The sequence below is a fragment of the Schistocerca serialis genome, chromosome 11, assembly GCF_023864345.2.
Source record: "Schistocerca serialis cubense isolate TAMUIC-IGC-003099 chromosome 11, iqSchSeri2.2, whole genome shotgun sequence".
Classification (NCBI taxonomy): Eukaryota; Metazoa; Arthropoda; class Insecta; order Orthoptera; family Acrididae; genus Schistocerca; species Schistocerca serialis.
In genome coordinates this window covers 83,252,937-83,325,025 of record NC_064648.1, presented here as the reverse complement: position 1 = coordinate 83,325,025, position 72,089 = coordinate 83,252,937, and the positions used below count along the sequence as shown (strand labels likewise).

Genomic DNA, 72,089 nt, shown 5'->3' with positions numbered 1-72,089 from the left:
TAGCAAAGGGTGGTAACATGAAGAGTGCAGTGGGAATTTCACCGTCAAAAAAGGAGGAGGAAGTGGATATATGGAAAGCATACATTGAAGGCCTCCATGAGGAGGGAAGATTTGTCTGATGTGATAGAAGAAGAAAGAAGAGTCGATTTAGAAGAGATAGGAGTCCAGTAATAGAATCAGAATTTAAAAGAGCTTTGGAGGACTTAATATCAAATAAGGCAGAAGGGATAGATAATTTTCCATCAGGATGTCTAAAATCATTGGGGGGAACTGGCGACAAAGCGACTATTCACGTTGGTGTGTAAAATGTATGAGTCCGCCGACATATCATCTAGTTTTCGGAAATATATCATCCACACAATTTCTAAGACTGCAAGAGCTGACAAGTGCGACAATTATCGAACAGCCTGCTTAACGAAATTGGAGAATACATCCAGCAAATAATTGAGGACATAGGTCACAATTGCTGCACTGAGATGAAGAGGTTGGCATAGGAGAGGAATTCGTGGTGGACCACATCAAAAGAATCAGAAGACTGATGACTCAAAAAAAAAAAAAGAAAAAAAAAAGCAACGAAAGGTCTCTACAAGCTGAACTGTTTGTCCGGATCCCTGCCACAGTCGGGCTGTGATGTCATCAGACGGCTGCTTAAGAGCGCAGAGTCACGAGTGCGTGTGTTGTCGAGCTTCTGCCGGGGAACACTTGGCGCTGGTTTCTGTATTCAGCACTGAGGCCAGCAACTAGTCTAATTTCTCTCATCCTTCTTTCTGTTAAAGTTGTTGTATTCCTGAATTTCCCTGAACATTTTTGAACTTCCCTCTTTCATCATGGGTAATAATATTTTAATTGAAATGGTTTCTTCGCAGTTGCTTTCTTTGTACCTATGGTTTTCTTTCCAACTTTTGTTATTGTCATTTTCAGAGAGATCCATTCCTCTTCAAGTGGACTGCCTACTGGGATATTCCTTGTTGCTGTATCCATAGCCTTGCAGATCTTCAAGATTATTTCGTCATTCCTTAGTACTTCTGTAACTGACACATTTGCGTATAGATTCTTTCTGAGTTATCTCTTAAACTGCAGCGTACTGTTTATCATTACTACATTGTGATATGAGTCTATACCAGCTCCTGCGTATGCCTTAAATCCACTATATCCTTTCGGAAGCTCTGTCGGACCATGATGTAATCTAACTGTAGTTCCCCATATCACCCAGCCTTTTCCAATTATACATCCTCCTCTTGCGATTAAGAGTATTCGCTATTACTAGCCGAAATTTATATCAGGCCTGAGTTAGTCTTTCTTCTCTCTCATTCCCTATCCCAACCCCATATTCTCCAGTAACCATTTCTTCCACGTTTTCCCCTACAACTGCATTCCAGTCTCCCACGAGTAATGGAGTTTCATCTCCCTTTACGTCCTGTATTACTCTTTCAATACCTTCATATACTTTTTCTGTCTCTTCATCTTAAGCTTCCGACGTCGGCATGTACTATCTGAACTATCGTTGTCGGATTTTTGTCGATTGTGATAAGCGTAACTGTATCACTGAACTTCAGTGTAACACACTCTCTGCTCTACCTTCCTAAAGAATCCTACTCCCGCTATACTGTTTTCTGCTACTGTTGATATTACCATAATAGCAGCCCAAAATACGACAGTCCCGCCCCACAGCCGAACCCATGGATAGAGACCTGCACCGGTGCCTGGTCGCCTACACAGCCTTGTACGACGATCCCCAGTCGACATTCGAAACCTGTACTCGCCGGTGAACACAAGCCCACTCCACTGATCCAGGTTCCGTTTCACGTGTCCCCTTAGCCAATTTCTTCGCACTCCAAGGTCCCAGGTAGTTTTTTATTGTTGTTCGTAGTGGTCGCCTAGTGACCAAATTCATCGTGTGAAACTGGCTACTTACTGACTGTGTCGACGAGCCTCCGAGTTGACACCAAACAGAGGGAGTACTTTTACAGATAGAGACTCCAGCAAAACACAAGCGGAACTGAGCCCACAGAGTTCTACCTCCATGATACAGAGGCACACAGGCAGTCATATGTGCCCCTGGATAGGACCAAAATTTCCTGCAGCTACTTCCTTAATTACCTTGGTGTCTCCCTCTTCCTGTCACTGTCGTTTATGCAGCACTGCGCGGACCTGTGAAAGTCGTTTGGTTCTATTCTAAATCAACTGCACTACATTCCTGCAAAAAACTGGGGAGCAAATGTAGACAAACAAAACAACGCTGCATTTCTCTTGGTTATTGAGCTGTCGCATATTGTGCTAAAGCATGGGAAAATGGCACTCATACAGTTAAGACGTAAGGAGCCATGTTGACTATTTATGACATTGCTACAACAGCTCCCACTTAGGGGTTGTATGTTCTGTCAAATTTTGTCCCCAAGGATGCCAAGGTACTAGTTCCTAAGACAGAGTGCAATAAGTATTTAGTCCCATTGAGTAAGGTAGCGCAGTATGGTCTTTCTTGTCACGAAAGATCAAAATTCAACCTCATCCAAACGGCACAAGAGAGACATGGCAACGTCTTGAAAACGTGGTATTATAGTGGAGGTGCTGCTCGTGACTATGGCGCCAAGGAGCAGACGGTGAGCCATGTTGTGGGGCAGCGCCCACTCCACGCCTTTGAAGGCGGTCTGCTGTGCTTGTCCAATCTGAGTTCTGGCTGCATGTTTGTATGTGAATTCTTGCATTTCATCAGAAACGATCAGTTCGCCAGAATATGTTAGCAGACTCGCATACCAGCCGTAATGTACGCCATAATTCCTGACACCTTGATTCGTCTCTAATGGGCTGGCGACCTCTATCAATGGGAAACGTGAAAGCGGGAGAAGTGCAAGTTGAGTTTAGTTTTCACTATTCTATTCTACAAAATACAGTCAAGTTTCATAATATCATCTGTCACATAAGCTGACTCCATTTTATTTTGAAAGGTTGAACAACATGGAATGGAACGTGACAACGCTGCAAACAAATGATCTGAGGCATCATATCCTGTCCCAGTCAGCGTATGCTGTTCGACGCATCACAAAAGCCATGGCCAGCAGAGTGAATTGTGAGTGGTGGCGTCATGTTCAGTTTGAGTGGAGGGATAAACCTGGTGAGTATATTATTTGGAAGTTCGTTATTGTTAAATAAAGCGTAATGTGCTCATTTAGGTTTTCTATAAAAACTCTCGTCGAAGTTAATCAACACATCGTGATGGAGTTGCACCACATTTGAAAATTCTGTCCTAATTAAAGTGCACAGAAATAAAAACATAAGCACTAAATAATAATCACACTGAAGAAAAGAAACAGTTATCTAATCACAACCGATTGCATCTAACAAGAGAAGATCATCAACCTGGTCTGATATACAAAACGCACACCCGCAAGGTGTGAGCCCCAGCTGTCTATGTCGCGCGGAGATTTGCGCCACGATTGTGACTGTACGCAGTTAAAACCTTCTGAAGACATAGCTTTTCAACGCTCGTGTACCACTTGTTTCTGACACGCTCCGCTGCGTTCGCCCACTGTCGGAGCTCGAACTACTGTACGGTACGGTGAGTAAGAGGTTCGCGTTTATAGTGCCGGTCAACCGACAAGCTATAGTGTGGCACCTCCAGGAGCAGTATACAGTGACGGTCAAATTGCCATGTTTAAACGTCAAAGCTCGCGACAGTTGTGACCGGTAAGCGTCGTTATATGTGGCTATTCGACTAACTCTTACACGAGGCAAAAGAAACTCTACGAGCGTTTCTTTGTGCTACTATTTGTACCTTGCGATTTAGTTGCGGCAGTCATAGAGAAGACCCGTTAAATGGAGAGAAGAATAGTTGATTGACGTTAGACTATTCTTTATGAGTGGATGGTGGTGACAATGATGACGATACCCTTTCACCACGACCATTTTCGTCAAACAACTTCATTGGCACAATGCGACGGAGACGTAAAATCACGAACTGACTGTTTAGGAAGCTTGCTTTGAAGAGGTAATATTGTCAGATTTCACCTTGCCTCTGTCCGTAACAGAGTTCTGTGTGTGTGTGTGTGTGTGTGTGTGTGTGTGTGTGTGTGTGTGTGTTTTATATAAAACTGCTGCAGAATTTGTCCTAAGATATTGCTCAATAGTGTTGACCATATATGCGCATGGCATTGACATACTATCTGCTCATATTGCTTACCCGTTTTTCATGTTAAATAACATGTGTTCTACTTGAAGAACAAACTTTCGAAACACATGGGGCAGAAGTGACCGGCCTCACACACGTCTTCCCACACTTGCGACATGAAGCGGGTATGAGGGTTCTGGACGTCTCCCCGCTGCACAGTACTCTGCACTCGTGCATCAGGCAGCTGAAGTGGGGCGGAGCCAGTGGCAGGCAACCTGCACCTACAGAACTTTAAAAACTCTGCATTCAAGACGTCTAAAATGAGTATTATCTTAAGTATGGCCATTTATTTTAAGAGAGGGCGGGTGTTTGGTATCTAGGGTTGAGATCTCGCAAGTGTACGTTTTTCTCCTTACAAAACAAGGTCGAGTTAGTTACGTTTATGTGGAAGGTTACAAGTAATAAACGTGAAGGTTGAGGACAGATTTCATTCGATGTCAGATAAGGAGAGATCATGCTGACACAGGAGTAGAGCACACCACCTCTAGCCCTGACAAGGGCCTGCGTTGGCCGACAAAGAGAGTCCACGAGTCTCTCCAGTTGTGTCGTGTTCAGCTGACGTCACTCAACAGGTCCCGTAGAGCCGCCAGATCGCAGCGACGTTGAGACCGCTGCTGTCCACACGCTGGTGCCAGACATTTCCTGTGAGGCTGAGACCGGATGGCTTAGCGGACATGTCGGGATGCGGCAGGACGGCTGAGTGTTCGGTCGTCCAGCCAGGAGCGTGTCCACGCGGTCTGTGATCACGGCTGCTGTCTTGGGAGCGTCCCCAGGATACTCAGCATGAAGGTAGCGCACAGGTCCGGATTAAAAATCACTATGCGATGTGATGCCATCTAGACTGCTCGCTCACTAAACTTCAGCACAGATCTCTGACACGTGACGTTTTAACACTCCCGTTCATTGTCGTTGCGATAAAGGTGACAATGCAGGAAGGTGCTGTAACTTTTACGAAATTTTTAGACCTTTAATGCCATACGCTACTGAGCGTACGGGGATCCACTACACGATGCCAACCCCAGCAGAACAGACACTAAGAGTCGCAAGAAACGACAGAGCCCGTTTCCTTAGAAATAGTGTAATGTGCGTTATAAAAAGTAGCGGAATTTCGCACATTGTGTACATTTATTTACTTCTTTATGCGTTTATTCCACCTGATAAAATTATGGCATTCGTGCACTCTCTTATACATAACCTGACATCTCAATGAGTCAACATTACGACATGCGAAGTACACGAGTAACACACGGTAGTGATAACTATACTACTTCCGCTAATAACAACAACAACAACAACAATGGAGACACATAAGAACACACGTTTCTCTTGATGGGGCATGCACAACTGTTGATACACATCCCAGTGATAAAATCAACTGCTGATGTACAGTTTTGCAACTGTAGCAGGTATTATCACTGATGACAGATATTAATGTATGAGGTTTCATACATTCCACATGTTATGCTTTATATCAGAATACACATACTACAAAAATTGTAGCTCTGCCTCTTTAAGTTGACTTAGATGTAAAACAGTGTAACTGTTTCAAACTGTGGATGCATTACTTTTACATGTTTGTTCGCCTTTCTTTTAACAAATTACATAATGATAAAAATATCAAAACTTAACGTACTGCAATTACATGACATTATTGCTTCAGTACAAACAGTCATGACTGCACACGACGTTTGACCTTGGAGTGGAGTGGAAGAGAGGGGAGTCCCTTTCTCTCTCCCTCTGTCGCTCTTTGTTTTAACTCGCAACCGTCGGTAGCTATAGAAAACTCTCGCTGCCCCACGGGATGTATGCTTCGAAAAGGATCGGGGCACAGGAAAGTTCCATCTGAGGTTACGTCCTGGCGAGACTCTTGTTAATACTCGTACATTTGTATTTATGGGAAGAATTTTCCGATTATCTACGTCTAGAAGTCGAAATCTATCGTTTTGTAAATCCTGTTCGTAGATTGTGTGGCACGCGTAGGGCCAGATATAAGTTCAGATCTCAATTGAACTGCGATGAAGAGTGGATAGGAGTTTAAGAGAATTGTCTGGAAGAATAAATGCGGGAAGGAGTGGGACACTGAAGTGGAGAGCATTCAGGAAATGCCTCTGAATTTCTCTTGGGCTGTAGATATTACGTTGATGAATACCACACAGGCAGTTCATTTGAACAGGAATGGACGTCTATGAAAAGGGCATCACAGAAGTTGGACAAACAAATAACTGGCAAACAATGCTGTACAATCGCAATAAAGCCATGAGATGTTCAATTGAATCTTTTATTAGAGCATGTTACGCGTTTCGGGATTACACCCATTTTCAGACATATGATACAAAAAAGTACAAAACATAAGCGAACAGCATACTCAACACGTTTCAACGTTACAGAAAATGAGATGTGATCATATGAGTTACATACCGCAAACTTCAACTCCTTCCTACCCAACCAGGCGTACAGCCTTGACAATTCAAAGAAAGTGTCGAATAATATATGACTGCGGCTCGAGCAGTCTTGAAGCAGAGCATATACTGACGCTAAACAAGTCAACCAGCAGCGAAGTGCCCTCGGTAGGGGATGCTGTATGGTTTACATGTAATTTAAGAATAATATGCTCATCATATAAATCTAACAGGGTGTAATTACGACTAGCAGTCAGAATAGTACTTCTGTACACGTTAACACTAAAAGCTTTTTAATTTTTTTTTAAACTCCAATTTTTTTTTACATTGCCATACTATGCCTATAGCCAGTAGTGGCCCTAAACACAACTCAAACCATATGTCAATATAAAATAAATAATAGGGAGGGGGAGGGGGGGAGTTCCTTGGTGAATAAACCTTTCAGCCTCTCAAATCTTTAAGAGAATACCACCAAATTAAATATAACCAACATTATCCATCATAATCTAAAACCCTGTGATCAGCTCGCGTACACAAACGTCTTAGGCGGCATCTGTTATAGCCAACGGCAACCACATCGGCGGAAGCCATCCGCCTATCGAGTTACAGCCAAGTGATACTCACGGGCCATGATTGCCCAAACAGAAGCCTTCAGACAGCAACTTACACCCCTCTACCACATGGAAAAAGTTTAATGGTGAGGGGAAGAGCATTTTCATAAAATCCTAAAAGATACGTGGGCTATACCTCATACATTCCTTATAGAAACTAGTGGCACGACAATTGGCCGAGTCCCACCTATGCTATCCGCATACCGGAGAGCTATAGATTTTTAAAAAACAAATACAAAACATTAAAAGTTTTAAAACTTTAGTCTAAAATCAATAAAATAAACCATGGTGTCACCAAAGAACACCCAAAGGGCACGGTGGTGAACAAATCTGTAAATGCCAACCTATATGCCCATCTAACTTTCCCTGTATGACGTTAAACTAGCCAACCACTAGGCAAAAAACATAGCTTATCATAACGGTACGTGGACAGAACACCACGAGCTCCTATAAAATACACAGTCATACTTCTATTGAGGAGATAATAGATACCAAGTTCAAAATAGTATCCATTCAAACAAGCCAGAAAACCAGTTGTTCCCACCGGAAGCCTGTTTATTAAATACTGGGTGTGCAGCGTGCTGTATACGCGCGTAGATCTCCAGATCTTCAAAGTTATCTAAAATCTTCCCTTTAGGTCATAAATGCTGAATTCTTAGGCTATCTTCTATCAGGGCCCGCTTTTGGCCAGTCTCCCTCATATGGCAGCCCAGCCCACTATTATTACTATAGTGGCAAAATCCCTACCCGTCTGGCTAATGTATGTCCCAGCACATCCCCCACACTTACATTCGTATATACCGGATTGCTTAAACTTATCTGTTTTCCCTTCGTCCTTATGTAGTAATATTCCCCCAACTTCTTTTTTGTATGGTAGCCTACGCGAACGACAGCCTCCCTGAATGTTCTAGTTATTTTTTGGCAACATGGTACAACATATTCCATTGACAGAAATTTACTATTTAATTTTTGGCGGCCTGACTGCCGCGTCTTGTTAATAATTTTAGCTCCAAACTCTCGTATAAATTTTTCCCAGTACCCGTTAGCCCGTCGTAATTACACCCTGTTAGATTTATATTCTGAGTATATTATTATTGAATAACTTGTGAATGCAGCGCCCCAACACTTTCTTTGCATTGTCCAGACTGTACGCCTGGTAGGGTAGGAACGAGTTCAAGGTTGAGGTATGTAACTCATATGACCAGTTCTCGTTTTATGTAACGTTGAGATGTGTTGAGTGTGCTGTTCACTTATGTTTCGTACTTGTTTGTAACATATGTCTGAAGATGGGTGTAATTCCGAAATAAAAGATTCAATTGAACATCTCATGACTTTATTGCGATTGTACAGCATTGGTGGCCAATTATTAACATAAAAATTATCGCAGGCCTCAGACGGGATTTTATGTCCTATATATCAAACAAAGATAGATATAAGGAGCTAACAGAAAAGAAACCTTGTCAAACAGAAAAAAACACTGCAACTGATCGGTAAATGTAGAAGGTGCAGAAACGTTCAGAGGAACACAGGAATACAGCAGTATAAGTCACTTGGGGACGAAGTAACTAGGGGTAGATGTGAAACCAAAGCGAAATGGCTGTTGGAAAAATGTGAAGAGAAAGAATAACACATGGGCGTCTGAAAGATTTATTCATTGTACAGATTACTCAAAAGAACATTTGACGTAATCTTTAAGAGTGCATCAGGAGCCGGCCATGGTGGCCGAGCGGTTCTAGGCGCTACAGTCTGGAACCGCGCGACCGCTACGGTCGCAGGTTCGAATCCTGTCTCGGGCATAGATGTGTGTGATGTCCTTAGCTTAGTTAGGTTTAAGTAGTTCTAAGTTCTAGGGGACTGATGACCTCAGCAGTCAAGTCCCATAGTGCTCAGAGCCATTTTTTTCCATCAGGAATTCCACTGTCAAATGCAGAGGAGAGTGCAGATAGATGGAGAGAGTAAACTGAAGGCATCTACGAGGGGAAAGACCAGTCTGATGACTTGACAGAAGAAGAAATGAGAATCACAACGCAAGACACTGGAGATCCCACATAAGAGTCAGAGCTTAACACAGCTTTGGAAGGCAGAAGCGATAGGTAACATACCTTCAGAGTTTCCGAAATCATTGGCAAAAGTGTCAACCAAGAATTATTGAAGTTGGCGTCTAGAATATACGAGAATGGTGGTATACCATTAGACACAACCATGAAGATAAGAGCAGAAACTTGCTGGGCTATCGCACAACTAGCATAACACCTCATGTATGGAATTTGTCGACAGGACTAATATATACAGAGGAATGGAAAAGATAATAGAGGATATGATAGATGACGATCATTTTGACTGACAGAAGGCTAATAGCACGCGAGAGCGGCACGTCTGACATTGTAACTGATGAGGGAAGCAAAACTTGGAAAATAAAATGGACACATTCATAGGCCCTGAAAGGAAAAACATCCGGAAATGTAAAATTCTGCAAAATGTTCGGAATATTGAGAAAAATAAGAGTAAGTTGCAAAGAAAGACAGGTAATACGTACAAGAACCAAGAGGGAACAATAAGGTTGCATGACCAAGAACATAATGCTGTCCCATCGTCCTACCAAAGTATTTGGTATGTTCCATTCTTCACCGATTCTGCTGAGAACCTCATCATTTCTTTTCTTATCAGTCCATCTAATTTTCGACATTCTTCTCTAGTACCACATATCAAACGCTTCAGTTCTCTTCTGTCCCGGTTTTCCCACTGTCCATGATTCACTTTCATAGAGTATTGTGCTCCAAACTTACAATATGAGTTACTCGTCCTCCAACTAAAACCGACATTTAATTGGATAGATAAAAAAAAAACTACTCACTAAGCAGCAGCAGAGCACACACATAAAAGACTGTTGTGATAGACAAGCTTTCTGGCCAGTGGCTCCTTCTTTCGGTAGGAGGGTTGAAAAGGAAGGAAGAAGGGTGAAGGAAAAGGACTGAAGAGGTCTAGGAAAATGGGTAGATTTTGGGAAAGTCACCCAGAACCACAGGTCGGGGGAGACTTACCGTACGAGATGAGAAGGGAAGACTAATTGTTGGGGACTGCATCGGACGAGATTTGAAAACCTGAAGCTTAAAGGTAGAAGACGAGGTGATATGTACGACAGAGATTACTGCTAAGACATTTACCATAAGTTATGAAGAGTAAGAAGCTAAGTGCATTGTACATAACAGAGGTGGGGTGGGCGGTGAAAAATAGATGGGAAAGACAATGAAAGATGCAGGAAACTGAAATGGAGTGAAGCAAAGAGCAGTTACACTGATAAAAAGCTGAGCGGCGAGAACCAAGGACATGTTGTAGAGCTAGTTCCCACCTACATAGTTCTGGGAAACTGGTGTCTGGGGGAAGAATCCAGATGGTGAAACAGGCGCCGAGGTCACGAATGTCATGCTGTAGAGCACGCTCTGCCACAGGATATTGTGAGTTGGCAGTGTATACCCTCACCCTATACCCATTCATCCTAACTGATAATCTGATGGTAGTCATGCCTATGTAGAGGGCTGAACAGTGTTATAATAGCTGGTATATGACTTGTGTCGTTTCGCAGCTGGCTCTCCCTTTGATAGAATATGTTTTGCCAGTTACAGGGCTTTTATAGGTGGTGATAGGAGGACACACTATTATTAACTTGTGATCACTGTTTTAGCAGTAATCTCTGTCTTGCAAGCTCTCAGGTTTCCAAATCTTGTCCGATGCAGTCCCCAACAATCAGTCTTTCCTTCTCATCTTGTACGGTAAGACTCCCTGACCCGCTGTTCTGGGTGACTTTCCCAAAATCTCCCCCTTTTCCTAGACCTCTTCAATCCTTTTCTTCACCCTTCTTCTTCCCCCCTCAACCCTTCTGCCTGAAGAAGGTGCCACTGGTTCCAAAAGCTTGCCAATCACAACAGTCTTTCATGTGTGTTCTGCCGCTGCTTCGTGAGTTGATTCTTTTATCTATCCTATTAAATAATTTTATGAATAATTGTTTGTTTTCGTTGTTACAAAACTGACATTTGATGTTAGTTGACTTCGTTTGGCCAGGAACATTCGCTTTGAACGTTCTTCTCTACTTTTTATGTTCTCTTTAACTTGTCCATTATGAGTTACTTTTTTCTCAAGGTAGCAGAATTCTTTCAGTTGGTCTAGATCCTTGTCTACAGTTCTGACCTTAAGTTGAACACTGATCCCATTTCTGCTAGAGTTCATTAATTTAGTCTTTCTTCGGTTTAGTCTTAATTCATAGTGTGTACCCTGTCATTGATAGCCTTTCAACACAAATTTTAATTCCATTTCTGAACCTCTCATTCCTACTTCGATGTACAGATTGAATGGTAGGGGCGATTACATTTATGTCTTTCACCTTTCCTAATTTGAGCTGTTATTGGTCTTCCTGTTTTATCCTCTTGTTTGATGTACATATTGCACGTAACCCTTCTTTTGCTAGAGGTTACACCCATTTTCCTGAGAGTTTCGGAAATCCTGCATCATTTTAAAGTATCGTGGTATTTTTATCTAACTACAAATCCTACGGACGTTTCTAGATTTGTCCCTAAGTCTCGCTTTAATCATCAATCGCCAACCCAGAAGTCCTTCTCTGATGCCTTTACCTTTCCTAAAACCAAATTGATCGTAATCTAACACTTCCTCAATCTTCTTTCTCCTCTTATACACATATTCTTGTCAGCAACTTGAGTGTGAGAGCTCTTTAGGTATTTCTGCGGATGTCCTCGCACTTATGTGCCCTTGCAACACACAGAACTATATGAATGATATTTTACTGAGATACTGATTGTTTATCTCGAGAACCAATTTGAATAATAATTTGGCTTCCAAATTTCTCAAGAATTTTCGAAATTCCTAAGAACTGTTCCACATGCCTTCCACATGATTTGATCGCGAGTCTTCCTAACCCCTGTTTGTTTCTGTGGGCTGCAGAGCTAGGCATCTCGACGACCGCTGCTTCCCGTGAAGTCTCACGAGGCCACCTGAGGACAGAGCAGCGTCGACCTGACCGCCACAGGCAAAAGCGACTCCCGCCGCTGAACACCACAGAACGCCCTACACTATGCTGCTTGTGGTGTGGTGTCAGTGGTAGCCACAGATCTCAACCCAGGTTACACCGGTCTGTCTGTGATGGCTGGTAAACTTCTCAGCTCTCTGTTGTCTCCACCCCAACCTGTGGCTATACATTCTGCAGTCGTTGCCCTACAGCCAGATGCCAGTGTAATGTGTCGGTACGATGCTCTCAAGTCCCTCATGCCGATGATTCGTTTTTTTACAGAGACATAAAGATGCACGTTCCTTCGACCTTCTCTTTTGCGATTTGTCGCTGAGTAATCCCAATAGCATTAGGAACACAATAAACATCGTGTACACGCATCATTCTCCATCTGTAGCAATCTCTTTTCTGTACCGAAAATAAGCTCGCATAAGGACGAAATGCGAAAAATTTCGCACAGGCATAAAAATAATGCAGTATTTTTCTTAAAGACGTCGTATCTGCCATTAACTGTAACATTATTTGTTTCCACGACTACAGTTTCGATCCTATGCCCTTTATACAGGTATATATATATAACCGAAAAGTGAAGGGCAGATGGCATGTATAGAACGCCACTATCATCCCATACATGAGGCAGTTATATTACAACAAGTGTTATAAACTGTACGTCACTTGCATTGGGCCACTGGAGGTGTCAAAATTTACGAATCTTCTGATGTGTGTATATCTCACTGTTGTCTCTGTATGTTGAGTCTCCTAACTCCGAGTGTACATCAACTTTAGATGAGCGTAAGGATCATAGTTATGGCATAAGGTAAATTTATTGTTACTGATGTTAACTTCACTAACATGAATCCCCCCAAATCACTGTTCATGTTGTTTACATGACAACTGAGGCGGTTGGTGGGGAACATATTCACAAGTCGTTTCTTCTTTGTTCTTAGCAGTGATTATACATCCCACAGTAAACGTTTTGTATCAGAGTATCAACATCGTGATTACGATACAATCATTTGGTGTAAAGAAATAAGATAAGACATTTCTTTATTTTGATGGGGCGTAATAGTACATATGGTATCCATCGTCAAAGGCTTGCAGTAGCTTGGCTGCTCATGAAACCATGGCAGTAATAATCATATATATGTAATTTTACATATGTAGTCATTGTACCATATTACATCACAAAGGCATAAATCGCCTTCACAACAACTTTCGTACATGAATTGATCCACTGGACAAATAAAAAGAAAAAGGAGTACAAAAATGAGATAAAAACATGTGATTGGATACTTGTCACAAATTACAGAACATTATGTGTATCACCATGTAATTGCGGTATGTACTGTTAATATGTAAGGTATTGTACCAGTACAAATATAGTCATACATTTCCATGGTCCTTAGAACGTTTAGGCCGAGAATGGCTTTTTCAGCTACACTTGCAAAACACCTTATTCATTTTTTTACTGAATTATTAAAATGTATTACTTATGTTAAAATAAATACACCCTAATTATAAATACGTGTATGAGTGGACGTAATTCTCCTCATTTCTATACATATCATACAACTCACGGGAAACGTCGTAAAGACTACTCATATTATAAAACCAGCATAGACACGATTCTGTGCAAATCGTTACGTCCTATGCTTCTCAGTAAGTCAAAGTCAAATAGCCGAACTATACATCCTCATTAATGTTACTTTCTATTATTAGCACATAAAACTGACTGGAATTTATCTCAAGAGCTCTTATTTCTTAAATCTGTCTTATTGTTGGGCAAGCCGTGTGGGTGATTTTTGAAATAGTTGTATATTTCCACCTCTTCAGGTATTTTGATACTTCTACCCTTAGGTTAATTTTTATTACTGGATCTACGTTAGGTGGTGGTACTCCTCTCTCTTTGCTTGATGTGCTCTTTAACTTTGTCGCTGGAATATGAGCTTTGTAAAGTCCGGTCTAGGTGTCTGTGCTGTAACTCATACGATTACTGACATTGTGTATTGATCTAGTTTCAAAAGGTAAATCCTACCTGCATACACTTTGTGGGTGCAGAAAGTGAAAGCTGTGCTTCCTACAGAAGTCTGATCCACTAGCTTGTTCACCAGTCCGTCGTCTCCCATCTTGTGCAGAACTGCAGGCCCAGGCGGCTGTTTTCCGGGAACGACTCTCCAGCTACTGGCGGGACTTGGCGCAGCTGCTCTCACTCGATGCGACCCTCGCCTCGCAGCTGTTGGTTCCCCTCGCATTCGAACGAATGGTAAGTGGAGTTTTCTTCCTCCTCTTATAAACTGTATTGTACGTACAGGGGGTGAGAAAATGACACACACCACCTGGTCAGTTCTTGGAGAGTGTTTCCCAGTTTACCTTCTTCACACTGTAGCTATCTTTGGCTCTCCAGTTCTAATACTAAACATCTGGAAGAATTCTGAACCAACCTCTACTTCTGTGAGCCTTTTGGGGCTATGATACAGGGAGGCTAAGCTCGGAATGGTTAGAGATCGAAGAAAATCATCTGTATCTTTCTTTTCTCGTATTTGCTAGCTACTTCTTTAACAGATTCAGATAACTTTGCATCCAATCCTGCTTTACAAGCTGAAACATGTTAGCTTCATATTTAGTGGAGAGTGGTCTAGAGCCTCAGTGTGGCATTTCAAGTCTCCATCAGCATCTTCTCTTCCTAAGAATCTCTACTCCATATGGAAGGCCTGTAAAATTACTTCTCTCAACATGGAGGTTCGTCAACTTCAAATCTCGTAATGAACCTGTATACATACCACATAATTTATACAGTTCGTTACAACTGCTCAAACTCTTCCCACCTTAACATTCACGTGACCATTTCCCACGACTCCATGACCACACGATAGCGCAGCTGACACTTGTGGCTCGACGCCATTGGTGGTCCCCTGTGCTCACCACTGCCAGCCAGCACTGTCCGTATGACACGGCAATGCCCCAGCCGCCGCAGCCACAGAGGACGCGCGTCAATAACGAAGGTCCACCAGTTAGCGCGTGTTGCGTCAGCGAGTGGCTTTGTTAAAGGCACTGTGCTACTACAGTCACAAGCGGAATATCTAGTGAATGCGTCAAGGCCTATGAAAATGTGTGCCAGACTAACCTGAAAGCGGATGCTGCTTTCTGAGAGCACTCATCTTAGTCGTTAGCCTTTCTACACGTGTCTCGTGGCCTAACTCGAACCATTATCGAGTCTGAATTCTCTGTCTATGATTTAAGAACACTACCACCAGTGATTTTCCCACTAGCGAGAATAAAAGCTATGTGGTCTTAACACATGCACTGGACTCGCATTCGGGAGGACGACGGTTCAATCCCGTGTCCGACCATTCTGATTTAGGACATCGCCGACTTCCTTCCCCATCCTTCCCTAATCCGATGAGATCGATGACCTCACTGTCTGGTCTCCTTCCCCAAACAACCCAACCTTAACACATAGAATGGCCACTGTGCATTATGACTGTTTGGATTCTGACAGTAGTATACATGGAAAGCAAAAGGACGCAGTATGATCTGTGTCTTTGTGTAGCTTTTTGTGGCGTATGTAGCAACTTGGCCGTCCCTAAAGTGTCGTGTGAGCCTCATTTTGGATCCTTTGAGAAGAGAATTAGGAGATACCTGTTTTAGTGAACTGAAAAGGTTCTGGGTACATTAAATCTTTTTCCTATAAATATTACGGATGTTTGCTGGATGGTAATTTCAAACATTGATAGTTGCGGGTTCCGTATTTAAGAATGGTTTCTGCCGACATCGTATCATGTCCTGTCATTGCATCTAGTTTTCGTTACCATCATCCATGCATTTCACTGCAGCAAAGGCAATTTACCTGATACGTATCCAATATTTTGTAGTTAGTACCTAACAGCTTCCGAGAATGTTTAAAGGACGACTTCTTTATTACATTTGCGGTGCAGCGACGCTTCGTTGATCATACACTGCACCTGCTTAGGAAAAGTGTAATTGCGAAAAGTTATTCCGTGAAACCAATGTTGTACAGATAGTTTCGATTTAAAGACACACTTTGCTTTCTGAATGAAACTTAAGTCTTCAGACAGCTGCAGCAGTCTTGAGGTATTCGTATTCGAGATAATTCCTCTCGTGGTTCTTCACTACAGCCCCGCAGAGTAGTACGGCAAAGCGTGCTGTGGCCCAGGTAACGACGCCGCTTACGATTTTGACCCTGTGCCCCTGGTAACTGGGCTCTCACATAATACTGTGTACAAATATGTATGTATGTATGTATGTTCATAATAGTTCAAATGGCTCTGAGCACTATGCGACTTGACTTCTGAGGTAATCAGTCCCCTAGAACTTAGAACTGCTTAAACCTAACTAACCTAAGGACATCACACAAATCCATGCCAGAGGCAGGATTCGAACCTGCGACCGTAGCAGTCGCGCGGTTCCAGACTGAAGCGTTTAGAACTGCTCGGCCACACCGGCCGGCATAGATTAGGTCTAGATGGCAGAAAGCGCAGTGGCGCCATGGCAAGGACGACGGATTCAACGTATTGGAAGGTGCAGATTCAAAAGTATGCACCACCTTCCAATTCACTGCTCCTGCAGAACGTGGGAAATTCTGAATTTTATTTTTCGTTTTCTATACTGCTTATCGACGTACGGGTAAGAGTCGTCTGCAGTAACGTGTCACCACTACAGTGAGTTTGGGTTGGGCCGTACGCCGGGCCCCCTACTGTGTGGACTCGGCCCGTGTCGCTCGCTGGCCTCCCTCGCCCTGTGTTGCTGTGACGCCCACAGCCGGGCTGTCGGAAGCGCGAAGCGGCTCAGACCGCAAACGGGATGTTAGCTGCCCGCTGACCGCTAACCGCACGCTGTCACAGCGAGGACGTGACGCACGTCCCACACACACACACACACACACACACGCACACACACACACACACACACACGTAAACGCGTGCAGTATTCCTGGCGCACATCCGCAAAGCTCTACTTACGCAAATACGAATTGGAGGCGATAAATCGCGATCCCGTCTAGAACTGGTCGGCCATGTATGTATGTATGTAAATTTAAAATATATTGTATTCGAAAAGGATTCCTTTTATCTCGGGCTCCTGCCATCAATATAAAACTGATAAAGGAGGTATTTCATTCAAAAAATATGAAAAAGAAGAGCAACTGTATTGTGAAAACAACTGAAAGCTTTTTAATTTCCATTTTTTCTTGTATTTGTGATATACGTAACAGTTTTGTTATTTCGTAATTGATTCATTACAATATACACATTCTTTTGTGAATAAGGTAATTTTTCAATTTCCAATGTCTATTAAAAACTTATTAGTAACTCAGAGAGAGAGAGAGAGAGAGAAGTTTTCAGTGTGTACATACTTAGAACAGCAACAGCAATGGCAGCTCAAAAACAATACACACACACACACACACACACACACACACACACACACACACACGCACCATGAACATATAAAATACTTTCTTTACACGGATGCATATTGTACATGTTCCACACGAAATATATACTCTCTCTCTCTCTCTCTCTCTCTCTCTCTCTCACACACACACACACACACACACGCACACATGGACGCACTCAGCGTGCAATGAAACATTCGTAATCTCAAACATGCAGTCAGAACTGTGACAAACAGCTCATCAAACTATTCCACACACACCCAGTTAAGTGGAACACCTTTTTACTAACAAATAAACCCACCCAGACACATCAGTAAATAGTCTGGGTGCAGCAGATTTCCACACCTATGCCCGCCGATGAACCACTTGTGATCGTGATAGGACACCCCTGCTTCCAGCTGGAATTGCAGTATATACCTCTGTATATAACCTCAGTCGGAAGGTCTCCTGATAAGCATTTGTACTGCAGCGCCAATGACCTAGAGGAGGCACCTGTTGAAGTCCCTGAACGTGAAAGTCTTTCAGGCTGAGCAAATCGCCGTCTCTGTCATGCAGACTTGTGGGATAGTCCAGCTCTACCTCTAGGACATATCCCTCAACAGCATCAGCAGCCACATATTTGATCCCTTTCCCCAGTCTGGTCATTTCCCCTTTGGACATCAATGAGAGCCCTTGAAAAGGGAGTCTTTGTTGCACGGTTTGCCTTTAGAGACAGTTTACATCCAGGTACAGGAGAAACTGAAATCGTCAGACAACCTGTACTCCCCCTCGATTATTTGCAAGTTATTTGCCTTGGCATACCTGCGCACACATTGGCAAAGTCACTCGTGGACGGCATGTTCCAGGAAGACATGCATTTCAACGTTGGTCAAGAATCCGATGCTGGCTTGTGTCTTTCTTAACATGGCATCCCACGAAATCTCAGTCATATGCTACAGAACTTCTCGAAGATGTTGCCGGTCAGATGTACATTCGTGTTCATCATTTTACATGTTCTGATAAATCAGAGATGCCGAAGTCCTGCTGTTCATTCACCAAGTGCCCGTTCTTTCCATTCATTATGGAAATGCCTCTTAGTTTACTAGAGAATCCAGATATTCGTATGGAAAGACCCCTTCTCCGTCACTAGTTGAAACTCGTGAAACTCTACATCATCGAGAGAAGTGGCTCCCTTTGCTAAGAATATCTCCAGGACGCGTTGGTTCAGCAAATTTCTAAAGAGACGTGGGCATGAAGCGTTGTGAATCCAGGAAGTGGTGTGATCCTCTTTCAAGCGGCATGTATTTGTCAACGGTGTCAGCAATGACACTGATCTTATCATCCTGCTACCCAGACTCGTCAAAGTGCTGAACTAGAAAGTGGGCATCATGGTCACTGAAATTGTGGAAAAGATGGCTGTGTGCTGTGGCAGATGGTACTTAAAGTTACATGGGTTGTCAGCTGCACTCTGGGACTTCCCTGTTACGTGGCAACAGTCTCTACAGGGAGCTTCCTCACCTCTGTCCAGTCACAGTCCCCAGATATAACGATCAGCTGCCTGCTTGTACAGTGCATCATTCTCCTTCACGTTGGTCATGAGGACGTTTTCACTATAAATGTTATAAACATCCCGTACAAGACTTTCAAGCTCAGTGAGCAGCCATCTCGCACTATTCCCTTGACATAAGATTTTAATTTTAGTGCACAGAACTTGATGGGTAGCCACATATCGTATGCATCATTTTGTGACAGTGATACGGGAGGCAGAGGCACCACGTTCACACTGTACCACAGGAGCTAGGAGGCGCTCTAAATCGACGTAAACGACAAAGGGACAGAAGTGTTGGTGAGAGGCATTCTTAAACTTCGAGAACCGTTTATCCTAGATAAGCATTTCCACACCTATTGTTTCAAATGGTTCAAATGGCTCTGAGCACTATGGGACTCAACTGCTGAGGTCATTAGTCCCCTAGAACTTAGAACTAGTTAAACCTAACTAACCTAAGGACATCACAAACATCCATGCCCGAGGCAGGATTCGAACCTGCGACCGTAGCGGTCTTGCGGTTCCAGACTGCAGCGCCTTTAACCGCACGGCCACTTCGGCCGGCCCTATTGTTTCCTGGCTCTAGCAGTCAATCAGGCGTCTTTCAAGATACATGCTCTTGGTAAACGACTTGAGACATCTACAGCAAAAATATCTTGCTCCTTTTTTGTTTTCATTTCAGAGGAACGTAGGTGGGACATGCATTTTATCGAAACGTTGTGTTGCTTATCGTCTTCAGAGATTAGCAGCAGGTCTACACTTTTTGGATGTTTCTCGGCTAATATGGACAAGAAGAGGGGACCACCTAATTTACGCTCGACTTCTTTGTCGATGTGCCACACAGCGTATTAATGTTTGTCTTCTTCTTATGGCTTTCCTACATTCGGCCATAAACGAGAAATTAGAACGTCACTGGACATCGGTTGTTCGTTGTGTATCTGTATGCCCTGTATTTTTTGGTTAATTTCTATCATTAGTGAGAAGCAACCATGGAAATCAATTTAAATTCCTCTCTTCATGATTCTGGGCATTAGGATGCTTTTTGTTAGCAGTATATACTTTTGAAGAGAGATGTAACTGGACCCCACAATAAGTTGATCAAAATCTTATGAACTTAAATCAAGGCAGAGCATACAGCTGAGTGTCTTACAGGACCCCCTTTCCTGCACCTCAGAAAAGTGACTCAGTATGACCACTCTGGTATCGACTCAGCCCATGATGTCACGACAGCTCTCCCCCTAACTTGGACAATGCTCTTCCCCTCAACAACATGTCGAACTCCTCTGCACACAAGAAGGAGAAACAGACGCAGTTGATAAGTATCTAAGGAAGGAGAAATAAAAATCCGTATTCGTATAATAATAATAATAAATTCTGAGTACTTACAAGTAAAACTGCTGTTATGTTCATTACTGGAATACACTTCCAGCAACTCATCATCAGTGGGCATGTTTGTCATTTTATTATTATTTATTTTATGGCCTTCATTGGACCACTGTAGTCAAAAATACAAAGTTCTAAACAAGTTGTTACACATGGATACAATCTGGTTCGACAATAACTTAATATATTTAGGTAATATAATTATTAGACGCTATTCTTATATGAAAGGTGTTTTGCTCTTCTGTCTGCCCAATATTTCTTCATTCTTTCAGATATTTTCTTTCTTTCTTCATCTGAGACAACTCTTCCTGTACTCCTTTTATTGATTTTCATTTGTAGTCTGGTTTGCGGGTCTTGCAGTATTTTGGTTTTCTCTGTCTTGTTTTTTAGGTCATCTACTGTAATTTGAAGTTATTTTATATCTTCCTTAATTTCTGTGATCCATTTAATGTCGCTCTTGCTATTCCACAATTTTTGTATTATTTTTTTACTAATTCTGTTTTCTGGAGTTTTCATCAGATGTCCAAAGAATGAGATGCGTTTCTTCCTGATTGTGCTCATGACTGGTTCTATTTTCTTATATACTGTTTCATTTGATGCTATTCTCCAGTGTCCATTTATTTTATACTGTTTATTTATACATGTCCTAATTATTCTTCTTTCTATTTTTAGTATTCTGTCAATTTCTGCTGTATTAGTTGTTTTGAAGATAGTTTCAGCTGCATATGTTATTTCTGGTTGTGTAACTGTTTTATAGTGTTTTAATTTTGCGTCTATAGATAGGTTTGTTTTGTTGTATGTAGTTTTGGTAATGTAATTTGCATAGTTCAGTTTTTTTATTCATTTTGCCATGATGGCTTCTCATTTAGATTGTATGTTATTATTTCGCCTAAATATTTAAATTTATCAACAATTTTGATTTCCTGTTCTCCTATTGTAATTTTGTTTCCAAGTGGTGGATCAGTTAGCATAATCTCTGTTTTTTCAAATGATATTCTAAGGCCTACTTTCTCTGCTATTTCTTGTAGTGATTTCACTTGTTGCCTGGCTTCTTGAACGGCGTTGGCTAGGAGAGCAAGATCATCAGCGAATCCCAAGCAGTTTAAGCTAATATCATCTTTTGCACTTCCAATTCTTATCCTCTTTGGATTGTCCTTGTACCATTCTCTCATTATGTATTCCAGTGCACAGTTGAAAAGTAATGGTGATAGGCAGTCACCTTGTCTTAAGCCTGTTTTTATAAGGAATGGTTCCGAAATTTCTCCTCTAAACTTCACTTTTGATGTGGTGTTGGTTAGAGTGAGTTGTATTATTTTAATTAGTTTTGTATGGAGTCCCAGATTTCTTAAAATTTTTAATGCTGAAGGTCTGTGGAGACAGTCATATGCCTTCTTAAAATCTACAAATGTTATTGCCAGAGGTTTGTTCCGTTTCTTGTAGTATGCCATAATCAATTTTAAACTAATTATCTGCTCTGCACAGCTTCTCCATGGTCTGAAACCTCCCTGACATTCCCCTAACTCCTGTTCTAATTGCTCCTTGATTCTTTCATATAGGATCTTGGATAGAATTTTATATGTGCAATCTAGGAGAGAGATTCCTCTGTAGTTGTCTGGGTTGCTCTTATCTCCCTCTTTGTGTAGTGGGTGGATGATAGCTGTGGTACAATGTTCGGGAAATTGTTCTGTTACCCAAATTTTTGTTAGAGCCATGTGTAAGGAGGTCTTGACTGTGTCACTTGCATATTTCCACATTTCAACAAAAACCTGATCTTCTCCACATGCCTTATAATTTTTTGTTCTTTAAGAATTTCTTCTACTTCTTGGAGAGTTGGAGGGTCTAGTTTGTTAGGTTTGGTTTTTATTGGGGTATTTATGTTGATTTGTAAGGGTTCTTTGGGTTCCTCGCAATTCAGAAGTTTGTAAAATGCTTTTGCCGTGATTTCTGCATTTTCCTTGTTACTGTGTGTCATTCTTCCATCTTCATCTTTCAGTATTAGTGCCCGCATCTCGTGGTCGTGCGGTAGCGTTCTCGCTTCCCACGCCCGGGTTCCCGGGTTCGATTCCCGGCGGGGTCAGGGATTTTCTCTGCCTCGTGATGGCTGGGTGTTGTGTGCTGTCCTTAGGTTAGTTAGGTTTAAGTAGTTCTAAGTTCTAGGGGACTGATGACCATAGATGTTAAGTCCCATAGTGCTCAGAGCCATTTAGTATTAGTGTAGGGGTCTCATATTGTTGTAGTTGTTTCCCAAAGATTTTGTAGTAGTTCCTGGAGTTGGTTTTATGATAATTACCTTCTATAGACTTTATAATATCTTTATGAAATCCTCTCTTGATTCTTCTAATATTTTGAGTGAATTTTTTTCTTTCATTTTTTGGGTTGATGGCATTTTCTTCAGTTTTATGTGTTTGAAACTTTAACCATGCTTGGTGTCTATCTTCATGGAATTTGTCACATTCTGATGTCCACCATGCATGTATCCTTCGTGGATTCAAGGGAGCTAGATTCTCTGCTTCTTTTTTAAGTTTAGGCACTAGTTGTTCTAGATCATCTGTTAATTTGATGGTTTGTGTTATTTGTTGGTACTCATTATTTTTAATTAGCTGAGGTGGGTCAAACCTCCTTTTTATTTTATTAGTTTTTCCGGTCCTCTTCTTTAATGGTGTGAATTTGATTTTAATTTTAAGCATATAATGGTCTGAGCCTGTGTCCACTCCTCTCAGTACTTTAACATTGTGGATCTCCTTATGAAAATTTTTGTCCATACAGACATGGTCTAGCTGCCACTCGCCCTTCCTCCAGTCTGGATCCATGTTTTAAGTTTACTTGGCTCCCTCTTAAAGTATGTTGATTTAGATATAAGGTTGTGTTCTCTGCAGAGTTCTACAAGTCTTTGACCGTTTTTGTTTGTAAATTTATGTGGACTCAATTTTCTAATTATATCTTTATATTTCCTTTCTTTTCCCAACTGAGCATTGAAATCTCCCAATAAGATTTTTACATTCTTTTTATTTACTCTGTTCACAGTTTGTTCTAGAAGGTCTCAAAATTTATCTACCTCTTCCTTAGTTTTTGTTAGACAATTTCTTTCATTTGTTGGGGCATGAGCATATTATTGTATAGGTTTTATTCATTGTTTTAAAGCTTAGAGTCGCAATTCTTGGTGATACTGCTAGGAAATCCGTTACTGAATCTATTATTTTTACGTTTACTAAAAACCCTGTTCCAAACTGGGGACATTGTTTCATTGCCCTCGGTCCTGGTTTCCCATTATAAATTCTGTATCCTTGCGATTCGAATGGGTCCTCTGTGGTGTTTCTCATTTCTTGGATCCCTGTTATTAAAATTTTTTGTTTATTTAGTTCATCTGTGAGCTGCTTGAGTTTTCCGGTCTGAAGTAGTGAGTTTATGTTGTGTGTTGCTATATAATTTATTTGCTCATGTTTAATCTTCTTTTTGTGTTTTAGTGTGCATTTGGATGGTTGCAAACGCTCCGATTCGTTGCTGTCTTCTAGTTGACTACCCACCGAATCCGATGTAGCCTTTTCCTGTCCTTTTGAGCAGGACGGTGGAAATTTTTTCCTAAAAGACCTTTCCATTTTTGACTGTCGAAGGTTGTCAACCTTAGTTGGAGCAAGCTCCGATTTACAACTCCGGTTGTTAACCGCAGAGGGTGTGTTTGGTCCGCGAGAGCTATTTTATTTCAGTCAGGTCCGCCAGTAAACCGGTGAGGACTTCCCTATCCGCCACCTGGGACGCGCCACGTAGGAGTATCACCTCTCCTCCTACTATGACAGCATAGTAGGTTCGTGGCATGTTTGTCATTAAGGGCATATCCAGCATGGGTACTAGAGGAGGTGTATGACGTCGGCAGGGGAATGTGTCTGAAAGAATATGGACAAACCCAAACGTAAACACAGGTGCAAAAGAACTAGTAGCAGGTGGTCGTGTCAAAACACAGATATTCGCATTGAGAACATCTACAAACTAGAGCATCTCAAAAATAACAAACAAAAAATTTAATACTGTAGAATAAGCGATATCTGCCTCTGAACAATCGAAGTCGTTCCCCAGAGATCATCATCATCGTCATCATCATTATCAGCTGCTGGGTTCAGATCCCACAGCGAGTAACGCCTGCTCACACCTAGAAAAGAAGAAGTAGAACTCATAAGAATCACTTACACTACTAGCCATTAAAATTGCCACACCAAGAAGAAATGCAGATGATAAACGGGTATTCATTAGACAAATATATTATTCTAGAACTGACAGTGATTACATTTTCATGGAACTTCGGTGCATAGATCCTGAGAAATCAGTACCCAAAACAACCACCTCTGGCCGTAATAACGGCCTTGATACGTTTGGGCATTGAGTCAAACAGAGCTTTGATGGCGTGTACAGGTACAGATGCCCATGCAGCCTCAACACGATACCACAGTTCATCAAGTGTAGTGACTGGCGTATTGTGACGAGCCAGTTGCTCGGCCGTCATTGACCAGACGTTTTTAATTCGTGAGAGATCTGGAGAATGTGCTAGCCAGGGCAGCAGTCGAACATTTTCTATATCCAGAAAGGCCCGTACAGGATCTGCAACATGCGGTCAGGAATTGTCCTGCTGAAATGTAGGATTTCGCAGGGATCGAATGAAGGTAGAACCACGGATCGTAAGACATCTGCAATGTAACGTCCACTGTTCAAAGTGCCGTCATTGCGAACAAGAGGTGACCGAGACGTATAAGCAATGGCACCCCATACCATCACGCCGGGCGATACGCCAGTATGGCGATGACGAATACACGCTTCCAATGTGCGTCCACCGCGATGTCGGCAAACACGGATGCGAGCATCATGATGCTGTAAACAGAACCTGGATTCATCCGAAAAAATGACGTTTTGCCATTCGTGCACCCAGGTTCGTCGTTAAGTACACCATAGCAGGCACTCCTGTCTGTGATGCAGCGTCAAGGGTAACCGCAGCCACAGTCTCCAAGCTGATAGTCCATGCTGCTGCAAGCGTCGTCGAACTGTTCGTGCAGATGATTGTTGTCTTGCAAATGTCCCCATCTGTTGACTCAGGGATCGAGACGTGGCTGCACGATCCATTACAGCTACGCGGCTAAGATGCCTGTCATCTCGACTGCTAGCGATACGGGGCACTTGGGATCCAGCACGGCGTTCCGTAGTACCTTCCTGAACCCACCGTTTCAATAGTCTGCTAACAGTCATTGGATCTCGACCAAATCTAGCAGCAATGTCGCGATACGATAAACCGCAATCGCGATAGGCTACAATCCGACCTTTATCAAAGTCGGAGACGTTATGGTACGCATTTATCCTCCTTACACGAGGCTTCATAACAACGTTTCACCAGGCAACGCCGGTCAACTGCTGTTTGTGTATGAGAAATCGGTCGGAAACTTTCCTCATGTCAGCACGTTGTAGATGTCGCCACCGGCGCCAACATTGTGTGAATGCTCTGAAAAGCTAATCATTTGCAATTCATCACGCTTCTGCTCTCCCCACTAACATTACTCACACATAGCGCATTGCGACAGTGCCCAGCGTGTTGGTACACATTTGAACATGCCCCTCACAACTTGTTACTACTCTCATTACTTACCAAGCGTGGACGCAAGGCAGCACAAACGGGTTTATTTCTCGTAAGAAAAGAACTTCCACATATTAAACGAGTGGTATTGTGCTGTGACAGAAATGCGCGAAATGGAATATGCTGGCTGCAAGTAGCTGCTGATCGGCTACGTTTTGAGTGACACATTGCAGAAACTTGGGAAATCATCTCGACAGTTCTCCAAAAAGAGTGTAGATGTCACCTGATAATAAACACAGGTGACAAAAGAACTATAAAAAATGAGCTCGGGAGTATCTAAACAAGTACAAAACTTTTATTAAGAAAATAATATTTGCACATATCTGCAACACAAGTAAATCCATTTTGCTCTCCAGCACCATGCACTTGCTTAAGGTGTCTTCCTAACATACAGTTGAATGATTCCAAATTCAGGATGGCAGTGTTCTTGAAAATATCCCACATTCATACCACCACCTCACGACCTTTGACTGCATGACGCTCTCTCTGTGATCACAGTTTCGGAGTGATGTCAGCATATCCTGATAGGTCATTCCTGTATCGTGGCGGCTACTGCGATAGTGGAATCGAGTGAATCACGCTACTGTCTTCCAAGACATGTCACACTTTATTGTTCTGAGCAGCTGGGCAGAAGTGACAACTGTGTAGAAACTTGACGAAACACAGACTGAGTCGATGTGTGTGACAACAGCTACATCTTTAATCATCTTTAAACATGAAGCGGCCGCACTCGTCGTGGAGGCCTCGCCCGTGAGCAACAATGTTGTACCAGGAGGCAGGCAGCTTGGACCCTGGCAAGCAGGTCTTCAGCTGTATCTACAGGTGTTTCGTACACCTACATCTTGGCATAACCTCAGAGAATGAAGTCGAGGGTTGTAAGATCCAGCGATCGCAATGGCCATCAGAGAAGACCCCCCTTTCCAGTCCTACAATGAGTGTGAGTATTCTTCAGGTGCGTGGTGCTTGCAAACATTAACATCAAAGTGGAATGATCTTGGATAATGCCCTAAAATACCTTGACTGAGAATCTTTGCTGTTGGCCTCCGATATGGGTGGCGTGGGTGTTGTCCTCATTCTAGATCTGCCTGTTTGGCTTTTGAAAACAACATCACGGATGAATGAGGCCTCATCCACAAACAATACAAACTGTATGAAGTTGCACAGTACAGCGCTGTGAACTATACTGGATTGACACAAGCAGACATAGGGCTCAAAGTCCGTTCGTCCCCGTGCTTGCACATTTCATCTTTGATTACTCATTGTGCACTGTACACAGCAACACACCTCACCATGAACACGACACAAGCTATCTGATGCAATGGACAGCTGACAGCAGGGTCAGTGGTGTCCTTGCGGCACAGGTTAACGCGCCTGTGCGATGCTAGAGTGCTGTGAGACCAATTGTGTACAGTATGTCTGTCTGGTGGACAGGTGTGTACACTGTTTATCAGATGCTACTGTTCGAGTGCACAACGGACACCCGAGATCTTTGCCAGAGTGTGAAGAACTGCAGGCATCATTGTAATACATGCATTAATTCAGACTGACAGTCGTTGCTTTGAAGAATTACCATGAGCTACATTGTTGTTAGGTGGTGTATGCTGTGTATGCCCTTAACACAATAAATATGCACTTTCGAGTATTGGTTCCCTATCTCAATATAATCTATTGTGGAACCACTGTCACCTGTTTCAGTGTTCTGTACAAACTCCCCATCCTGGGAATGGAGATTTCCAATAATTTTTGCCTGTTATCGACACTTTGTAACTTTACTGGCAGGATACTGGTCCCAGGAATACCAAGATCGGTTAAAAAATTCTACGTTATTTCCTCAGCCCAGCCCAAACAAACAAGAACAAGCAAGCAGAGGACTTCAGTTTATGTATGTAGGGAGAGAAGATTTAATAACATATTTCTGTTTACGTACTAAATCATGAATACAACATACAATTTATTTTTGGATGCAGTAATGTTCGTATGTTATACTTTCAACAGGTGATGAATACAATGTATGTCCAAATCGAAAACGACATTTTTATGTGATATAATTACAAGTTAACAAGTTTCAGATTTTTTGCTTTACTTGTACCGGAAAACTTTGTTGTTGCCAAATCTCATGATTCCAAGCCAATGGAGGGCACCCTTTAGGTTTCGATGAGTGAGTTTTCGATTATCAAAACACGAGACATAAACAGCCATATCTGTTGACTGGACTCAGTTATAAGCTTACAATTTTTACGCCGCCAAGGGTCCACATACCTTTGTATGTGACATAATTTGAACATGATACCCAGAACTGATCCAGAGAAAAAGATTCCCAACAGATGGACAGACAAATAGACAGACTGATAAAAAATAATACGAAAAGTATTTTCTAGAGTTATATAGTTACCAATTATGGATTTTAAGATTTTTTCCTTTATTTGCACTGTGAAATCTGGCTTCTTCCAAAATGTCATGATTCTAAATCAACAGGGAGCACCTTATAGATTTTTATGAGTGATTTTTCAAGTATGAAAACGTGTAATTAAATGGCCATATCTTTATTGCATTGGCTTAGAAGCCTAAAATTTATACAACGCCAAAGGAGCATAGACCTTAATATGTGACATAAATGTGAAATTCGTACCCGAAAATGGTCAAGAAAAAATGATCTTAACACTCGGACAGTCAATACATTCCTTTCAATCTGCAATATTCGAGACGTGTTCAGATACAGATGACATCGTGTTAGATGACGAGCAACAAACGCTAATTTTCGGCAAAAGCGATCAGCCAGGCAACAGACAAACGCTACAAAATTTTGAGTCAAACTGACATTTCGTGTGTGCACAATTAACTCAGATAATGTTTCAGATATGGAGCGGCTGATGTCTATCATTGCGTTTGTAGAAGGTCATAACATGTGTTCAAGTTTCTCACAGCGTTGGTAACGAGTAGGATTTTGATGGATTTGTCAACAGTCTGGCCATTCTATTTTCAAAAACGGTCAAAAGTTTGAATAGAATCTCCTCAGAGTTCCAGCCACGCCATGTGGCTTTACACGTAGGAACTCGACACTGCTGGCAGCTCCAGAACATTTCAGTTGGATACATCGTCACGGGAGTATACATTCATATATTCAGACGTCTGTAATGTCAACTACCAAGAAATATCTGCACCTCTCTTATCTGATGTCACAGTTTGAGAAATGTATTTATTTAATAAAACATCTGCTACCACAGGCTTGTGGATGTTATGAAAGTAATTTGAACTATTTTCTGTGTGTCTCAGGGTAACCACGCAAGTGATCAGCAACTCCACGGTTGGATTAAGGACATGGAACGTGTGAAAAACATGCTGCGCACGAAATTAACCGGATGGGTACAGGACTTGCAATTCGCCAGCAAACAGGTGGAGCACTACGAGGTGGTAGAAGACAAGGACGGGCCAGGGCACTTGATACTCAAGTATAGGCCAGGGTACACTCAAATGTCTGTCGTACTCACTATGGTTTATTGGAGTTTATCTCACTTTTATCCATGGAAGTATTCATTAGAGTTATAGAAAACACAGGGATCATTTAATTCAAAATGGAGTAAAGAACTAGCATTAATAGACAGTAGTGAAGGACATGGTTACAGAAACTCGTGATTTACAAGGGTTTTTGACTCCGTTTAGCCTTCGATATTTTGATTCGTATTGTGTCTTAAAATGTGCCACGTATTACGTAACAGACAAGCGGAGAAAACTGACGCAATAACTGATGTTACTGCTTTTACTAGAGAAAGTATTGATGGTTACAGATACTTCCGAAGTTTTCATAATTTATGGAAACAATGATGTGGAACCTGACACGAAAAGTGAGCGTGTCCTCGTCTTATTCGGGACAAAAAAAAAAAAAAAAAAAAAAAACACTTCGGGAGAAATTACGGTAATACCATGTAGTAGCGACTCTAGTCCAGATACTGGCATCCAGTCAGTGAGTAAAAGAGGCCACAAGTCATGTTCATCTCAATAGATGGAGGAAACATCTAAGCAGGGATGAGGGAAGATGGGAAGACGTCAGCAGAGGGCAGGAAGCGGATAGCCATCGTTCTTATATTGTGTCCTGTGGTTGGTGTGTTTAAATCAGTCCGTAGCATAGAGAGTAAATACTGGAGGTTGCGAGCGGGAGGAAAGCGGAATAGTCTCACGAGTGGTTGACATATGGGGCCGTGGATTGGAGTAGCGTAGGAGATATGTTGGCACTATGGAGGGTGACCAGGTGGCTTCCTACGTGGGAATGGGCAAGCTCCCAGCAGGCACCCCAGGTCTTGTGGCGGTGTTCTTGGATTATTTTAGGTGGCTTATTGTGGGATAGCTATGGAGGTCGAAGACGTGGATTAGGATTGACAGTTAGACTCAGTCGTGATTACTATCAATAGGATGAAAGACTTCTGCAGTTATATCTGAAGAGGTCGGTAGGGGAGTCACTTTGGAATGAGTGTGTCTGGGAAATGGACTAGGTCTTCTGAAACGAAGGTGATCAACCGACATCCACAGTTAAGTTCATCATGAGAATTGATGTGGGTAAACAGCTGTGGAGAGGCAGTGGTCAGTGTGAGAAACGAAATTATGTGCTATAGGATGATGACAGAGACAGGCAGTAGGACAGATCACGGTCAGGGTGGTAAAATACACACTCACTATAAAGTATTATGCAGAATGATTGAACATGATTTGTAGCCAACTGGAGCTGTTTTTGAGGAACGGTATTGTTACTCTACAATGTTTATTGTGTGGTGATTTTTGAGTTGCTACTCCACATCTGTCATCAGAACTATGAGTGGGTTACTGGTTCACTGTGTATAGACACATGCAGATAGTGTGACGGGATAAAACTATCGATATTGTGTCCGGCAGTGGGAATGAAGGCAACAGTGATTTCAAGACAGGGGTGCAGTACACAAAGGAAGCAGCTAATCGGATAGCAGAGTACTTGTGGAGAGTACATGGGGGGTTTCAGGCTAGCCAGTAGTTTGAGGTAGTCTCATGAACACTCGCCAGTTGGTTCACATTTAGGGAAATCAGATAGCTTTCAGAATAGTCAGTTCGACTCTAAAACTATTATCAGTCAACTGTCGAAGTATTTGTAACATAGTTCCCAAATTTACTCTCCTCCATGAACGTTCTCAGCCTCAAATTATTCTTGAATTGAGAGCTGGCTAAGACCCAAAGTAAAAAAAACTCTGAGATATTTAGCGAGTCTTGGAATGTTTATCGGAAAGACATATTTGACGCCGTAGGAGGGGAAGTGTTCATTGCAGCTGACAAAAAATATTCTCTTTACTGAGGTTGAATTCGAGTGCAATAGTGAAGTTACGTGGTCGCACATAACAGGACTAGGTGAAACCATAACAGTTGTTGGATGTTTTTACCACCCACCCGACTCCGCTAGGACAGATGTGGAGCCATTCAAAGAAGGTAAATAGTCAGCATTGCATAAATATCCAGATCACGCGACACTAGCTGGCGGTGACCTTAACCTACCGAGTATAGACTGGGACGTCTATGGATTCACTGCAGGTCGTGCAGACAGACAGTCTTGTGAGGGGCTTTCGAACACGTTTTCCGAAAACTGTGTTGAGCAGCTAGTTCGTCAGCCAGCACAAACAGGCAGGACCTTATCGATGGCGTGAGCATAGAGATGGGGATTAGTGATCATGATGTTATCATAGCGACTATGGTGACGAAAGTCAGTAAATCAGTCGAGAACGCTAGGAGAGTTGATATGCAGTTGTCAGGGTCTCACTTAGACAATAAAATACAATCACAAGTCTTATATAGTGTGATGTTACCAGAAAAATTAATAACTGGTTTATTGCAAACCTAGCGACCTGTTACTCGTAAGGAACGCATGGTGGGGCGCTTACGTGCTTGCCACGCGAGCAGACAGTTGTGCGCCGTATATAACCAAAATTATCTCGTGTTGGAGAACTGTGACAGAGTTCGGATTTGGTGTCATTTAATCTTCAGATTTCGTTCGCATAATGTGTTCAACTAACATCTATAACGGAAAATTTTTCCACATGTTGTAAATTCGGTAACATCGCAAGTAAATACATTTTCGTAAACTGTACGTAGTTGTTTTAATAATTTGTTGCTGCACATAAAATAAACAAAATGAAACGTAGTGCAACTCTGCCTGAACACACTGATACCGGTTCCAGACATGTCGCCCGTTTGAGCGAGCTGAATGAAACGTGACACTGCGCGTGCTTTCTGTGCCGGACACGGCAGACCACACACACCGAGAACTCAGCAGGGAGCAGAGGTAGTGAGAAAAAGGAACACTCTCGTCACAGATTATGACTTCGAATGTTTTGCTCGTAAGAGCTTTCTCAGAGGATGTCCTTTTGCTCCGAGAATCTTCTCCAGAGAACGTCGTCTTGTTTATTCGTACGACCCAGCGTGTTTACCTTCTGTTGGATGTCAGTATAAAGTCGAAAACCGGTGATGCAAGAGGGGAGGGGGTCACAGAGCTCCAGCGGCAGTGGTGCAGCTTGGGTACCGCCCTCCTAGTTCAGGCAGCGCACCATTTCGTGTCTCTTCTCTAGTTCACGTATCGTCATTTACAGTCGGTCATTTCTAAATTCCGCCAATCCACTTCATTACTGGACTCGCATGATACCTTTAGTAACGGCTCCAGCACTACAGGCCAAAGCCGCCTATAGCACACTGACCCTGCCTCTGTACCCTAATTGACGACGATTGCCTTCCGTGGTAGCGGTCTGCCTCGCTTATCGACACTCCACGTCCCTGTGGCGAATATTGATTGCGTCTTCTGTGGATTCGCCACTCTGTGTGCCAACGCACGTTCCCCCAAAATGAATATGACAGTCAGTATTGTAGTATTACTGCTGTGTAGTACATAGGCAAATTGTCCAGAAGTCTCCGGGCTTTCTTTATCATTTTAGTGGAGATTGTATGTTCATCTCAAATGGTACAAATGGCTCTGAGCACTATGGGACTTAACATCTGAGGTCGTCTATCCCCTAGAACTTAGAACTACTTAAGCTAACCTAAGGACATCACACAAAACCCATACCAGAGGCAGGATTCGAACCTGCGACCGTAGCAGCTGCGCGGTTCCAGACTGAAGCGCCTAGAACCGCTCGTTCACAGCGGCCGTATGTTCACCTCCTTCCTCCACTTCAATACTTTCTTTGGTTGCCTTATGAAATGAACGGTTCCATTGCGTTAAAAACAGCCCTTTCCCGAAATTCTTTGCCAAAAAAAAATCTCAGTATAATGATAATTCAGATCATTGTCAGTATGCATCTACTTCCTGGATCTGTGGCATGCAAACGATAAATTTTATCACGGCACGGATTCTGAGTCCCAGCTTGTCAGTGCAGTAGGTGTGGTACTGTACCTCCAAGCAGAACAGCGTGCTGGTGTACGTAGCGTGGAAATGATTTGCGAGCCTTATCACCATGGCACCACATGTCTTATGGGAGGGACAGCTTTCCGGTCAAACTGGGGACCCAGACATCACACGGAACTCATTATGATGCAGCTTCATGCTTTAACTGGCAACGACATTGTCAAGTAACAGTGATAACCAAGGACCATACTACAAGGAGTACAGGGAGTAATGATTGTTCTGCATTGTATCTGGCAGTATGGAAACTTTCCATCGTTGATGGGCTATAGGGAATGCAGTCGTAGATTAATCAGGAAAAAATTGTCTCACACCCGATTCTCCATTCTCATCACAACATGTACCTGACACATATGCATAGAATCGATGTACCGAACACTGACCTTAGGACAAAGTTTTACGGCCAACAATTTCTGTATGATAATTTCCACTGCCAAACGAGAGACCCGCACCAACCACTCACGAAACGAGACGGAGCGAATGCTTCAGAGCCAAGTAAAGAAACATTTTTATGCAATAGTGAAGCGTCATTTTCTCAAGTTTTACGTCAGCAGACATGTACTTCTGCACGTCAAGCTTAGCAGTGTGAGATGGTGGGATGCACACTGCCGGATGTAAGCAGAAACATTGTAAAAATGCCACAACTGATAAGGGTATAATGAGTAAAGCGAAAGACCCCTTGTGAAATAAAAACACATGTTTGGTATTTGCAAAGACGGATTTGAAATAGTTTAAGTCATCGTATCGCGCTGTCCTTAGCCGTCGCATTAGCTGAAAGGGACTGAATAAGTGGACCTGCTTGACGGTACATTCAGATTTGTCCATAGAGCTCTTCTTCCTGTGGGAGTTCTGCTTTCAGCTGTCATACAGTCTTTACGGAATATTATCGCAGATGTCACATCACCTAATGCAGATAGGAAACACCCTGGCAGGTCAGAGCCGTGTGTCGGATCCCCGACGTATCAAGTGACTGCACCCTCCACTGCAGAGTGAGGATTCGTCGAGGAAGCAACTCCCGAGGCCTCTGGTCACTGCAGTGCCCATCCTTCCGGGAGCGCTGGTCCCGCCGGCCGTGCAGGGGAGCTTCTGTGACGGCTGAAAGGCAGCGGCTGAGGTACTGGCGGAAGTAAGGCTGCGACGGCGGCTCTCGGTTCGTGCCTGCCTAGCTCGATGTCTATCTTTTTAAGGGCGTCATATTCGCCATTGACTTTAAAAATTATTTGTTTTACTATTGCAGTTTCGGCCTTTTGAGCCATTTTCAAGTGGTAATGTGTGCTTCAGCTCATGACAGACATGTGTACATGTCAGCGTCTAAAATCATCTATAACAAATTCGAACAATTCATTCATATCCTTAACATAAATATCACATGTTCACTCTCTTGCAATGCATACGAAATTCTTCTTTAAAGAAAAGAGGTATTCTGCGGCAAGCGCTGCAGCTCTGCTGTTTGATGTGTCTGAAACCAGTTAAAACGGTATAGCAGCACTGAACGGAGTGGATGATCTGCAAGAAATAGTTACAATCGGTACCTCACTCAAGTGCTCTGAAATCTAAAGATGAAATCTCGATGCGCTAAAATGCTAAAAAGACCAATGGAGTTGCGATTGTTTGCTGTGTTACTATGCATCCTTTAAAGAATGAAAAAGTTCCAGGTTTGTGTCCCAGTCTGGTACATAGTACTCATCTGTCAGGAAGTTTCTAATCCACTGCTGAGTGGAAATCCGCTCTGGATACTTTTAGCCGCACGGGATTAGCAGAGCGGTCAAGGGGGCGCTGCAGTCGGGCTGTGCGGCTGGTCCCGGCGGAGGTTCGAGCCCTCCCTCGGGCATGAGTGTGTGCGTGTGTGTGTCCTTAGGATAATGTAGGTTAAGTAGTGTGTAAGCTTAGGGACTGATGGCCTTAGCAGTTAAGTCCCATAAAATTTCACACACATTTTTGCATACTTTTACGTTCTTGCATAGACTATACATGCTTGGTTTTTAACTTTTAACCTGGCACCTTGTGTGCTACAGGCGGCCGCTGTTGAGTGAACGCCTGCTGCGCTATCAGCCGTGGAGCCCCTCCTTTGACGACGACTTCAGTGCGCTGTGCGAGGAGCGGCAGCCAGAGGCGTCGCAAATGTTCAGCCTCGCTGACGATCTGTACACCTTCCATCGTGTCTACTGGTACACTACACCTGAGTACATCGATGCATTCTACGAAGATGACGTCAAGATTGTAGGTAAGTTTAATACTCGGACCCGGCCACTTCACGGTTATGCGCTGACAACTGTTCAGTTGTTCGAGGAATGAGATTCAAATATCCTTCTGAATATGTAGTTTTAGCTCTTGCGTGATTTTGCACGCCACGCAAGATAATCTCTGGTGCTCTTTCCAAAGTCAGTTTTTAGATTCCTCGGCAACTTTCCGTCTGGATCTATGACAAGCTAACTACTTCATTTCGATGTATTATTGACTTCTCCATTATACAGGGACTAAAAAAAGACTACGTACACAAATTTTTGAATTGTTTACAGAAGATTAAAATAAACAAATTTTATGTGACACAAATGTCACAGGTGTACCCTCCACCTGCACGTGGCCCATGAAGGTTTCGACACCAGTTATGTACAGAGGCTGTGTGATGTTTTAGAGACGTTACTGAATTGCCAGCTGGGCGCTAACACACTCGAAACAAGTGGGTGTCTCTCAAATAATGTTTGCAGCCTCAGCCTAACAGGCAACCACCTCACCTGGGGTGTCTACCAGTGTCTGGTACACAGAATAACTCGTCTCCCTCCCGTAGGAGGCACGCAACACCTCTAAAACAGTGCCCATCCCACAGCACTTTGAACACCGTCTCTGAACGCCAGTGCAGATAAGACCCTCATACATGCGCGACACGTGCCTCATATAAAAAAGTGTTCCTTTTTACCTTCTATAAACACTCTAAAATTCTGTACATGTAGTTTTTTTCAGACCTGGTCTAAGGCTTTTTAAAAATGGCGAATGGTTTCTGCAACATAACGGCTACAGACAAGCTAATGTTCTGTCAATACTGTAACTAGTGTAGTGATCTACATTTCTCAAGTGTGATCCTAGCACGATACTGTTCGTATTTACTAATTTTCTTCGACGAATAATATTTATATTTGTAACTGAACAGTTAATTGTTTCAGATACACTGTTAATATTATCCTTAGAAGTGTTAATACTGTAGTAGGACTGAGGAAACACAGCTATCGCACCTGTCTGCTAAACAACTCTATTTGTTCGAATCACTATATTTTTTTAATTTATTATTTTATTCTCGTTGCGGGACTTTATCTCTTACTCGATCATCTATCTATCGTGCACCAGACATGAAACGAGTTGTAATCGTTCATTTCTCTCTTTGTAACTGCCTGATAGCTTCTTGTTCGGCAGGGAGTAACTCCATTTAAATGAGAGGAAGGGAGGACAGTGGGCTTGTGCTCTCTCAGCGGAAAAATTAGTTATGCCTGCCGTTGTCACTCTTGACCGCTTCAGGCAATCGAACTTGCAGGGTTTTCATTGGTAGTAAGCCGACTAATTAAGAAACTAATGTGGTCGAAAAGGGTTACAACAGATAAGGAAGTACGTTATCACAAAAATATCCGTATAGTAGAACCAGGAACTGCAATACTGAGAAGAAAGGCCTTTCCAAAATTTCGGCTGTCGCCGATAATTTACTGCAGACACTCATAAGAATAATACTGGCAGATAAAAGGAAATACGCATTGTTAGCAAGTTACTAAACAAGCAGACTCCTACCCCATCTGTTGCTAGACTGAGGTGCACTCTGCAGCATGTCTATAATTATGACTGAAACTGTTATGGACACCGAGAACAAACGTGTGGGCTGTAGTTGATGTTTCAATTCCTCACGTGGGGCGACAAGATATTAAAGAATGAGCAGCGACAAGACCTTACAGAGTTGTGGACCACTAGCCGTTTGTCTGGAAGCTAATTAAGCCCGACATTGAAGATATCTTCAGGAGCCGACCGGTGTGGCCGTACGGTTCTAGGCGCTTCACTCTGGAACCGCGTGACCGCTACGGTCGCCGGTTCGAATCCTGCCTCGGGCATGGATGTGTGTGATGTCCTTAGGTTAGTTAGGTTTAAGTAGTTCTAAGGAACTGATGACCTCAGATGTTAAGCCCCATCGTGCTCAGAGCCATTTTATCTTCAGGGGAAAGTGGTCGTGATAATCCAGAGAGATCGGAGAGGTCGTGGCAGTTCGGTCGAGATAGGGAGGGGGGGAGAGAATGAAGAAACTCGTGCGAATCTCTTCTGAGCACGTGGCGATGTTCGAAACGGTTTGCACCATCCAGCAGGCTGCTACAACGCCCCTGTCTGAAAGAGTTGCCATCGCCACTATTAAAACCGTGGCGCTTCTCTGCCGGCTTCTTTACGCATCACTGTCCAGCAGAACTAGATGCTTGCCCACAACAGACCAACGTATCAAGAACTGAGTCCTCATTTGCTGTCGCTGCCATTGTGTAAAGTCACCTAAATCGCAAATCCAAGCCTACAGATCTCACAAGTACTTTCTGTGTGACGACTATTTGACCCAGTATCGCAGAACCACCTGACCTATCCCAGTTACAAACAAGACCACCCATCAGTAGGACGAAAAACCCGTCCAAGTTGCAAATTTTTAATTTTTATTCATTCGATGATTTGTTTCGGACCGAGACCCATTTTCAAATCACCATAACATAGTCGAAAATGGCATTTCCGAAGATGTCAATAACGTGCAATGAATATTTACAGCGCATACAGATAACTCATCGAATGAACAAAAACTTGGCACGGTTTTTCGTTCACTGATTACCAGAAGTTGCTGACCCAAACTGTTGCAGCATACTGGAAGTTCGTAAAACCACCCAAGTTAACTATGCCAAATGTACAATCCTAGCGCAATTGCATCATCTACACAGCCTCAACTCGAATGATCTAATAAATATAAAGTAAACGCATTATTCACGACACTAAACTTACATTCCGCATCCCAACAACTACATGCATTGCATCCTCACCATCAAAGATATTGAGTTCAGATCCACAGTTTTCTACACCGTCAGTCGAGCTCATCGTCTTCATCCCAACAGTTTCTTGTGTCGCATCCCTAACATGAAAGACATACAGTTTAGAACCACTGTTTTCCACAAAATTGAATCTCTTTCAACGTCCACATATCGTCCAACAGATGACGATAACAGCCACAGTCACCTTCCATTTTAACATCCAAGTCACCTATTCCAAAAAGCAATCCAACTTTATCTTCAGCCACACCAAAACATCAGCTTAAAACCTATACCTAACCTTGTTTCGCCACATAAAACATCAAGACAAAGCAGCAGCACAGCATTCCATCCATACGTCAGTTCCATCAACTCCAACGAGATCTGCATCAGTTACATGTTATCTCAATGCTACAACTATACTTTAATGAAAATTGTTACAGTCACGTAACACAGTCCCAGTCACTCTACACTCTACAAAGCACAGATAATTGCTACAACATAGAATCAGATGGTACTGCCAATGGGTGCTTGTGAGATATCCTGATACCAGCACCTCATTCTGCAGATCAGAAACCCTGGGATTGGTGATACACATGAACAAAAACACTGCCACATTTTCCATAAACTGAACAATCTATTTAGAAAAGGATTCATTCTCCTCTCATCCACAACAACCACACGTTACCAAACAACCTCAACAAGCCAGACTCAGTGCTTCATATCTTGAAGATATACTCACTTTATCTAATGGCTGCTCGACAATTCGGTACATACAATGTCACACAAATACGACCACCACATCTCTTGTTCCCAGTTTAAAATACCTGTCTATAACGCCACAAAACGAATTAAATATAGCATTTACAACACAAGACTATAAAGCCACACATTTTGTGAGCATGTGGGTTGGTGCTATTCTGTCATTCTGCACAACAGATTAATCTGATATGTACCCTTTACCCCCTGCAAGATGCAATTTCCACCCCCATGCTACTACAGAAGTCAGATGGACACTCCTAACGTTCTAAAGAGAAATGCCTGAAAAACTTTCAGCAATAAATACCTTCTGGAGTCGTCCACTGTAACGAAATGACACAAACATTCACAAAATGTCTTACGTAACTAATGGGATACTTGGGTACTGGAGTAGTGCTAGTTAGTGTAAGAAAAACATGAAAGTAACGAAAATTATTATTTATTTTGCTAAAATTCTGAGAAATCACAATAGCACTTTTAGTTATGAATTGAACACGTTATTTGCGGGTTCTTTTCAGAATGTGAAGTTACCTCTTAAGGATAGGATTCGCTGATGAAATTTCTACACAAAGTTTAAGATTGTTATTGACTTGGCAGAATGGCTGAGAGCTGCACCTACTCAACTTGAATAATTATCGGTTAGAATGTTGCTAGGTACAGTCGATGCTGTCACGTGTGATATGCAGTGAAGGGTACTGTTTTGAAGGAAATGTGGGGGTCGCAAGAGCTGTAGCTGTGGTGACTGCTGTCTGCGCTGCTCGCTGCCGACAAATAAGATAACTCTCGTTCTATACCTTGACCTTTGCCAATCAAACTCTTCCTACGCCTTGATGAAGTCAAGGACTCCTATTCGCACCTAGTCTACTGGCGTGGTACACCGGTCAGATGACCAGTCCACCGCGATGCCACTCAAAAATTCGCTCGCAGGCGTTTAACTATTACTCAGTCCATTCACACCGCACAATAAGTGTGGCGGCCAACACAGTAAACAACGCTTAATCGCAAGGACTCAATATACAGTAGCACTTCGATTCGCTCTCGACAGAGGTGCTCTCCCAGTGAAGTACTGAGGAGAGACTTGTTCCTCGCTCTTTGAGTACATGTACGAGCGCGCATGCTCTCGTTACGTGTTCTCGCTCCAAGAGCGACAACGGAACGGCCCCTCTGCACGCCAGACGTGAAAGGGTATATCTTGCGATCTCTTCCATTACTCCTTCAGCTCAAGGCGTCAGAAATATCGTCTGCCAATCAGCATTGCTCTTCTAAAACGGGACAATGACGTTTTGTTTAAGGTGACCAATCCGGAAATCTGTAGTATCGGTGTTTGGCGCTTGCTGTCTCCCTGTGAAAATCTCTGAAACTGCGTGCTATGTGTAAAGAATGCATAGGCTAACCGCTCCCACACAATGTAGCGGAATTTGCTTTTAAGCCGAACACGGGGCCGTCCTTTCACTCGGGCTAATGCTGTCTGCTCTACAGGCGGTCACTGGCCGACGTAGATAGCTTGGGACCGGCCTCCTGGGGTGCAGTTGCCTCTCTCGAGCTAAAAGCTCCTGTGACCGTCATGTCTGAAATGTATGTGTGTACGCCAGCCTCGAGTATTTCAACCACGGTGCGCACTTGCGATTTATTAGTTATTTGCATATCGTTTACATGAATTCATACAATACTGACTTTATCTTATCGAGTTTGGGCTCGAATGAAGCGTCTTGATGTGCAGAATATGATTGTGAGAGCGGAATATGTAAGCAATGAAGGAGACCACGACGTCTTACAATTTCAGGAAATTCTTATGAGAGGCTGCCTCATGACTCCATTACTTTCGACCTTCTTAAAAAAAAAAAAAAAAAAAAAAAAAAAAAAAAAAAAAAAAAAAAAAAAAAAAAAAAAGAAGCTCTTATTTCCTACTACCTATAGTCAATTTGTGTGATATCATACTGTATGCAAGTTTATATCCCACGGCTCACCTATGATTTAAGGGTAGTGTCTTTGTATACTAATCAAAACGTCATGGAACCTAAGTTTGAACCTCGCTACTGCTTAAATTTAGAATAAAAATCATCAGTAATGATGGATGGGCGGATAGAGCTTCAAGGCACTTTTTTCCCCTGCTCCTAAAACCCTGAAGAGTCAGCAGTGCTCAAAGGAATGCAGAAGGTAATGGGAACCACTGGTGTCTGTCCACGGGACATGTGGCCTATAATTGAAAAGTGGTATGATGACTCCTCCATTGGCGAAATATTCCGCACTAGTCGCACATTCGGATCTCTGGGAGGAAACTGGCAAGTGCCAGGTGTCCCAATGAATTATGTTTACTGTATAGCTCCTTGTCTGGCACACCATGCTTCTTTTGTTACTGTAAATCTTACTCAACAGCATATCTCCATCTGCCTCGATAACTTCACCTCTTGGTGTAGCCTCTGCTACATCAAAATCACTTATGTTAAAAACCCAAGGAATTATTACAATAAATACCACCAATCATTTCTCTCTCCCTAACTTCCACCATGGCACACATAAACATGACTATGTGGTGGTACACTCTTCAAAGGTAAGCTGGTTCGAATCCAGGTGATGGAAGAAATTTGCATTGCTGGTATTTCCCCAGTAATGGGAGGGGGAATTGAAGCATAAAGTTTCTCATCATCAGACCTCGTGTCAGTGTTCTACGAGGCCTGTTCAGAAAGTAAGCTCCGATTGATTGCCAAATTGAAACCACAGTGAACATCAGAAATGTTTTACTTGTAACAATTAGCTACACCTTTCAGCTACTTCTCTACGTAGTCGCCGTTCTGACTTAGACTTTTGTCATAGCGTTGTACCAACTTTTCAATAGCCTCATCATAGAAGGCAGCCGCCAGTGCTTTCCGCCAATTCTCCACGCTGGCCTACACCTCGTTGTCTGTGTCAAAATGTTGTCTTCAAAGACAGCGGTTCATGTGACCAGAGATGAAACTCAGGGGGAGACAATTGCGGACTGTATTGTGGGTAATCTAACATTTCCATTGGAAAACGATGCAGGAGCATCTTCATTGCCCCTGCAGAATGCGGCTGAGAATTGTCTTGAAGAAGAAACAGCACGACAGTTATGTAATGTTAGCTGCATAGCTTCAGGCGAAATTTCTCACCAGGCCCTCGTACTTGGCGGCAGACACTATTTTCTAGACATCTTTACGCACTCACTGCGAGCTCAGAAATGAGAAGAGCGACGTGATGCTAACTGGGGTTATACTAGAGACACTACCCAACACATCTGTGCAAAGTTTTATCGGATATTCATAGTCGTTTCCATTTCGCGACCGATCGGAGCTTACTTTCTGAACGCCCCTCGTACATTAAATTACCTCTCCTCAGTGTATCATGATACACTGATGCCTGTGACACTGTTGAGGGTGACACATGTGGTGTCGACGATAATCTCCAGCAGCAAATTGTCAATCGACCACCGCAGAGATGCTGTACACCTAAGCAGCATCGCCACCGGCTATGAGAAAGAAGTAGTAAGCCACGCCTCCTGTAGCTTCGAGGCGCCACACACGACAAGTATTTCCAGATCTGCAAGTGCCTGGTACAAGTTCTGCCAGAGTCCAGCCTGAGTTCTGTTCTGTCTACGAGGGTATCAACAGTTCCATGACGACTGCAGAGAAGCGACGAATTTCTGCCTTCAGGGTGCAGTGTCGGCGTAACGTCACTCAGTCAAGCCTAGGCCAAGCATGCACGTACAGAGAGTCGAGGGCCAACAACAGACACATATTTGGCACAGTTGTAGTAAACGTTCAGTGCTCATCATGTGCAGACTTGCACTGTAATGCCGCTCAGTTTTTTCAGCAGCTCCTGTGTATTTGGACCCCAATTAATACCACACGTGCTCCCGCAGTCACAGTCGCGAGGAGCTAAAGATAAGTGTATTGCTTTCCAAACAATAAGGCGTTCTGATCATTGACTGTTTCATTTATCTACTTGTAAATTTATTAAAAGCATGACACAACAACATGTGTGTCAGATGTAGATGTTAAGCTCTTATTGCATCCATTACAGTCACGTACACTCAACAGATAACTCCGAGTCAGAGTTCTCTCACAATGCAAGGACAGTGTCCAATTACGTGGAGGAAGATAAGCGCTTGCAGTAAGGCGGTGGACCTGCTGCTCCATTCCTCTCTGCTGACATGGCAGAGGACTCTCACTTTCTCATATCTTGGAATAATCACGCATCCCCAGCTTACAACAAACTCAAATTAAGAAGACAGGAAACTCGACAATGTGGGGATTCCATCACACAGCCATCCTCTGTACTTGGGTAAAACCCACTGAACGAGGCGATGCTGTGGTAAGCTGTTGGCTCCAAACTTGATTTTCGACCATACTTAGTTTCTCTGCGATGTCCCTACACAGCTTAAAGGGAATGACACGACGGTCCCTATGGGTGGACGCAGCTGTCCTGCTTCCCCATTCTTCCCAATTCTGGGTTATGCTCTAATAGCTGTTTCACCAACAAAACGTTAACCCCTGATCTTATTTCTTCCTTCGTCTTTCCAAAAGCCTTAGTGGCCCCAGTGTTACTTTCGCCAATGTAGCTTGGATCTCAGCACTTTCAAAAATTTACTATTCCTTACAGTCTTAGAACACCTTGCACTCTGTATCATATTTGCCGTCTCAGACGCAACCTCTATCAGCTGATTACATTGCCCTCTCTTCTGAAGTTCCTCAGACTTTGTCACAAATTGTAAACGTTCCATAAACGTGGGGAACAAAAGCAATTTTTCTCGCCTATCCTCAGGATACCTAGGCTTCTGGTGCGCCTATACCAACATGTCATATCCACCCTCCACTTGCCACCCTTCTGTATCCTATTCGAGCGGAACTTCTGCTGGCTGGTTCTTCCTGTTCCAGAATAGTATGTAGACACTTACCCCTCCAACCAGCTATAATCCTAGCTTGTCAATCATACTTCCCAGCCCACTCCAACACCTTGAATACATACACCCTTTCTGGCCGGCACCTGCATCATACTGTATTACCCTCGTAGTAGTTATTGGGAACTGACTGCCAGTGACTTGCCAGAAGCACGAGCCTTATCTTCACCATAGCACCATCATCAGCTTCAATGTACATGTGTTTATGTAGAGACGCTATGGCTTTTATTTTTTTGAAACCTATCATTTTATTCATTCTCCCATAAAAGCTATACTGGCCTAACTTCGATAGGCTGAAGAGCAGCAAAGTGTCCAAAGCTTGCGCACTACACGATAATGTGGTGGGAGTGGAATGAATAACAAAGAAAATGGAGTGTTTACGACAAAGTCGTGCATTCGGCCTTTCACAGACTGTGCCTGTGCATAAGAATCTTTCAGAACTTATTCGTCTTACTGGGTATTCATTTGCGATCAACACGCCAATGAACTATATACATTGGATGATATGTAGCATATCAGTATCATTCTCCTTTGATTTGCACTCCGAACAGGAATAGTGCTCGAGGAAAACGACCATCAGGACTTCTCAGAATGCAGTAGGTAAAGCCGTCATCAAGCTGAAGCCTGGTTTGGTCACCACAGTGCTTCGCGAGCCATTGTCGTACTGCAGGTTGTGGTCACTCGCCGTCTTCCTACTTTTGAACTAACTTACCCAGTTAATAATTGGGGAACAAAGTTAATTATTGGGTCTTCGAACAATTCTACAGTTCGAACATTTTCGATTTCCATAAATCAATGTCAGAGGTGAAAGAAGAGATAAGTGACAGAAGGAATCTCGGGAGCAATGCCTGAATCCCAAACCTCTGGAGTTGTAATCCCACATTCATGCACTCAGCAGCTGAGGCATATATGTTCCAATTGCATTTATTGCCGCATTATTATCATTACACTAGGTACAAGTGAGACGAAGTAATTACATTTTTCTGCGTGTTTTTGAATGTATGGAAACAGAGTATTAACAGTAAATCGTTCATTGTGGTAAAGGTACCTCCAAAATCGTCAGTCACTGTATTTTGTTGTGCTTTTTCTCGACAATCTCGTGCTAACGAAACAAATATGCTCCATCACCCTTTTTTACGCTGCGTGATGGGGTCACTAACTTCACGGAGGAAAGTGACATACCACAAAGACAAGAATTCAGCCTGCATCCTGTTTCTTTGTACAGGACGCCTATGGAGTTATGTCAAAAGGGTATATTCTATATGGACGTAGTTAGATATAAAAAAAAATACGTATCCACCGGATCAGTGTATGGACGATCACACCTTCCTCAGATATCTATGTGTCTCGCTGTCCCCCTTGCTTTATTGCGGATCGTTCTAGCAATTCTGCTTAGAAAGACTTCCTCAACACTTGTGTCAATTTTCCATTAATCTTTCAACGTTGAGCCACATGAGGCTTTATTATTCTTCATATTCAGTTATTTGCGTGGTAAGATCAAACGTTTGTCATGACGATTTCAAAAGGTTGTTGAGGTGGTAATGTTGCGATTTCGTGGTAACCATTTTAATGTGGCTTTAAATGCTGCAGAACCAAATAGAATCCGAGAATAAGTTGTTCATTAAGAAACCCACACATCTGAACAACAAAACGAGACTTAAGCTCCTTCCTTCTACAACCACACAAGATCCGTGATTGTATTGTCATGGAGCTGAGATACTGAAAACTTCTGTTGTACAGAGAAATGGAAGTTCCCATTCATGTAAGCTTCAAAAGAATGTGGTCCTAACAGGTATTCTGATCACACAATGGCCCACATAATCTGAGGTAGGTTCCTTGGTTCCTTTCCAACTCTTGCTGATAATGGGTACTTTCCTTAGACAAGAAAACAATATTTTTCCTGATCAAATAGTGGTATATGGGACATTTATAGGTAAACAACACTCTTGAGCGAGACATGGCACAAGTCGCCACAACGAAGTACGGTAGGTTACAAATCGTTGCTCCACACCATTGTCAGATAATTCAGTAACAAACATGGGCCTAAATCCTTTCGTATTCATATTTTTTCAGTGGTGTCGTACATTGTCGAAGAAGTTGCTTTAAGTCGAACTGCTCTTTTGCAAATGGTTTTCATTGGAGACTGCTCACCTGGTTAAGAGTGGGCGACACACGTTTCCTCTCACTTTTTATTTCTTCCAATACGTGGCCTGTCTTTGAGACAGCCTGAAAATACAGGACATTTATCTCAATCAGGCATGGCTACTTTACGAGGTGGACTGAGGCAAATGGTCTCATCATGCGTTACATAGTTTTTCCTATCTGCGGATGTTCATGCACCCACAAATCGGCCACTAAACTCTCCTTTACAGGATGGATTCGGAACTCAAAGACTGCAGTGCTGAAACAAAAATATAATTCTGATAACATTGTTTTTATGCCATCTTCAGTGCAGGACTATCAATAAAACCTATTTACTTCCTCATTTTTACTATGTCGAGAGCGATACAGGGACTTGTTGGACACCCTGTAGATGAAATAGACGTGCATAGTAACATGATATCTGTCTTTGTTAGTACTCTTACTTTGTGTTGACATGCCGCCTTACATAGCTCTGGGTAACTGAACCTGGGTAATGTGGGTAAACAATGCCCAGGCTCGTCATCCAGAGAAGACTTTGGATTCAGCTGCCTGCAGTGTACGGCCACCACCTACTTGCTGTCGTTTTCTTGCAGAGGAGGAGTGGCAGCTGGAGGACAGAAGCCACGCTACGCTCTCCGTGAACACTGACTGCGTGCAGCTGTTGGTGAACGCCCTGGACCACCCCACGTGTCCGCTGGAAGACCTGCCACTGGAAGCCGTTAAGCAGCGCGAGCAGTGCCGCGAGCAGCTGTGGGACGACGTGGTGCAGAGGTCGCCCCACATACCCGTCACCAGCTACCTGGCCTACACGCAGAGGATAAACGTCAACCTCTGTCTGCTCGCCTGGATGGCGGTCAACTCGTACGGCATTTGTCAGGACGTCCCGTTTAGTATGATACAGTCCGTGCACGATGCTCGCTGCTATTTCGATAGTCCCAACGATCAATCATGTCTGCAATCGAACGCTACAGACGCCATCTGCTCTGTTTCCAGAGCTATTCTGTTGCTAAAGTGTCGCGACTTTTCCTCCATTAGGACTTCCCTGAATTGTACGCTCATTAATTTCGCAAATAAAATATTCCGTAATAGTAGCAGTGTACTGTATCAAAAGCTAACACAAGAAACACTGAACTACAAAAACAGTTTAAACAACGCCACCTTGAAATACAAGGATTTCAAAATCGACAACTTGAAGCCTTTAGAAATCTCATTTATACTGATAAATATCATTTTCCGTTTTTCGACTGCCGGAGTATACATGTACCTTCCCCAGTTACGTAACTTGCCTGGAAAGATTTTGTTGTCCTTTCAGATCACGTGCATAACCCAGATCCTGTGTTCTGAGGTCGTGTATCGTATGGCAGCCGTCCCTGACTTACCTACAGCAGTGCTGATAGACAGCGCCCTCACACTTCTCAGCTGTATCTGCCTGAACTCATTCTGCTACCAGATGTATTCTTGTGTTCGCCATCTCAGGCTTCCTAACCAGCTACTACCTGCTGAAGTAAGCCAGTTATTCTGTCGTGAGGTGCTGTATGTGCTTATACCGTGGAGTATGGTATGTGTGGCAGCTGTTGCTTTGGAAAAGACGAGTAAATATTACCTGATCCACAGTCGCATAGTAGTCCTTGCAGGGATTTCAGTGTCTGTGGCATTCAATTTCATTTGTCTCGGACTGCTTGGATACATGTACCTACGTACTCGGTGCTCCATGCGGCAACTCAAAATTGTTCATAACAAGAAATTTGCCTCAAAGAAGCAATGTCTTTTTATGTCAGTTAAGGCCATTATATTAAGTGGAATAGGAATTATTATTAGAATTGGGTTCCACCAGGCTCAGGGAATAGCGCAGTTAGTGTACTATATGCATCTAGTTACGATGGTGCAAGGACCAGTGCTCTTCGTCTGTTTCGTTTGCAATGGAACGACGCTCCCCATACTGAAGAACAGGATACTTCTTTGGTGGAACCCAACCAACATCCCTGCAGATCTAGAGCTGTGTTCGGCAGCCGAGAGGAATCTGGTCAGGAGAAACAATGAACAGTCTCCCTTTTCAGAATCCTCGCTGTAGCCTCCTTCAGTATTTTTCGCAAATAACTGTCTCCACACTACACTGCATTAAGCCCAGCAATAAAAATGGACTCTACCTGGTATGACAATATTAAATGTCATTAAATCTGATATCGTACAGCCAGTACTTCTCTTTCCTAACGTCCCCTTCATTTATAACTGTGTGCTTGTTTGTGAGTGGTAGCCTCTGTCTACCTATTCTAATGCACTGAGACTACTTACTGAAATTGTTGGGAAATGCTTCGTGTATACAATAGGCTGCGTCAATCACACGGTCTGTTATATACAAGGAAAACGCAGCACGTTGTCAGAGGAATTCCCGTTCGTCAGTGTAATCTACCGTGGCGATGGTACATTTCTGGACACATGTTCGTAGGACGTTTTTTCTCCGTTTTCCTTCGAGGATCTGTCTTTGCAGTTTGTCGGTTTTATTAATGTATAATGTGTGATATTAGTATATAACATTATGTCTGAAACAAAGAAATTTTCCATATGTGTGTGAAAGATGTACTTTTACATGATTTGTAATTCAAGTACCATGACAAGAGACATTCAGATACTTATAAAATCAAAAGAGAGGGGCCAATGACTGAAGTGGTGTGTGCATGAAAGTGTAAATGGGTTTGTTGAGCTTATTAGTGGTTCGATTACATAGAGTGGCTGAAACAAGTATTGTAATAAAGTAACACATGACTTGTTGTGTGAAATGTGGCATGAAGTGAACGCAAAGTGTCGAATGGCAGAGTTATATGAGATTAGCATTATTAGGTTTGTGAGACAAGATGGTGATTTGTTAAGCTAGAGGTTTGTAAGGGTACTATGGCAGATGTTAAAAGTTAATGTTCCATGTGCCACTCTTGAGCAAGGAAGAACATTACTTAAAGGCGTATTTACAGAAACAGTACTGTGGCAAGATAAACTTGTGCCAGTACTGTGAGTCCTGGAAAACATGTGCCATAGTAGCTTCACTAGAAGCACACAGTACGCCGAAATTGTTGTGATTCGTAATCAATAGACGATCTCCCATTTGTTCAAATAAAACCTGAGTGAGCAAAGTAAAGGAGTGTCTGTGTGAATTTAGTATCCAGCCCAACGGAAAATCCTGTGATAAATAGTACTACGTGGAGTGATTTCCGTGAATTTTGCATTTACCAGGCACCCGCAGTGTTAACCGCGATTTTCGTACTGGACGCAGTGGAACCAGAGGCCGCAGCGCCACGAGGGAGGCAGGTGCCGGGTGCAGCCCGCCTGGCCGCAGGGGGGCGCCGGCAGCTCAACAGATTGTGTAAAACCGTTTGACGAAGATTTGCAGGCCGTGCGCCTCGATTCTGTTAGCGCAGCGCCAGGCCAACCCTGGCCCGCTCTGCGTGACGTCACAAGAGCGCGCCGCTGCCTTCTCTTTAGGTGGTGGCGGCCAGAGCCGACACGGGGCGCACTGGGAGCGCTTAGCGGCCCACCCACACAAGCGTCCTGCACCACCGGTACACGCGTAAAGTCAGTCCGACACAGTGGTCGCCAGCCGAGCCTCGACCCGCTGGAAAGTATCGAACCTCATCGCTCGAAAGCCAGTAGTTAACGGCCCTCGTGCTACCTACTTACCCCCAGGCAGGATCCCGAGTTCCGACCGCAGTACTGGGAACATTCACAGCCAAGTCCCGGAAATTACTTTCGACTGGCTGTACGAAATACACAGTTCAAACTCAACAGGAAGACGGTCACTCAAAAAACATTACTCCCAGATTTGGATAACAAACTGAGATTATCGCTATCCAATTACCCCATCCAAGTCAGTCATTTGAGTCGGAGCACCACTGACACTTAGCCAACATCACCGAGTTTTCCCTGAGCTACAATTCGCCGTAAACGCCCACACTAATTACTATGCAACATTCACAGATAACGACAGGAAAGTTCTTAAGCGGTAATGGATGCGCGCAAACGAGAACGCGTTTGGAAACTCGAGAACACTGTGCGTCGCGACACAGAACTCCGCTCCAGAGCGCCCGCGACCCGCCACGTCGGCCACACGGACGCCGACGGCCAGCTCTCGATTCCCCGAGCTCCGAGCCTCTCCACGAAATCCTTCTACACGTGGGCCTTTCAGCCAATCAGGAGCAGCAGAGGACTGCAAGCCCCATCACTGGCCACTCCCTGCTGCTGCTTACAGCCGCTGCTGTCACGTTCTGGTCTTCAAAAAGGCGAACCAGCGAGCAGATATGGGTGGTCAGGGAATCACCTGTTACAAGCCTTTCACTCGTGGGGTATCAAGCATTAACTTCTGCAACCGATATACCTATTAAGGGCTTTCCTCTGATATATCTGGAGGCAAGCATTCTCGCAGCCGAAACTGCTTGAACTGTTGTTACATGTACGTAGTTGTTCGACAGCACACGTGTTACTCAGACGATGTCCCCTGCAAAGTGCATCATGCGTAACTCGCGCCACTGTCGCCAAATGCAGCATTGTCAGAGCGATTCAGACTTGGGATCAGCAGTCTGCACAACCGCCACACTTTGAGACAGGGACGACCAACTCGCATCTGCCGAGGCTAAAGGCACTGAACTCAACGCTGACTGCGAGCGTTCTCAAGCAGGGCGTGGGGACTATGGATCGTCCTGTTTCCGATATGCAACAACAGTTTTCAGCGCACCAGACTGAAGTAGAGAACTCTGTCTCCATCAGATCTCTAGAAACGCAACGCTACGCGAACTAGCCTAAAACCCAGACAAGAAACCCGAAGTAAACAGGCATAGCCGCCACAAACACGATACTCCAATCACAAAAGGTTTACACTCATCCAAATACATCTCACGAAGAACAAGGTTTACAACTGGTTGGATGCAGATGGAATTAAAGCACATCTAACACAACGTATGGCACTTTAGCAAACCCTGCAATAAACTGTAAAATAAGAAGGTGGCACAGAAACCGCCAAATCGTTGTAACCTGCACTAAAACAGTTGCCTGGGCCACCAAGTCGTTCACAAAAAAATCCGAAAAAATTTGCCAACATCACAACACACCCATCAGATATGGAAACCCTAGAGAACAGTTCGAGTTACTTACCGATCTGAAGCAACAGTAACAGAAATCACACCGCACGCCAAACACTAAGCAAAAGAGAAACCACACAGACTCACGCTCGCCTTTGTGATAACCAATTTTGAACGTGATATAACAAAAGAAAAAACTGAAGGGGACCTAAAGATACCGGGAAACTAAATCAAAATTCTCCGCTATTCCTTCCAGTCATCTATAGTTGCAAAGAACCAACTAACAAGCTACTTGTTCACCATTTCAGAACGAACTGTGTACCTCACAAGGTTGGACTATTTAAACACTACCTCCTCAATAACAGCAACGTCCATATTGCAACACTTTCCAATAAGTCACGGAAAGCTGCGATATAAATTGAAATGTGAAGAACGGGGTCGAGCACATCGAATTTTTAATTGCAAAATAGACCCGAAACAAGAAGCACCAAAATGCAGGAGCTGCAACACTGATAACGTTAATAGTGATGAGAGTTGCAAAGAAAGACCAAAACAGCCTATCTCAGCAAACAAAACTGAAAACATTAAGCGCATTGATGAGACTATCACGGTCTTCGTCCAAGAATGACACGAAAACAATCAAACGGAAAACATACTCTGAGTCTTCACTACAGCCCTTCCCAACCTGATATTTGTAAGAAGGGAAAGAATAACAGCAGTTTCTGAAAAGCTCCTACTACGTTCTTTGGCGAACACGGATCCACGTCTATATCGCCATATTAACAGACAAGGAGGCCTATGCCCAACCTAGCCTGAGACACCAGGAAACAAGAATTAACCTTCACATTCAAGCCTAAGAAAGATATTGCCACTATCTGCATTGTCAACACACTGGGTTTCTGGTCTAAAAACAAACTCACTAAAGGCATAGTAATAGAAAAAGAAGTTGGTATTATAGTCGCAGCACATACCTCATGAGCAGGTAGAGATATCAATCTAGAGAACTGTATCTGTCACGCAAACCAGACCGTAGTAGAAGCTGAGATAGATGCTTCAGAGTCTTTCATATAAAACACCACAATGATGTATCCCGCCGAGGAACTGCCAACTGATCTCGTTAATTATATACTCTCATTTTGCCCAGCTAAAGGAACAGGAGGCTCAGTACTAGATCTGCGATATTTGCTGAAAAATTGAACAAGAAAGATATTAAACTTGTTGTAGCCATTTTGAATCAGAAATGACTCTCCGCCTTTTATCAGTCACTATGGCACTTCTATCTTAGAACATATACTACGTACAACATAGCTACCCAGATTCTGAAGCTGTACTGAATTTGGCGACTGCATAGCAAACGAATGCCTCAAATTTATTATGCTGTGAACCACAAAAACTAGGAAAAAACTTAAAACGATCATAAACTCACCAAATCGGATAGTCGAAAAATTCGGATTGATACGTTTTAACACAAAATCTAACGAATCAACTATTCAAACCACTCCTTATAACATATTGTAATCACCAAACACAAGTGGAAGCAAGACAACCTGCTATACCTAAAACTACCCTAAGAAGAAAATAACAAAGAGGAAGAGTCCCGAATGCAACCGCTTAATATCCACTACTTTATAAGATTGACGAATATGAAATGGAAAGAGAGCAGCTCAGAGACTGGAGGCGCCCGCATCTCGTGGTCGTGCGGTAGCGTTCTCGCTTCCCACGCCCGGGTTCCCGGGTTCGATTCCCGGCGGGGTCAGGGATTTTCTCTGCCTCGTGATGGCTGGGTGTTGTGTGCTGTCCTTAGGTTAGTTAGGTTTAAGTAGTTCTAAGTTCTAGGGGACTGATGACCATAGATGTTAAGTCCCATAGTGCTCAGAGCCATTTGAACCATTTTAGACTGGAGGCACTGGAAGATAACAAAATAAATCACTCCTTTCATAAGACACCTGCCTCAAACACATCAGACGTTTCTTCATCGCGGCCATGAAACTGAAAATAGTCTCTCTAAAATAGAAGCAAGCTAAAATCAAGATGATTTCCCAACCCGAAAGACCAAAAAACAACACCAAATCATAGGTTACCGTGCTCTCAGTGAGAGGGAAAGCTTTCGAGACAGACTACAAATATTCAAGGAATAGAGCAACATAATCGCACAAGAACAAGCCGGATTCAGCGGCAACCACAGCACAGGTGACCCGGTCCCAGGACTGAGCAGCAGAGCGACGCAGGCTGAACGCAACACGGCAGGCGCAACGCCAGCACGCTTTCTCGTGGACGGCGAACGCGCCTTCCATTGGTTGTGGCATGCTGGGCTGCTCTTTGAAACGTTACTTTTGAACTTCCCATGCCAAAGTGTGCAGCTTACTAAAAACGATGCTGGAAATAGGTAAGTACAAGCGCTGCTTGGCGATCACCATTGGACAAGTATTAAGCCAGCCGCAGCGACGTCACGTGGGACAGTCACGTCTCCACTGCTACACACCAACAACACGGCTGACATCGCTAAAGGTCGAGGAACGAAAAAAGAGCCCTGTACACAGACGACACTGCGTACTGTTGTCACGGCCCGACATGCGGCAGAATTAACGAGCAGGTCAGCCCCTTCACAGACAAGCAGGAGTCATCGCTAAGCAAGTCGAGTAGATTAAAATACAGTGGATCCACGAAATCTATCCTTCAGCACCAACCTGTGATCTTGAACTACTCCTACTTTAAATAAATATGTATTCCTCACGTCATCTTCAGAGGTACTCTGACAGTCAGTTACAAACAATGAAGAAATACGCCAACTGGAAAATAAGATGTTATAACACAGAGAGATGTTGTTGCGCCCGTCAGTGTCAAGACTGGTTTTAAAAATAGCTCTCCATTCTACTGTATAACTTGCAGGCCTCTTCATCTCCAAGTACATACTGCAGCCCACATCCATCCCAATCTCCTTACTGTATTCACCACCTGGTCTTCCTCTACGATTTTCACCCACACTTCACTTCAAAACTAAATTGGTTACCTGTCGACGTCTCGGAACGTGTCCTACCAACTGCCCCTCCATTTGGTCAAGTAGCGCCTCGCATGTTCCCACGTTTCTCGGTAATCCAAACTTATCTTCCCTGAGGTCAGCGTCTACCAGTTTTTTCATTCTTCTGTAAAGAATTTGTGTTAGTATTTTACAACGACGAGTTATTAAACCGATAGTTCAGTAAACACCTACCAGCAACTGCTTTCTTTGGAATTGATAACATTACATTCTTCTTAAGGTCTGTGGGTACTTCGCCTGTCTCATACGCCTGGCACAACAGGTGGGAGAGCTCCGCCGTGGCCGGCTCTCCCGAGGCTGCCTGTAATCCTGCCAGAAGACTGTCTACTCCCTGGGCCTCATTTCGACTTGGATATTTCAGAACACTGTCAAATTTGATCTCGCATTGTTGCATCTCCCACCTCATTTACATCCATGACCACTTCCCTATCTGTAATATTACCTTCAGTGAGATATAACTGACATAACTACAATTGCTGAAAACAAAACCTATGTAATGTCATGACAGCAGAAATTATAAATATGCTGTAGCTATGCTATTGACTATACAAAGACATATATCACTACACCATTCAGACAGCAGTTTCTCCCACATAACACAGCACTTACCTCCGACTTACAAAGTTATCTTACAAATCGCTTCGTATCATACTAGATATTAGCTCCTAAGCATTTGTCTTAAAGACTACCAATACAATGTAACAGGAAACAAAATGCCTTGTGGTGTCACCGCCAGACACCACACTTGCTAGGTGGTAGTCTGTAGATCAGCCGCGGTCCGTTAGTATACGTCGGACCCGCGTGTCGCCACTATCAGTGATTGCAGACCGAGCGCCGCCACACGGCAGGTCTAGAGAGATTTCCTAGCACTCGCCCCAGTTGTACAACCGACTTTGCTAGCGATGGTTCACTGACAAAATACCCTCTCATTTGCCGAGACGATAGTTAACATAGCCTTCAGCTACGTCATTTGCTACGACCTAGCAAGGCGCCAATATTCAGTTACTATTGATATTGTAAATAATGTACAGACAAGAGCTACGTTCAACATTAATGGATTAAAGTTAAGTATTCCACCAAGTACCACCTTTTTTCTGAAGTCTAAAATCCTTGTCCTGTTCCAGACCTCACGCCAGCCTGCGTGAGTTTAAACGCGTGCCTTTCGGCTTCCTCCAAACTCCGTGGGTTGGCTCCTGCCAATCCACAACATGCCTTGACGATGGACAAATAAACGCAGGTGCTGCTTTTTTAAAGGAAGGTTTTAACCCACTCATAAGGCGAATGCCAGGACTCAGCTGTAAGAATAACATCGTCCTCCAATCCGCCAGGATTATACGCTGCGTCAAAACCAAATAAGAGCCTCAGATTAAAGATGAACACCGTCACCACATCATTAAGCACATTTCCGTTCAAAGAGTAACACGTTTAGTAAGCCACATTACTGCTTCTACTAAACTTAAACATTTTCATTTTCACCTCTCCTGTCAACTGTGACTGTAATTGGCATCAGAAAATCAGAAACAGACATTTTTTAACAAAGTCTCTCTGAAGCAGTCGACGAATGATCTTGACATTAATAACATGTTGTTAAGACCTGACTTATCAGGTGATCTTATGTGTTACTAAAAGATTAAAACTAAATTATGAACCCTTTTAATTTTCTTGATCGCAAAAACACATTGCTTTACCATTCATTACACGTTTTGGTCGCCAATCAACTACTGTGAGGCTTGCAAAAGAAACAAGAAACAAGGATTTGCCTTAGATTTAACCAAATTTAATAAAGCTACTTAGTATTGCGTGATGATTTGCCAATCATGGTAAATACTACCTGGCTAAGAATTCTGTAGGCTTGAGTCCCATCATCTAATAGCATTTCCTGGAGCTGTGTAAGTAATTGGAAAGTACCTATCAGCTGAATGTGAATAGTAAACTGTTTTAAGATATTAAAGAAATAAGCAAATAGAAATAATGAAAACATACCATTCTGACTAATGAGCCATGTTTTCTATAGACTGTTGGTTACACCAACGAAGTTACAGAGTGCAACTCACAACATATAGTAACAATCAAAACACACTCTTTCGTTAAAAACAAAGGCTTAAGAAGCGAAAGTAATTTAAGGAAGAGACACTCTCTCTAGTTACTTATATCGAAAATGAGTATGAACAGAATTTAATAAGTGTAGCTTCCTTTTTGGCCCTATCAGCTCTTTACGACAGCGCTTGGTGAGAAGCACTTCTTTAGAAATTTACGATTGTGTCGTAAATTTAAGGACCTACTTAACAACATGCTAAGCAATAGATCATTTCATATCTATTCTGACAATGACAGATGCAGGGTACTTAAAACAAATGATAGTTTACTTCAAATGTGTGTTCTGAGTCCACTACCTCTTTGGTAGCTTACCAAAACCTCTTCAAAAAAATTGATTTATGTGGATGACATTTGCTTCGTGGCTCATACCTTCAACGTTTCTGATGCTGAAACCTCTTTATCCACTGACATGGACGTCTTGGATGTATACATCAAGAAATAGTGGCTCCACCTAAATCCACAGAAAATAACTGTATCTACATTACGTGTATGCAAGAGACAGTCAGAGTGCACACCAGAAGACAGATTCAGAGACCATGTCTCGTTGTACTGCATTACTCCATAATATCTAGGAACAGCGCTAGATAAAACTCTTGACTTACAAGTAGCACCTAAAGTCAAAACGAGAAACCACAGTCTTCTAAAATTTGGTGCTATCTTATGCGGAGCTAATGCTCGTATTTTGAGATCCATAGCTCTAACCCCATCATAGGTGCTCTGTTGCTGAAGATTACTATTCGATCAGGAGCAATAGTGCTCATACTAAGAACATAGATGCCCGACTGAATCAGGCCTTACGACATGTATTCAGAGTACAATCACCCTAACACTTCCTGTTCTCAGCATCATCCCACCTCCACCTCTAAGAAGACCAGCTCTCCTAAAGGTCTGGAAAAACATTCTGAAGAATCCTCAGCTATCCAGTCATCGAGATGCTGCACAGGCAGAACATCAACACTTGAGATCAAGGAAACCCTCATCATGCACAGCAGGAATCCTTGTTGTGTCCTCTTTGATTGTCAACCAATCACGGAAAATTCAGTGGGATCTCTCATAATAGTCAATAAGCATCTAGTCAAGGACCCACGTCTCCCCAGACATCAGTAGAGGATATGGATTAGCAGTGGAGAACGCTGATGTGTTTATCTTAAGTATGGGGTAAGTGTTCTTTTTAGAGACAATTCACTGTCGCTTTCTAAATATTCCAGTTTCAATGGCCTCAGTATTATCATAACAGAAACAGGGTCACATGTTGCAACACGCTTGAGGCAGCTACATGTCCTGCCCGCTGCTGTGACGTCACATGATGATCAAATCTAATGCTAACTCCAGAGATCTCTTTATCCTCACACGTGCTGATTCGATTATGTGCATGCTTAATCATCAGGATATGTAATTACCCAGGGGCTGTCTTCTGGATCCTGAGGTGTATGTCATAATTTCATCAAATAATTACAAATGATTTATCAGTTATGCTTCTCCCATGGTCTTGGTCTCTGTATCCTGAAGTGAACTGGACTGTGGATACTGAAATAGTACTTACCGACGAGAGTCGTTGCACAGTGTCATTTTCACTATGCCTTCACTGCTTAGAAAGTGTGTTAACTGCCCTGTCATCGTGCTATATAATTTTTGCATGTTATTGCATTAAGTCTTCGGATTTCGAGGTCATCTATACTGCAGAGAGGTATATAAACCATACAGCTCTATGATATTATCAGTTCATTTCAGAATGCTACTATTTACCAGTACATACATGTTAGCTTATGGTTCAAAACATGTAAATGTAGGATTACCATGAGATCGTGAGTGTGAAGTTATAGTAGAAACTGAAGATGTCCGTCGTAATGTAAAACACAATTTACATATATGAATTAGGACGAGCAATGTTGGCCGATGAAGCACACTGAGAGGTTGATGACAACACACTACGATCCATTTCAACTTCCTGTTGACATGAACATCTGTAGCAATAAGGTAAACATCATCGACCTGTATAAAACTCCTAATTAAAGTTCTCATCGTCAGCAGAGGACTCTTCACAGCGTGTTTATTTAAAACTTTCAAGTGTCGTGAAGTTGTATTGGTTATGCAGTGCTCTATGCAGTGCAACAGACAAATACGGTGGCAACTATATGTGAAAGCGTTATTAAACGATGTTGTATGTTATGTAAGTGAATGTTGCATATAAGATGATTTAGAACAATATGTAAATATATGTATGCTTGCAGCACCGATGCCCTGTAAATATTGAAACTGTAGAGCCTGGTTTACAGACAGAGAACGGAAATACGTCTTTGCTCCTGTTGGTTTGAACACAATGGAAGCAGAATTTATAGCGTAAAAAGAACAGTTATTTAAAGAATAATGTAGGGATATAAGATAGAATGAATAATAAGAAATGTGTCAACAATTATTATTGTATTTGCTGCATGTACAAAACGTAAATAAATAAAGTTATTTGCAATGTGTACTTGTCTTTCAATGTAAGAGCACCAGTGCAAAACAAATATTATGGAAGATGTTCACAGATATGATAAACACGTCATAATATTCCGCAAACCCTCAATCATATATACAGTAAATATATTCACTCATTCAGTGAATAGAGCCACTATGGTACACTGTCAATACATTTCGACGATATAAACACACATTTAAAACAGCTTATAAAGGGTTAAAGTTACTTGCAAATACCCACATACTTAAAACTGATATATGAGCAACCGAAGACGGTATTGACTTTGTAAATGGAGGTCCAATAATACTACCTTCAGGCTTTCTGTTAGGACAATGCTTAGCATTTGATGCTAAAAAGATTTGCAAATCTGATCTGCCTGTAGATACACGCATCAAAATGTATTACATCACCTCGGTTCCGAGAGATCCAGAACTATAGACCTATATCTCTTACGTCGATCTCTTGTAGAATTTTGGAACATGTTTTTTGCTCGCGTATCATGTCATTTCTGGAAACCCAGAATCTACTATGTAGGAATCAACATGGATTCCGGAAACAGCGATCGTGTGAGACCCAACTCGCCTTATTTGTTCATGAGACCCAGAAAATATTAGATACAGGCTCCCAGGTAGATGCTATTTTTCTTGACTTCCGGAAGGCGTTCGATACAGTTCCGCACTGTCGCCTGATAAGCAAAGTAAGAGCCTACGGAATATCAGACCAGCTGTGTGGCTGGATTGAGGAGTTTTTGGCAAACAGAACACAGCATGTTGTTATCAATGGAGAGACGTCTACAGACGTTAAAGTAACCTCTGGCGTGCCACAGGGGAGTGTTATGGGACCATTGCTTTTCACAATATATATAAATGACTTAGTAGATAGTGTCGGAAGTTCCATGCGGCTTTTCGCGGATGATGCTGTAGTATACAGAGAAGTTGCTGCATTAGAAAATTGTAGCGAAATACAGGAAGATCTGCAGCGGATAGGCACTTGGTGCAGGGAGTGGCAACTGACCCTTAACATAGACAAATGTAATGTATTGCGAATACATAGAAAGAAGGATCCTTTATTGTATGATTATATGATAGCGGAACAAACACTGGTAGCAGTTACTTCTGTAAAATATCTGGGAGTATGCGTACGGAACGATTTGAAGTGGAATGATCATATAAAACTAATTGTTGGTAAGGCGGGTACCAGGTTGAGATTCATTGGGAGAGTGCTTAGAAAATGTAGTCCATCAACAAAGGAGGTGGCTTACAAAACACTCGTTCGACCTATACTTGAGTATTGCTCATCAGTGTGGGATCCGTACCAGGTCGGGTTGACGGAGGAGATAGAGAAGATCCAAAGAAGAGCGGCGCGTTTCGTCACTGGGTTATTTGGTAACCGTGATAGCGTTACGGAGATGTTTAATAAACTCAAGTGGCAGACTCTGCAAGAGAGGCGCTCTGCATCGCGGTGTAGCTTGCTCGCCAGGTTTCGAGAGGATGCGTTTCTGGATGAGGTATCGAATATATTGCTTCCCCCTACTTATACTTCCCGAGGAGATCACGAATGTAAAATTAGAGAGATTAGAGCGCGCACGGAGGCTTTCAGACAGTCGTTCTTCCCGCGAACCATACGCGACTGGAACAGGAAAGGGAGGTAATGACAGTGGCACGTAAGGTGCCCTCCGCCACACACCGTTGGGTGGCTTGCGGAGTATCAATGTAGATGTAGAACCTGTACAGAAAACTGGAATAGAATCAAGATAAACATCATTTCCGCTCTTTATATTGGTCATGAATACCACACTTTGCATATTGTTCCACCATACAGCGTGACCATCAGAGGTGGTGGTCTAGATTGCTGTGCACAACGGTATACGCAGTAGCACGTCCTCTTGCAATGATGCATGCCTGTATTCAACGTGGCATACTATCCACAAGTTCATCAAGGCACTGTTGGTCCAGATTGTCCCACTCCTCAACAGCGATTCGGCGTAGATCCCTCAGAGTGGTTGATGGGTCACGTCGTCCATAAGCAGCCCTTTTCAGTCTATCCCAGCCATGTTCGATAGGGCTTATGTCTGGAGAACATGCTGGCCGTGAGATACAGGAGGATTCCAGTTACTTTACGTTATAGTCAGGCAGAGGTTCCGAAATCAGGTATTGCATTGTAGCGCATACCCAGCAGCAGTTACAGACTCAGCTCACAATTTAATAGTGGTGAAGAGTAGACTGAAGTTTGAAACATTAGTTAGGAAGAAACAATACGCAAAAAAGTGGAATACGTAAGTACTAAGTAATGGAGAGGCAAGCTTGAATGTCTCTGGAGCTACTGATACTGCAATATAGCGCATTAGCCAGTTCAGTAGACTAAGAATGGACACTTCTATAAAGGGCGATCAGGGAGAAACGGTCCAGTAAACGAAGTTCTAAAATGCATACCTTATGAGCTATGAGCACTTTTTCACGTTCGATCCTGTGGAACGAGCACTAAATAGTTTACCTCTCACTCTTTTTGACTTGTCTGTCCTGTTGTATTTAGTTCTTTGTACCTTACGAATATGTCTATAGTTGTGGAAAAGGGCAGTCACTTGTGTCCTGATAGAACAGTTTAATCATCCTCCACTCGACCGTTATTTCAGCATCGTCAGAGTTCTGAGGTGCAGCGATCATGGTTCATTAAGTTACTTCCTGAGTTTGCACACATACCTGCAAATCCATCGCTATCTTCCGGTGGAAATGATGAAAGTAACTGTGGCTGTTGACATGTATGAACTACACGTGGGCATTATCGAGGCATTTCGAGCCATGGAACAGAGAATAATTTTAGGAACTGGAAAATATTAGAAAATGCTGCTTGTTCCAGATACAGGCACATAAGCTCAGGACGACTCACGAGAAATATGCTCAGACAGTCCAGTTACGCTGGATTCCCTGAAAAATTACAGTAATCTTAGATAAATAAGGGCATAAATGAGAACTGCGCAAGGGGAAGTGGCACCTCATCTTGGAATGATCAGAAGTAAAAGTCTGCAGTCCTGTGAATGAATTAGGACACAAGCTGGCCAAAGAGCGAGCCCAAGAAAGTGCAACAGGAAACTAGAGCGGAAATTTTGCGTCAGTGAGGAAATGACACATGCAGCGCGAAAGGGAAGTGAGAAAGGGTGGTCTGAAACCATGAAAGAAACTATGACAGCAAAATTTTTTTCAGCTGTTCAACATCGCCATTCTACCATTTACCACTGTCGCCTAGTCTTACCGCTGTGTTGGCTGTGCAGGGGAGATTAAAGGCTCTCTCCAGCTTCCTGGAGTCTGGTGGGCCTGGCGGTTTGGCGCGAGCCCGGAAACCGAGGGGTCACTCGATGAATTCTCCTCGGGTTATCAGCCGAGTGGTGGCGTCGTCTTGTCGAAACGTTTTAATGAGTTTCGTACCCATCATCTTCTAGCGAAGTCACTTTGTCGAATCCCAGCACAGAAATTCTGAGTCTGCCTTCAGTCTGAGCCTCACCTCTTGGGAGTGAACGTTGTGTAGAAGAGGAAAAGAATGCAGCTCGTCAGTCAACAAACCAGTTTTACTAAAACTATCCAAAATGAGAAATCGCATCATTTGTTAAAGGTGGAGAAATCACTGTTATACCTGCAAACCTCATATGGTGTATACAGTAGTTTTTTAAGTACCAATGCTTTCCATATTAATACAGAACAATGTTATAAGCTACATGAAGTGTATGATATATACTGCAATGACAATAGTTGTATGCTGTCGTCCGGAAAATCCTAGTTCGTTCTATTTGGTCATGTTCATCGCGTATCTGGTATAGAAACCGATCCTTGCCATGAAGAACTGACAAATTAACAATGTGATGGAGCGTTTTGCCAAAATAACTAAGCACCTACATCCCTACTCGTCAGACAGCTTTGCGGTGTGCGGCGGAGGATGCCTGCGACACCAAGGCCACTGTCGTCCCCACCGTGACGTCAGCCTAGCTGCTGCACATCCCCCCTAACCCACCATGACAGCCAGTACTTTTCTGCAGGTGTGGCCGCACTGCGTCAGCTGCTCGGGGAAGCCCCGGCCTCTGTGGAGCTTCCTGCCGGCAGTAGAGACGGGTCGAACTCGTTCAGTCGCGTGAACTACTTCATTCATTTTACTCTTGCCGTGAAGCGTTCAAATGAAGTAGTTCATTCACGAAGTACGGAAGCCTGGCGAAGTTGCTCAGCCGCAGCTACGCTCGCTTCGTCTCGCTCGTACAACAAAGCTTCGTAATACTTCATAATTTTACCAACAGATGGCCGAACTATGCAGTAACGTGCACGCTACGTTTTACGCTCTTACAGCGTCTGAGTTAACTTAAATAGAGCATGGTCGAAGGGGACAAAGGAAAGATAAGCAAAGAAGCCTGTCACATATAAAGAAGGTATTACATTTAATCTTGCTCGGCAGTTTCTCATGAAGCGCCAAAAAAAGTCGTTATGTGCCAAGTGAAACCTTATTTGTTGTGTTCATGGACTGCAAACTAGGGCTACCAATGAAATGCCATCCAATTTTATGTTCCTTTTAAAATTTTATCCAAAATAGAATGAATATGTTTACCACTGTCACAAAGTCTACATACCTACGTTAAAGTTATTATTCAGAAGTTTTCCTGTAGATTTTATTTTTGTTGAGAATAATAACACTCCAGATTCAAAACGTAAACTGTCACCTGTAGTCATTGGTACAATTTCAGGTAAAATCCCTTTTTATTTTATTCGGAAACCAGTTTTTGTGTCTGTTCACTCTTATTCTATGGCTAGCAACTCGCGATCGCGTAAAAGTAGTGAAATTTGGGATTTCTTCACAGATTTAGGTGATGGGAAAGCAAAGTGCAACTGTTGTTCTAAGTGTGTTTCATATAAAGGAGGAATTACATTTAATCTAGTGCGTCATGTTCGAGTGCTGTACCCAACAGTGTCATTGTCAGTCAGGCGCTTAGCGTCCCCCGCTCCTGCATCTTCCGATATTTCTTGGACAAATAACCCGGACAATCCGGAATCAACACCAGCAATTGTCAGAAGCGAACAGCAGTCGGTGGCAGAAAATAACAGTATCATTTCATTATCAGACAGCAGGCATCAATAACAATCTATTTCTAGTCTCTGGCTCGAATTTGATGAAGTGCTTTCCAGGCTGCAGAGTAGTTCACACCCGAGAGCTGCTGCAATGGTGGAAGTGGACAAATACTTACAAGAGCCCCTGCTACAGAGACAAGGCAGTCCACTTCAGGGTGGTCTGAACGGCTGTCAGTATACCCCTCGCTCTTTGAAGTTGCAAAAATACGACTGTGTATTGTTGCAACCTCCACGCCGTGTGAAAGAGTGTTCTCGAAGGCAGGATACCTTATAACTGACAGAAGAAATCGCCTGACTGGAAAAAAAGTGGAACAAATCATGTTATCAAACGGAAATCTCTGAACATTCGCCAAATCCGTTGATGTTTATTCATAAATATATATGTATTTTTTAAATATAATTAGTACAATCCTTAAATTGACATTTAGTGTAATTATTTCAATAATGTGTACGAGATAAAACAATCCAACATGAACGATTATCTTTCAAGCGTGGATTCGACTCGCACTTCAGTTCCAGACTCAGAAGGTAAGTATTTTACTTTCATATTGGCTGTGCGTGCTCACACAGCCAGACTCTTCGTTTGTATCTTTAATATTCATTTGTCTGCAAGCGCTGCCAACGGTAGGCTACCCGTAGACGCAAAGTATAACTGCACAAATAGTCACGGGTAATGTTGTCAGCCCTGCAGGAAGCAACCCCTTCTAAACCTATCGTTCCCCACAAACACCGCGCGATTCGTCGACAGGCAGTGGAGGGAGGACTGAAGTGAAGGGAGAATGAGTGACGTAGCGCCGATGTAGTGGGAGAGGCAGAGAGGAAGAGAGTGAGTGAACTAGAAAAAAGTGTGGAGTGTGCTATCTGTGAAGAATTTGAAGTACCAGTTCATTGAAATTGAGTGGTTAGTTCACAGTCCACTGGAGTGAAGCGTTCATTTGAACGACTCATTCACGAGCTCCCCATAACTAGCCGGCAGTCCACTGTTTCGCGATGGCGATCTACGTGCCCAGTCGTCAACCGGTCAGACTTTCGTGTCCTGAATGAGACTTCAGCCTTGAACCTTGACCCTAACTTCTTACCGGATGATCAACCCGGCCACATCTAACGACACTGGTCAAAACACATCTAGACGTGCAATGTTTATCTACGCCGTACACTCATCTCTATGTCAAACGGTTCTGTATTGCGCCACGTCGGTTGTAGTTCACTGACGCTTTTAACGGGTTGCCAGAGTACAGACACACTTCTACAACTATGACTGGTGTCGTTTTTACTTTGACTAACGCTTGCCCTAAAAGGCAAATTTATATAGTCAAACTATGCTGTCTACTATTTGTAGAACTTTTGCCCTACTCCGTTTTCTGACGCTAAAGTGTCAATTTTTATGTAAGAGGACTATTCTGAGCAAATCCTTACTTTGCTTTTGCTTCCATTCCATCATCTGGTAGCAAGGTGAGCTGATGCGACGAAAATGACGTCAACAAAGTAACATCCTATGTTCTCCTACATTTTGAAATCACTAAAGGATTCTTTTACACATCAAAATGAGTAAATATATAGAATTGTGAAATTCGCCTGTACTCCGCCTCTCCATAAACTGATGTCAATAGCGTTAGCAGATTTTTGTGAATCGAGCTTACACACTCCATGGTTAGCGGCGCCATCTGGCAGTCGGCGCTTTCGTGTAGTAAAAACATACACACATATATACATTACATACGCGGCCAGTTCCCTGACGGCCGTAGTACAGCCACTCCCTGGTTCCTGCAGCGTTGCGAGTGACGGGCCATACCTACATCCGCACATGGGCTGAGTGATAGTTACCTCTGTCAGAGTCTGTGCATTCCAACACAATAGTGGCATTGTGAGCAGTGGACCTGTATGGCTGACGTTGCACACTGCGTATCCAGTACGACCTACTTTCGGCAAGTTCAGTGCTTGATTTGTGATGGTACGCATAGGTACTCCCCACTGGTGTCTCGGTCTTGGGAAAAAAAGGATCTATACTGCAAATTTTGAGAAATCAAGCACCAGCTGAGGTTAAAGCTGTACACCACTTATCAAATGCACTTCATGTCATTATTTTTGTCACGGTATATAAAATTTTTCAGTGTGTGCATGGCAACAAGAGCGATTCAGCTCAACAGATTATGGCGCTGTGTAATGCCTGGTGGCTGATAGGTACCAATAAATATTACTACTTGTGTGTGTGAATGGAATTTTAAACATAAAACGTATTATGTTATGTTGACCTCTTTTATGCTACCTTTTGGTATTTTAGATCTGAAGAAGTCTCGTCAATGATCTGAAACTAGTAATCAGTAGAGGAGTTTTAGCGATCTTGTAATACGACTTTTATCCACACATTTTAACATAACAGATCGCGAATCATCCCGTTTGAAAATGGGAAATAATAACGAGAAAAAGTGTAACTTTTGTGCTCAAGGGCATATTTTGCACTGGGTTGGCGCCACCTGCGACCGCAATTCTAATTCGGTCTAAATTTGCTTTAGCAACAGAGAATGCAAGTTTGATGGCGCATTGTTGAATGTCTAGTTGCTTAGTTTCATTTTCATGGTTGATTTATAGACTAACCATTATTATTAGCAGTTGTCACAGTCGAGCAAACGTGTTTCTTTCGAGGAAGATTTTCTACAATGAATCATAGAGACCTGAACGAGGCGGAAATTTTCGCTTAACGTCTCATAGACGAACAAGTATCAGAGTTAAGGGATTTCGAGTCGAAGTATATAGACATTGAAGAGAATACAAATAAAGAAGATACGGGGAGGGGTGGGGGCAATGAAGAAACAATGCACACGACAACACTCCCAATATGCTACAAGTTCTGGTAGTGTGTATCCAGAAGCAGCTCCAAGAATACGTAAAAGTGGTTCTGCGAACTTGGCCCATAAACCTCAGCGAAGAAGTACAGCTGGGAAAGAAGTATCTGAATCAATCAAAAAAATTTTCACTCCTGAAATGGTTAGGAAAATAACTGACGATACAATTGTATCACGTGAATGCAAAAAATGGATCTCTTGTTAGCGATCCTGAACTATACGCTGTACAGTAACACATACTACAATATACTGCCCTACTTAACGTAATCTGTTACATTAGTTTGCTTTTAACATCTAAGATGTACGTACTCACTTTGCATTTGACGATGTATTCGTTGTGACGCCTGATTTGAAACCAAAAATCTGCAGAAATCGAATGTTTGAAAATAAGAGTTACCTCCCCAAATAAGCAACAAAAAAAACTAACATTGGATCTTACAGCCGAAACATTTGTCCGAAAATGGAATAAAAATACGTAGTTTTTATCGGTAAGCCGCAAAAAGAGACGTCCTAAGGGACTTTATAAATACAGCGTTCATATAGGGCTTAGATGGGACCATTAGATTCCTGTGTTATAGCCTAAATACAGCATTGATGTAAGGTTTAGATAGAACCATTAGATTTCGATGTTATAGCCAATAAGTCGTTAAAAGTGATGTCGCCATGAACGGTCTCGACTGAATGTATCCGCAGCACGTGTGGCATGTAATTGAAAAAAACGCGTCTCCTCGAGGCTTTCAGGCTTGCAGCGAAATGACCACGACGAGAAATATTGAGGAATTCCAGCCAATATAAGAGGCCTTGCCGATGAATTGCCCCAACCACGCGACATTCGCGAGCGGAACAAGAGTAGGCGGGTGACAGTATGAGGAGAAATGTTGTTGAGAATAGGTTCTGGGTTCGAGCCCCAGTCCAACACAAAGCTTCACGTCACGGCATTTCAAATAAGTTACATGTGAAGAAGCAATATTTAACATCTCTCGTAGTTCGTTAACAAGGACAATAGATGCTGGGTAGGAATCCGCGTCCGTTAAAAATGTTTACGTTATGTAATTTATAGTTGATATTTGCTAAATGATACTGTCATAAATCGAGGTATATCATTCTCTGTATGCCTAGTCAGGAATGACTTTTAGTTTCCGTCAGTCACATGATATGGGTTTGATTCCATATGCAGCTAGCTGCTCGTGAATAACTTAAATTTTTAATGTCATTTTGCGTTAAATAATAAGTACGGTATGTTACTTTGAAGAAAAAATCATGAATATGACGAACTTACTACGTGCATTACCTATCCGACGTAACAATGAGAGTGGTAACATTTGAGGTATGTCATTTATTGTAATAAATGTGAGCTTAAAAGCGTTAAGGACAGTTTATATATGATAAGGGGTTCCCTGATATTTGTACTATCGTGGTATTACTTTACATCTTGAGCTACTGCGATACAGAGCAGTGTTTCCTAGTGGTGACTCGTTGGAACCATTTTCAACAGTCAAACGACTGTACTGAGAGGCTATTAGAGGACCTGCTAAACAGATGCGTTATGCGGGTTGCATGCGAATCAGGCGAAATGCAATTCGATTCGTTCGAATACTTTTGAGCATGACTGCACGTACTTAAGTTGTGTACCAGAAAAGAGTATTATGGGTCCGATACAAGTAGGCTATTCTCACCATTTACGTACGTAATCGTTCATTGCTTACGTAAAGATTCCGAACAGTAACGTACACAGTGTAAATACTGGCATCAGAGGCGGTACCTTCAGTGTCGGCGCTGTGTGGTCAGGAAGGGGCAAAGTGCAAGCACGTTCTGTGAAAGAAATATTAGGCGCTGCTGTGATTAATAGTAAGGGCACAGAAGTATTATTGTTTGTAAACATTGTCGGGGGTGTTCTTGGAGGCAGAATATCTGTAAAAATATTCCTACGTTATTCAAAGAATTCGTAAATACAATATTCTCAACCTATGTGACTAAAAATTGAACTAATTTTTGGCATGACATAAAACCAGCAAGCGGATCGAAACCATGAGTTGAGTCGCTCAGTGACCATACTACCACAGAAACGGAAGATGATCGACAGAAGGCGAAAAACAGAGCTGCCAAGAATCATTCACTCGTTTCCAGAATCCTAAATTTTCGGAAATATTGCTTGTACAAATATGATTGGAGCATGAATATAACAGCAAACTCAGCGAGTTTAAACTGTGCTGACCACCTGACATTAACAATGCAGCGCCTTGCCAAAATGCCGACAAAGCGAGAGAAGAGTTTTCTCGTATTGTAATATGCGGGATATTTGACCGAATGTGGCAGCTGCAAACGTGTAGGGGGGGGGGGGGGGGGTGAACGAGATTTCTGTACGCGGTCCAAAGAAGTCAACAGCAGGCGCAAGCCGCGAACTCTAAACACCGCAGCAAAGTGTGTGGAACACCGTGCGTCGGCGGTCACACATCGAACCGCGCCGTCTGCATTTCTCACAACTATTAAAAGCAGAAGGTTGCGGCCGGCGCCCTCAGATTTGCGCCACAATGCACGGACCGGTTGAGCATGGACATTTCGTCCCCACGCTCATATTCAGCAACGAAGCAACCTTGCATTTATCCGAAAATGTTTATCTCCGCAATGTGAGAGTGTGGCGTACTGAGGATCGTCGTAGTTCCTTCACAGAATGAAAACGGCCCATTCAAGCTTTGTCTGTGACACTGGACAGAAAACATTAACCATCTGCGCATCTGGTTCATGCGCCGCAATTTCATGAGGATTTTCAGTAGCCCACACTCATATTGCGGAGATTAAGTTTTTCAGATAAATTCTAGGTTGCTTCGTCGCTGAAGATCAGGATGGATGTTCAGCATGGAGGTTCATCCTCCAGTGATCCCTCCGTTGTGGCGCGAATCTGAAGGCGCCGGCCGCAACCTTCCGGGCTGCAGACGGTACGGTTCGAAGTGTAACAGCCGACGCACGGTCTTCCACACACCTTGCTGCGGTATTTAGAGTTCGCGGCTTGTCGCTGCTGTTGACTTCTTTGTACAAAAATCTCGCTCACCTTCCTCCACGGCCGAAGCTGCCGTATTTGGTCAAACATCCCGTACTGTCCAACACACGAAAACTCTTCTCTCGCCTTTTCGGCATTTTCGCAAGGCGCTGCATTCTTATTATGAGGTGGTCGGCACAGTCTAAACTCGCTGAGGCGAAAAATATTTCGGAAAATGTAGAATTCTGGAAACCAGTGAACGATTTATTGGTAGCCCTGTATTTCGCCTCCTGTGTCGTCTGAGCGACGCAACTCATGATTTCGATCCCATTGTTATTTTCATATGAAGCCAAAAGTTGTCTTAATTATTAGTCGGAAAGTCGGAAAGTTTGACAATGTTGTATTTACAAATTCTTTTATTTGCACACAAAACCTGCCTCCAAGGATTCTCCTGATAATGTTAAGAATCAAAGTACTTCTGTGCATCTCCAATTAATCACCGCAGCGCCTAATATTTCATTGACAAAATGTACTAGCACTTCTGTACTAACTAATTACACAGTGCCAAAACTATGTAGTGACTTCAATGCTACTACCTATATTGCGTACATTACCATCTGCCATCTTGCTGTAAGCAATCAACGATGACATACGTCAATGGTGAGTATATGCCTGCTTGTATCCGACTTTTATTACTCCTTTCCAGTACACTATTCAGTAAGTACGAACATGGAACCCAACGCAATTTCGCACCTGACTGACGTACTCATAGACCAAGACACAGGTATTGGTAATAGGTAGCGTGTGTTTGAATTCCGTAATTAAATCTAGAACTTCTTTCTGTGCAGCCTCAAGAATGAAAACTTAATACCCCAATAACTTTATTCTTCCTGCAAAACAATGATGAGAAATTTATGTATGATAGTGTTTTCTAACACGTATGGTGAGCTATCAGTGCTGCTATTCATTTACTTTTAATTCACGTCTTACTGACAATTTACTTATAGAATCAGTGACGAGTGGCTCCTTTCCTTACCTGAAATACCGATTACAAGATACACGTCACAGTAACTGTTCTAACTTTCTTTAAAGGGCAGATGGGCCTGTACTATATCGATGACATGTACAGATAATGTACATAATTTTCGTTACCACTCACGAATGATTCTGCGTCCTGTTTATTTTTCATTTAAGGCATTCTGAATCTGTAGCTGATTTCACTGTTGCCTTTCATCTAGTGTGTAGTGCCCGAACACAAAGCTCCGACGTCATTTGCATGGGAAAAGTTAGTCGATAATTTCAAATCTCCAGAGAAAAACCGATCGTGAAGATTTGATATTTTGCACAGAAAGGAATATTCTTTTAAATGGCGGTTAACGTAAGTACTGATCAGCTTTTGAAAGCCACCTAACAACTTGTTTTTGAAAATCGGCAACCGGTAATGGTTTTGTGTAAATAAACTTTGCATATCATATTCGTGGTTGACTGCTCTAATTAAGTTGTAATCTTTATAATTTTACTACAGCCTACTTCCTCATGCTGTTTTCGAGAATGCAGCGATAGCTAGCAGGCACTATATAGTGTGTCTCAAATCAACACGAATATTATTCAAAAGGCCATTAGTAATTGATAGGCGTTACCACTGCATTGGAAAGCAAGTTTCCTCATAACATTAGCACTAAAAAGTTCAACTCGATTATCCATTATATCATTCAGAAGACACACTAGATGTTACAGATAACTCGCGTCATAAGCATGCAAGATAATATTCTTCAGATCCATTTGTTCCTTTTTAGGCCACTCGACCAATGGGTTAACAAAAATTTGAAAGCGCACGAAAGACTAGAACTTAATAGTGCGACGCAGCAAAACAGAACAAACGAAACAAAACCGTGGACGGGACAGCACGGCCTGTATTCGCCTGGGACGTGTTGATTGCCCGCGCCCACGTGTCAACAGGCGTACGAGGCTGGCTGCACCGATGCCTCTTTGTGCGAAGGCTGCGTCCGTCTTGTGCACACGCAAATTTACACAGGTGTAAACGTACGTTTACACTAGCTACGAACTGTGCCCAATGCTGAAAAATACTGAACCTGCCGTTCCAACTGTGTTTCGATCCATGACGACAACAAAACGG

General features: G+C 42.9%; 1 protein-coding gene across 1 annotated transcript; it reads left to right on the top strand.

Annotated features, from left to right (window-relative positions):
• Window positions 1-15,148: 15,148 nt before the first annotated feature.
• On the top strand, window positions 15,149-48,562 carry LOC126426476 (uncharacterized). The gene is made up of 4 exons (XM_050088387.1): window positions 15,149-15,202; window positions 29,398-29,585; window positions 35,545-35,753; window positions 46,966-48,562. The coding sequence occupies exons 1-4, from the start codon at window positions 15,149-15,151 to the stop codon at window positions 48,441-48,443; spliced, it is 1,929 nt and encodes a 642-aa protein (XP_049944344.1). The 3' UTR covers window positions 48,444-48,562.
• Window positions 48,563-72,089: the final 23,527 nt, after the last annotated feature.

Bases quoted from the DNA above. Each gene is read 5' to 3' on its own strand.
- LOC126426476 (XM_050088387.1), top strand. From the start codon at position 15,149: ATGCCCCAGCCGCCGCAGCCACAGAGGACGCGCGTCAATAACGAAGGT. The intron at 15,203-29,397 runs GTTAGCGCGTGT...TGTGTGTCTCAG, and splicing joins TCAATAACGAAGGTCCACCA to GGTAACCACGCAAGTGATCA. The intron at 29,586-35,544 runs GTACACTCAAAT...TGTGTGCTACAG, and splicing joins ATACTCAAGTATAGGCCAGG to GCGGCCGCTGTTGAGTGAAC.